Genomic DNA, 70,138 nt, shown 5'->3' on the forward strand with positions numbered 1-70,138 from the left:
TTTTGTGTGTCACTTCCCTTCCTATCCACATGTCCCCTTCTCTATAAGGGTAGACAGCTGGCTTGCTGCCCCGCTCCCAACTACCCCCAGGCCCGGAATGCAGAAAACAGGACTGATCATCTCCAGAGAGAACACCATAGGTGCCCCTCCTCCCTGCCCTGACCCTGGGCAGAGCTGGCTCAGGTCGCATTTGTGGGAAATCTACTCTTAGTGACCAATTGGCTATGCAGCTTTTCCTGAAATATAGGCCTGTAAGAGTCCCTCCCTCCTTGGGGGTTTAAGGATTGAGACTGAAGTAACTGTTCCTGTGCCTGAGTGGTCAGCACTCCCGAATGTTAACCAAAGATACTATCAGGGAATTCACGGAAGGTTCGGGGCATGGATGTGTTTTCCTCCCGATGGCACACGCACTGAGATCAAAGTTAGTGCCTAAAGCAGGAGGCACTGCCTAATGCTGAGAGGAGAGACGCCAATGGTGGGATTTCAAGGATCAGAAGCAAAGGTACACTCAAACATTTCCTAACATTAGCAGACATGGAGAGCACAGGGATGCAAAAGTGTTTTAATACCAGGAGTTCACAAATCTGTGGACAGCACACACCAGTGAGGATTCCACGGTGTTGGGGAGGGCAGGCAGGGTGGTACTCATGACCCAGAGGCAGAGACAGCAGCAAGAGCCCTTGGGCCCACGGCACCCACAGCTTCACATTGTGAAGGAGGCCGGAGGAAGGGGAACAGGCAGGGGTGGGGAGCAGCCCAACCTTGGGTTTTGGAAAAAGATTGCATAGCTCGTTAAAACCCTGACCTCTTTTGTTTTTTTCCACTCTGTCCTGGGTGACCAGGGTGTCTGCCAGCACTTGGACACGTCAGACCCCACCACCTCCTGTTGGGTTATCTGCCTTTCCCTCTGAGGGGGTGGGGAGCATTTCTGGAGTAGGAAAGGACTGGGGTATGGGGCGGGGTGCGGAGGGCCTGGAGAGAGGCCATGGGTCCCGGGGCTGGACCACAGGGGGGCTGTGGGAAGGGTCCTAACCCTCACAGGCCCCCTTCCTGGTTAAGGTTTTTTTTTTTTGCTGAAAGGGCCACAGGATATATTCGTGGTGTAAACCCCAGAGGCTGCCACTGCTTTCCTGGGGAGCTTGGAGGCCACACCCATGTGACTGTAGGGCAGGACAGTGGACTTCTAGGCCCCTGCAGCCTCGGCAGTGTCCTCAGATCCGGATGTGGAAAGTGCTGGAAAGAGAGAAAGGGCAAGAGAGGGTGAGAGGCCCTGGGTCGGGCAGGTAAAGGCTCCTCAGGGAAAAGCACAGCAGGCCCCAGCCCCATGCTGGACAGTGCCTCATTAGGGAACCCTGCAGAGTGGATGCAAGTAATCAATACTGGGGGAAGGTGGAGGAACAGCGGTGCCCAGGGAGTTCTGCCCCCACTTATCACTGAAGGGGCCCCCAGGTCTTCAACCTTCCCCCTGCAGGGGACAAGGGCCAGTCACACATCTAGGGCAAGGGTGCCTTGAACGTGACCTCCTGCTTCCTGGCCGCACACCACTGCTCACAAATAGCGTGTGATAGAGGCCTCAGCCCCAACATCCCGGCCTGCCCTGCCCTGCCCAAGCCCGGCCCCTGTAGTGGCAGCACCTGAGGAAGTCAGGGGCCTTGGCAATCATGTCCTCGAAGTCAGCAAAGCCCAGCTTGCCGTCACCGTCCAAGTCAGCCTCCTCAATGACCTTGTCGCACACAAGCACCACCTCCTCCTCATCCAGCTCTGACTTAGTGAGCCGGGCCAGTGTCAGCTCCAGGTCCTCCTTGCAGATGAAGTTGTCAGTGTTGAAGTCTGTAGGGCAGGGGTTGGACACATTCAAGTCCGGGCTGCGTGCACCCAGGGACCCCTACACTATAGCTCTTCCTCCTAGCTGGTCCCACTACATCCACCAGCTTCTGATGTCCCCAGAGCATCTCCATGCACACTCTTGGGATACTGGATCCCTGCCCCCAAGAGGGCTCACCCACCAGGCATCGCTTAAACACCCACATCCACCAGCCACAACAACCCCACAATGACTAAACCACATCCTGAAGCAGGTCAAAAGTCCAAATCTGAGGTTTCCTGAGAACTTCAGGCTTAGGCCAGATAGCCCTTCCTGGCCTTAGCCCACAGTGGACCCTGTGTTCCCTTTAGACTTCTAGAGCTAAGGAAACTAAGGCCCAAAAAGGCCATGTGATTGAATGAAGGTGGGAGAGCCACTCGGAGATGGAGCGGGGATTCTGACTGGGGCCTATGTGACTCTAAGACCTGAGTTTTCTAAACTGCACCCCGTTGCCTCAGTGGTGTGTGGCCAGGAGACACGGTGGGTCAGGAGATTCAAAATCAAAAGGCCCTTAGAGAGGGGCCTGTGCCTGGCCTTTGTGCACACAGAGCAGGGAACATGGTTTGATTCTACCCAGCAAAAGGCACTACCACTGCCCCAAAGCACAGCAAAATGGTTCAGAGGACTGAGCCATGCGTGGCCGCATCAAAGTGAATTCTCTCTTCTTACATTTTGAGCCCAACTACCAGCTCTGCGCATGTGCTGTTTCTTCTGCCTGGGGTCCCTTCCCAGCAAACTCCTGGTCATCCTTCACATTTTGGCTCACACATCACCTCCCAGTGGCGGGGCTTTCTAGCGATAAGGGTCCTCTGCCCCGCAAATGAGCTTCTCTTGCCCATTGGCAAACTCTGACATTAATGGTAGTGACGAAGACCCATCATATGAGCATTACATGCTCTTTCTCATTTAATTTTCAAAATAAGACTATGAGGCAGACACAATTGAATCTCCACTATACACATGAAGAAACAGAGAGGTGGCCAGGCGCGGTGGTTCACGCCTGTAATTCCAGCACTTTGCGAGGCTGAGGCGGGCGGATCACGAGGCCAGGAGATCGAGACCATCTTGGCTAACACGGTGAAACCCCGTCTCTACTAAAAATACAAAAAAAAAAAAAAAAAATTAGCCAGGCGTGGTGGTGGACGCCTGTAGTCCCAGCTACTCAGGAGGCTGAGGCAGGAGAATGGCGTGAACCCGGGAGGTGGAGCTTGCAGTGAGCCGAGATCGCACCACTGCAGTCCAGCCTGGGCGACAGAGCGAGACTCCATCTCAAAAATAAAAAAAGAAACAGGGAGGTGAAAAGGAGAGGTACCTGCCTGAGGTCACATCCCAGTCATTGTTGGACCCTAGAGCCCAAGCTCTTGGGGTGACTCTGCCCTGTCTATCTCTGCAGAGGCCTGGGCACAACTCTAGGGTATGTGTCGGGGGGATTCATCTCTGCCCTTGGTATGGGACATAGCAAATCTCTGGAAAGATTTGCTGGCTGGCTGGATTCCTGTGGCCATTTAACATGAATAAACTGAGGCTCAGAAGTGAGATGATCCTTGTTGCAAATGAGGCCCCAGGCCTCCCCAGCGCCAGACTAGGAGGGCCCTGGCTGCCTCTCCCAACTCCACCCCCAGCCTAGGGCAGCAAGGAAGCCACAGTTCTTCCATGTGTTCCTGTGCCCACCCGGTCCATGCGATCTGCACTCGCCTGTCTTGGGCAGACAGCAGCCCGTCCCAGGAGCAATGCTATGGGGTCCAAGACTGGGCGGATGTTGGGTGGAATCTGAGAAGCTTTTTACATGAGCCATGTGGGCATAGTTTGTGGAGGGTGGACGGGCAGGTATTTTCTTTCTGATATGCAAGCAAAATGTGGGTGCACAGACAGAAATCAAAGTCCTCTGAAATGAACATGATAACTAGAAAGTGAAATGTCAGTCTGGGCGTGGTGGCTCATGCCTGTAATTACAGCACTTTGGGAGGCCAAGGCAAGCAGATCACCTGAGGTCGGGAGTTCGAGACCAGCTTGACCAACACGGTGAAACCCTGTCTCTACTAAAAATACAAAAATTAGCCGGGCGTAGTGGCGGGCACCTGTAATCTCAGCTACTCAGGAGGCTGAGACAGGAGAATCGTTTGAACTTGGGAGGCTGAGGCAAGAGAATCACTTGAACCCAAGAGGCGGAGGTTGCAGTGAGCCGAGATCACACCATTGCACTCCAGCCTGGGCGACAGAGTGAGACTCTGTCTCAAAAAAAAAAAAAAGAAAAGAAAAGAAAAGAAAAAAGAAAGTGAAATGTCAGCCCCTGATAGGCCCTCCTGTCTTGGGATCCAGTGTCTGATCAAAGGTGCTGAGGACAGGAGCTTTGACCTTGACTCTTCAGGTCCAGGTTGGGTCCCAGCCCCTTCCTGGGCCTTAGCCATCTCAACTGAGGTCTATCTGAGGATTTGACACCAGTCCCCATGGGTCTGTCAGGCCAGCACAAGGGGTGAGCTTGTGGGTATGAAGTTTTCTCCCTGTGGCTGCGGGAGAAGCATGAGTCCTTGGCTCATGAGTGCCCGCCGCCCTCTGGTGGCTGGTGAGACAGCAAGCCCGAGGGCAGAGCTGGGCGGGGTGAACCCAGGCAGCCCTACCTCAGGCAGTGTTGGGGGGCTCCGGAGGCCCCCCTGCAGGCCTGGCCTTACCATCATGGCCTAGGCAGCCTCTCTGGCTCCTCCATTTTACACCTCAAAGTTGCTGAGTGACCCTTCTAGAAAATAGAGCTGCCCTTCCTCACTGGAAACCTTGCAGTGGCCCTGGTGTCTGGATCACTAGGTCCAAACTCCGTGGCTGGCTCTCACAGCCTGGCCGCAAATTCTCTCCAGACTCATACCGCCCCGTCCCACCACCTTCCAAGTTCCTCCCATCTCCTTATCAAGCTCTGCGCTTCCCTGTGTCTGCATGGGCTGCGTCCTCTGTCAGGTCTGCCAGCGCCCCCTTCTCCAGTCCAAGCCTCTGCTAGTCCCTGCTTAAAGGTCATGCCTGGGACCCCTCTCACACTAACCACCCGACCTGGGGTGGGCGAGTCCCTCCCTCCTCCGTTCTCAGGACCCCCACAGATGTCTCTCAGGGACTGATCGTCTCCCTTGGCCAGCCCACTGGACAGGCACTCTTCAGAGGACAGATCAGCTTCACTGTTCTTGGTGTCCCCAGGGCAGGAGCCAGCAGTAACCAGACAGCCTGAGGGCCCCGCATGTTCCCCCCCTCACATTCACGGCCCCCTCCTCTAGCCCTGGTTACCATAGATCTTGAAGGCATAGTTTGCCTTGAGCTCTCGGGGAGCCGACTCGCAGAGCACGGAAAACATGTCCACAAAGTCGTTGAAGGTGAGGTTCCCCTCACCATCCTCAGAAAACGCCGCCACGATCCTTTCTTTGAAGGGATTCTCCTGAAGAAAACACACACAGCAATCACTGTGGGTGCAGGATAAGCAGGAGGGCCCCGGAGCCAGACTGTGGACAGCCTGTGTGACCCTGGATGAGTGACCGAATCCCTCTGAGCCTCGGTTTCCCCATCTGTAAAAAGGGAATAATAATAACACCTTCTTAATTGGGTTGTGAAGGGATTAAATGAGCTAAAGTATGTAAGGTGTTGGTACCAGGCCCAGCACGTGTAAGAGCTCAGGAAGCATTCTATTGGGTCATGTCACATCATTAAGATGGGCACAGCCAGGGACAGTGGCGCACGCCTGTAGTCCCGCTATTTGGGAGGCTGAGGTAGAGGAATCACTTGAGCCCCGGAGTTTGAGGCTTCAGTGAGCCATGATCATCCCACTGCACTCCAGCCTCGGCGACAGAGCAAGACCATGTCTCAAAAAAAAAAAAAAAAAAAAAAAAAAAAAAATTGCTGAGCACAGCCAGTGTGTTCTCACTGGAGGCACTGCCTCATCTGAAGCAGAAGCACAGATTCGTCCTGTTACCCAGAAGAGCACATAGAGGCTCTGCCTGGATGTGTAGGGCTCTGTCCCCAGCAGAAGAAGATGACGACCCAGGGCACTGGTGGCCCTCAGCTCAGGCCGTGTCAGGCCAGGATCGTGGGAGGTGGATGTGGGGTCAGATAACTGGACCAGTCAAGCAGCAAGAGTCATAGAGCCAGTTCAGGCCCAGGCCTGCCATCACTCTGCTCCTGTGAATTCTCCCCTAGACCACCTTGGATGCTGCCTCTCCCAGGGAGCTGTACACGGACGCCTTCCTAGATCCCCAAATCACTCATCCTACAGCCCTTCCATCCCAACTAAGCTAGTGCTTGGCTAGCCCCATTCCGTGCCCAGCCCAGGCAAGTGCAGGAGGCTCAGAGACAGACCATTTGGGTCCTACCCATGAGTGTCTCACCTGCTCCAGCAACCCTCTGAGCCTGCTCTTGAGCCCCTTGCTGGGCCAGATGGGGTGCTGGTCCAGGGCTGAGCCTGGAGCCCATTGTCTCTCAGGACTGAGGTCACAACCAGAGTGCAGGCCCCAAGTGGATGCCATATAGCACTCTGACTCCACCTTCAAGCCACACATCCCAGGCCTGGCTAGAGGCTACTGACGAAGTCCCACTGCACTGGGGAGTTGTGCCCCAAATGCCTTCTTAATGCTGAATGCACTTTACATATCATGGATAAGGAACTCATGAAATGAAACATTCAAATATATATGGTCTGAGGACCAGCAGCATCAGTCTCACCTGGGAGCTTGCTCGAAAAGCAGAATCCTGACTCTACTCCACATGTACTGAGCCTGAATTGGCATTTGGACAAGATCCCCGGGGGGTTTAAAATTAAATTTTAACAGGTATGTTAAAGTCTGAGAAATGATGCTATGGATGACCACCATGCTGACCTCAGTGAGAAGCCACGGCCAGACAAGGCGGAGACAGAAAAATTATCTAACAAAGCAGATACAGGTCTGCCGAGTACAGCAGGCTTGGGGCCACTTAACAAAGAGACAAGCAGATGAGCACGAGCCCATGGCCTGCAGTGGGGTGGCCACTGATGTACAGCACCCTTACAGAGCTCACATAGCTTATTTATTCAGAGTGCAGATGAGGAAACTGAGGCACAGAGAGTTTCTGTGATCTGCTCAGAGCCACGCAGACACAAAGGGTGGAGCTGGGTTCAGCCCAGACCTGGGGGCCTCTGCTGCTGGTCCAGAGGCACAGATCCCCTGCTCGCCAGCAAGGGGTCCTGCACGTACCCGGAGCTCTGGCATCTGGATGATGAGGCTCATGGGCACGTGGACGATGGGGCTCTTCCTGTAGTCCATTGGGACGAGGTTGGGGGCCAGCTCGTAGAATCGTGAATGCAGCCTTGGAGGAAAGCAGAGAAAAAGCGCTGGAGGGGGTGCCATCCCTAAGCCCCAGCAGCCTGGTGCTGTCCTGCCTAGGCCTCTGCCTCTGCAGACCATCCTCAGCCAGGACCAGGTGAGGGGCCAATGGGAGGCTCTCTGCTCTGCCCACAGGGTGTGAAGTTGGGAGGGAGGTGAGTTCTGCCCAGACCTCTGTGCTGATAACCAGGTTGTGTCCAGGCCTCCCTATTTCCACCACACCCACCCCATCAGCACCACCACCATCACTCCTTGGGCCTGCGTCCAAATCTTTTAATTTTTTCTCCTTTGGGCTCTCATAAGGGTTTTCTATGCTCAGGATACTGTGCTAAGCACTTAACACATCACCTAATTTAATCCTCCTCCATATCACTGTGCAGACAGATGCATCCTGACCCCAGTTTACTGCTCAGCAAACAGGGCTGAAGAGGTTAAGAGTGATTTGTCTAAGGCCACATAACTAGGGAGCATCAAGTGCCATGGGTTGAGCCCAAGATGGGAAATCCAAGCAGAAACTCTTAGCCACTCTTCCTCCTGACACTCCTGAGGGTCCATCAAAGCCTGGGCCCACTTCGTGGCCCCACCACCCCAACTTAAGCCCTGAGGGTTGGGTCTCTCTGGGAGAGCTCTCAGCAGTCCTCACACCCTCAGGAAGCCCCTATGAATGGGTCACCCATAACCACTCTAACTGGGGACCATCGAGACCCAGCCTGCTACCCTGGTGGGCCTGGCCCTCCCTCCTCACTGATGGGTCAGGTCCCTAGCTCCTGTCCCAGCCTCCAGGAAAGCAAGCCCACCTCAACAAGCTGCATGGACCCTCAAAGGTATAAGGCATCCTGGCACTGTCTCACTTGGAAGCTCCCTTCCTCCATGCCCCCTGCCCATTATTCAGCCTTTCTTTGCCCTATGTCCACTTGTCCAGGTCCCTGTCATCCCAGAGAATAGCTCCTCATCCCAAGACAGGTAAAAATTGTATTTGATGAAATTGTGAGCGCGTGTTGTGGCCTATGCCTGTAATCCCAGTGTTTTGGGAGGCTGAGGTGGGAGGACCACTTGAGGCCCAGAGTTTGAGACCAGCCTAGGCAACACAGCAAGACCCTGTCTCTACAAAAATGAAAAAAAAATTAGCTGGATATTGTGGCTCAGTCCTAGCCACTTGGGAGGCTGAGGCTGGAGGATCACTTGAGCTTGAGCCCAGGAGTTGGAGGCTGCAGTGAGCTATGATTGCCCCACTGCATTCCAGCCTGGGCAACAGAGCAAGACCCTGTCTCTAAAAACAAAAATTGTGTCCATTAAGTGATGCCATGGGTGGGACAAGTGTAAGGGGCATTGACTGGGGGCTGAGGTAGGTAACCTGCCTAAAGTGATGTCCTAGGCTGCTGGCGAATGGATTAGGTATGATCCTGTATCTCCCAGGCTTGGGCCGGCCCTGCCACCCCCAAGGCCAGATCAGCCCAGGTCTCCTTTTAAGTGGCTTGACCCTGTGACACACCCCAGGCCCACCTTTATCAAGCCATTCAGCACAGCCACCCAACCTTCCCTTGGGTTCTACCAATTCTTGTGGTCCTGCTGCCTACTGTCCTTAGCAAGGCACCTGACTACTTACCCAGCTCAAACAGATAATACCACCAGCTATCGTTTAGCAAGTGCTTACTCTGTGCCAGGCCCTGAACTAATAATCTTCTCTGTGGTTTGCTTTAGTCATTTTAATCCCCAAATCACCCTGAGAGGTAGATATTAGTCTCCCATTTTCAGGTGGGGAAAACTGAGGCTCAAGAATCAAGTGTCTGCCCCATCCTACACAGCCAATGAGCAGCGGGAACAGGACTTGAACCCAGGACCTCTGGACTCCAACCACTTGGCTCCTCCCTGCAAGTCAAGCCCTGGTAAGCACATCATCCGCTGGTTCAGAGCCTGTCCAGGGCAAATGAACAGTAAAATGCCAAATGACCACTTTGCCAGTCACACATCCCTATAAAAGGGTCTGAAATTACAAGGATGTGCCATGACTTGGAGACAGAGCAGGAGGGGAAAACCCCTAAACTTGTACTTTGGGTGGGAGGAGGCTCAGCAAATGCCAGGGCGGTGGGATCAAGCTGAGACTCTCCACAAGAGGGCACTCAAGGACTTTCTTTGCTCCTATTTCTTGCATAGAGGAAAACTACTTTTTTTTTTACACTGTCCCCAAATAAGGAACAACCACTTGTTTCAAAATTCATGCATCTTCTTTCTTTCTTTCTTTCTTTTTTCTTTTTTTTTTTTTTTTGAGATGGAGTCTTGCTCTGTCGCCCAGGCTAGAGTACAGTGGCGCGATCTCGGCTCACTGCAAGCTCCGCCTCCCGGGTTCAGGCCATTCTCCTGCCTCAGCCTCCCGAGTAGCTGGGACTACAGGCGCCCGCCACAAAGCCCGGCACATTTTTTGTACTTTTAGTAGAGATGGGGTTTCACCGTGTTAGCCAGGATGGTCTCAATCTCCTGACCTCATGATCCGCCCACCTGGGCCTCCCAAAGTGCTGGGATTACAAGGCATCTTCTTTCATAATTCATGCATCTGGTACTTTGACATATCCATTGTGCTTCCAACTGCTACATTTCCCACTCGACCTTGACCCCACCCCATGTGTCGCGGTGTGATGTTGGAGTGTTTCTGGGGGTTGGCCTACACCTCTGAAGTTTTGTGGGCTGGCTGCAGCAGGAGCATGAAGTCAGGCTGAGGTTGGAGCCCTGCCTACACCTCTCATTAGCAGTGTGGGTAAGTGGGTTAATCCATTGAAGGATAAGTTTCTCTATCAGTAAAGCAGGGGCTATTCTACTGTTCTCACCCCTGGATGTTCATAAAACCACTGGCCTTCAACTGGCAGCTTTTAGCATGCTGCCTGCCACGTCAGAGGCTCCCTGGAAGGGGTGGACTAGGGAGAGAGGCTATGGGTGCTTGGCAGGGTTGAGGAGGTATCCTCCGGGGTGGGAAGGCCAGCTTCTATCCTGGGACACAGATCTGTTCTAAAACAGTAACTAAAATCACATTGGAATTTTTCTTTAAAGAAAAATCCAAGGAGAATTTGAAAACCCAAATCACTGTGAAAGAAACTCTAAGCATTGTCAAAGAACCACACCTCTGTCACTTCTCTCCCAATAAAGGGCACTGAGTTCAAAAAGAGTTATATATTAGTCCTACCATAAAATCCAGGACCAGAAACCATACTTAGGCTACTTGAACTGCCCCCGAGTATGAGGCAAGAAATGTGAAAACCCTCACTTTATTTTACAAAGTTAACAAGAACCCTGATACAAGAACCTAATATGTAGCATCCAGAATGGACCAATGGCACTTGCATATATAGATGAAAAAGTCTTATAAAATAACATACTGGGGGCCAGGCACAGTGGCTCATCACTGTAATCTAAATGTGCTTTGGGAGGCCAAAGTGAGAGAACTGCATGAGGCCAGGAGCTTGAGACCAGCCTGAGCAATGTAGTGAGACAATGTCTCTACAAAAAAAAAAAAAAATTAAAAATTAGGTGGATGTGGTGATATGCATCAGTAGTCCTAGCCACTCGGGAGGCTAAAGTAGGAGGATCTCTAGCCTGGGTAACAGAGTGAGACCCTGTCTCTAAAAAAAAAAAGATAAGTAAAGAAAGAAAAAAATAACATACTGGTAAATCAAATCCAAGACTTTACAATAATAATATGTTAGGACCAAGTAGGATTTATTCCAGAATGCAAAGATAGTTCAATATTTGGAAATCTGTGGCTACAAATCATATTAAGCAAAAAACATTTTGACCAATTTGATAGATGCGTTTATGACTGTATATGTGAATACAGAAAAATATCTGAGACGTTATATACTACATGTTTACACTGATAGTCCCTGGGAGGTGGGGGTAGAGAAATGTGAAAAGAAGGAGGCTTTTACTTGTTATTTCACCTACTTCTCAATTATTTGAAATTTTAGAAGCATTTATTTATTTATTTATTTTATTTTATTTTTTTTTTTTTGAGACAGAGTCTCGCTCTTTCGCACAGGCTGGAGTGCAGTGGCGCAATCTTGGCTCACTGCAACCTCTGCTTCCCGGGTTCAAGTGATTTTCTCGTGCCTCGGCCTCCCAAGTAGCTGGAATTACAGGGTCATGCGACCACACTCAGCTGATTTTTTTATATTTTTAGTAGAGATGGGGTTTCATCATGCTGGCCAGGCTGGTCTTGAACTCCTGACCTCAAGTGATCCACCACATCATCCTCTCAAAGTGCTGAGATTACAAGCATGAGCCACCACATCTGGTCAAAAATATTTTAAAGTATATGTTATTTTGTCAATAAAAAACTTTAAAATTCTTAGTAAAACAGAAACAAAAGGAGTTTCTGCTTAGGAGCAGAAACAAAAGGGTATCTCTTTTTTTTTTTTTTTTTTTTTTTTTTTTGAGTCTTACACTGTCGCCCAGGCTGGAGTGCAATGGCTCAATCTCGGCTCACTGCAGCTGCAGCCGCAGCCTCCTGGGTTCAAGCAATTCTCCTGCCTCAACCTCCTGAGTAGCTGGGACTACAGGCACCCACCACCACACCCAGCTAATTTTTGTATATACTGGGGATATACCCATCAATGTGGGATGCCTATAATCACCATTATTATATAACATTTCTCCCCAGGAGCACTAATCAATGTAATATTTGCCGTCCAGGTCCATGAATTCTGCATCCATGAGTCAACTGAAGACGGAAAATATTTGGGAAAAAAAAATTGCATCTACACTAAACATGTATAGATTTTTTTCTTGTCATTATTCCTTAAATAATACAGTATAGCAACTCTTTACACAGCATTTACGTTGTATGAGGTATTATAAGTAATGTAGTAATGATTTAAAGTATACAGGAGGTGCCTATTTAAAGTATATAGGAGGGGCTGGGCACGGTGGCTTACGCCTGCAATCTCAGCACTTTGGGAGGCTGAGGCGAGCCAATCACTTGAGCCTAGGAGTTTTGAGACCAGCCTGGGCAAAACAATGTCACCCTTGTCTCTACAAAAAATATATATATAAATTAGTCAGGCATGGTGGCATGTGCCTACAGTCTCAACTACTTGGGAGGCAGAGGTGGGAGGACCACTTGAGTCTTAGGAGTTTTGAGGCTGCAGTGAGCCATGATCGCACCACTGCACTCCAGACTGGGCGACAGAGATCCTGCCTAAAAAAAAAAAAAAATTTATACAGAAGGATGTGCAAAGTGGATAAGGTTATATGCAAATACTATACCATTTTATATCAGGGACTTAAGCATTTGCAGTTTTTGGTATCCTTGGGAGGTCCTAGAACCTATCCCCCACAGATACTGAGGGAGGAATGTAATTAGTTAAGACAGTAAAATAGTACATTTAAATACTGGAGAGGAGGCAAGTTACCATTTACTGGAAAACCAAAAATAATTAGCTTAAAGACTATTTGAAATAGAAAGAGTTCAGAAGCCTTTCTACACAATAGTTTTTCTATTATATATTAACATTAGCCTTTTCAAAAGTAGGATTTGGCTGAGTGCAGTGGCTCATGCCTGTAATCCCAGTGCTTTGGGAGGCCAAGGGGAAAGGATTGCTTGAGGCCATGAGTTTGATTCCAGCCTGGGCAACACAGTGAGACTGTTTCTATAATTTTTTTTAATTAAAAAAATTGAATTCACAATTTAAAAGAACCAAAAAAACAAACACAACTTAGTATAAAATTGGTACAAAATGCACTAATTTTGAAGTATTAAAAAAAACCATGAAAGTTTAACAAAAGATATAAAAATATTTTAGGTAGTTAGACAACTATTGTGCATTCCTGATCAGAAAGACTTAATGCTGTAATGATGAGGATGCTCTGTTCATTTTTCTATAAAATGAATATGACCCTAATCAAAATCTGCAAATGATCTATTTGGGATCTAGCCAGCCCGATTCAAAAGTTTGTTTGGTTAAGTGTTTCTTCAAGTTACTGGCAAAAAAAAAAGTTTGTTTAGAAGAATAAATGTAGCAGTGTTGCAGGGGAACCCTGAAAAAAAGAGAAACTGGGGAAACATTTGTCCTTATCAGGTATTAAAACAGTTTAAAGCTATAATAAGGACAATGTATGAAACAGACATTGGCATTTACAAGGCAGACTAGTAGAACTGGTAGATCCCAATGTAAATGAGAATGAGCCCATGACACAGCATTTGAAATCAGTGGGGAAAAGATTAATTCCTCTGAAAGTCACAAACCAGCAATCCACATTCATGCCTAGTTTCCATATAGCATTTTAAAATAATTAAATTACGTCAAAATAATAAATTTAGCATTTTGTTGCCAACATATACAGATTGAAAGATCTTACGCTATAAACCTGGGTTTCTTAATCAAGATGGTCTGAATTCCCCCAAGGCAACAACTAGCTGGGGCTAAGGAGCAGCTATTTCTGCAGGTGTCCGTTCTAAAGAGTTCCCACCCGACTAGACAGCTTCATTTATTTACAGTGCATGCTGGCCCCCCTGACAGGCAGCTGAGCTTCAGACTCTTGGGTTATTCAATGAAAGATCTGGGGTCAGAAGACAAAAAGCATATAACAGCAGTGGGGGGAAAAAGCAAAAGTCTTAAAAATATCCATATCTTTGATCAGGACATGTGCAGTTATGTGAATGGCACCCCAAGAATATTCACTGAAGTGCAAATTAAAATTGTGAAAAGTTGGAAATCTAAATGTTCAACTACGTGAATTAAGAAATATCCATTAAATGCAGCCATTTAAAATATTATATCAGAATAGCTAATGATATTGAAAGTTGTTTGCAAGATGTTAAATGAAAAAAGCAGAATGTACAGTATAACCCCATTATTTTTTAAAAAGCTTGTATACATTTATATACCTACAGAAAGAAAAACTAAAAGGAAAGCTGGTCACTAAAACATTAGTGACTATCTTGGGCAGTAGGGGGACAGTAAGATCTTTTTTCTTATCTTTTTTTAAGTTTAAAAATTGTGATAAATGGCTGGGCACAGTGGCTCACGTCTGTAATCCCAGCACTTTGGGAGGCTAGGTGGGCGGATCACAAGGTCAGGAGTTTGAGACCAGCCTGACCAACACAGTGAAACCCATCTCTATTAAAATACAAAAAACAGCCCGGCCTGGTGGCGCATGCCTATAATCCCAGCTACTCAGGAGACTGAGGTAGGAGAATCGCTTGAACCCAGGAAGCAGAGGTTGCAGTGAGCCGAGATCGCGCCATTGCACTCCAGCCTGGGCGACAGAGCCAGACTCCGTCTCAAAAAAAAAAAAAAAAAAAAATTGTGATAAAATAACATAAAATTTACCATCTTAATTATTAGTTTTTCTAAATTGTAGTAAAATGCACATGCCATAAAGTACACCATCTTAACCATTTTGATGGGTACAGTTCAGTGGCATTAAGTATGTTCACATTATTATGCAACCATCACCACCACTGATCCACCTCCAGAACTCTCTCCATCTTCCAAAACTGAAACTCTGTACTAATCAAACAATAAGTCCCCATTCCCCCTCCTCCCAGCCCCTGGCAACCACTATTCTACTTTCTGTTTCTAAGAATTTGACTACTCAGCCAGGTGCAGTGGCTCACGCCTGTAATCCTAGCACTTTGGAAAGCAGAGACAGGTAGATCATTTGAGGTCAGGAGTTCGAGATCAGCTTGGCCAACATGGTGAACCCCGTTTCTACTAAAAATACAAAAATTAACCGAGCGTGGTGGTACACACCTGTAATCCCAGCTACTCGGGAGGCTGAGGCAGAAGAATTGCTTGAACCTGGGAGGCAGAGGTTGCAGTGAGCCGAAATCACACCACTGCACTCCAGCCTGGGTGACAGAGCGAGACTCCGTCTTAAAAAAAAAAAAAAAAAAAAATTTCACTACTCTAGGTACCTCATGTAAGTGGAATCGTATATGTCATTTTGTGACTGCTTATTTCACTGTGCATAATGTCCTTAAGGTCCATCCATGTTGCAGCATGGGTCAGACTCTCCTTCCTTTTGAAGGTTGAATAGTGTTTTATTGTCTGTCTATACTGTGTTTTGTTCATCTATTCATTTGCTGATGGATTGCTTCCACCTTTTGTGAATAATGCTGCTATGATTATGGGTGTACAAATATCTCAAGACTCTGCTTTCAATTCTTTTGGGTATATACCCAGAAGCAGAATTGCTGGATCATGTGGTGATTTTATTTTTAAGTTTTTGAGGATCCACCATACTGTTTTCTTTAGCTTTCTTATCTACTTTTACAATTTGCCTAAGGAAAAGCAATTTTAAGCATATATATACGTATATATATACACACATATATACACACATATATATGTATATATATACTTTTTTTTTTTTTTTGAGATGGAGTCTCGCTTTGTAGCCCAGGCTGGAGTGCAGTGGCATGATCTCAGCTCACTGCAACCTCCGCCAGCTGGGTCCCAGTTCAAGCAATTCTCCTGCTTCAGCCTCCTGAGTAGCTGGGACTACAGGAGCACACCATCATGCCCAGCTAATTTTTGTATTTTTAGTAGAGTTGGGGTTTCACCATGTTGGCCAGGCTGGTCTTGAACTCCTGACCTCATGATCCACCCGCCTCAGCCTCCCAAAGTGCTGAGATTAAAGGAGTGAGCCACTGCGCCTGGCCAATTTTAAGCATACTACAAAACAATACCATCTGACTTTTTTTTTTTTTTTTTTTTTTTGAGACAGGGTCTCGATCTCTTGCCCAGGCTGGAGTGCAGTGGTGCAATCTCAGCTCACTGCGGTCTCAACCTCCTGGGCTCAAGCACTTCTCCCACCTCAGCCTCCCAAGTAGCTGGGACTACAGGCACACACCACCACACCTGGCTAATTTTTGTATTTTTTTTTTAGAAACAGGGGTCTCACCATGTTGGCCAGGCTGTTCATGAACCCCTGAGTTCATATAATCCACCTGCCTTGGCCTCTCAAAGTGCTAGGATTACAGGTGTAAGCCACTGTACCCAACCACAATCTGACTGTTTGATAAACACATATAAAAGAAAAACACTGGCATAATATATACCAAAAGGTTAACAGCCATTATTTCTGGGTCATAGGCTTACAGGTAATTTTTTTTGTCTTCTCTTGACTGGCTTCATTTTCTAATTTTTCTACAATCATTATGTATATGTGTAGTAAGTAATTAAAATAGGTTACACAAAGTTTTTAAAAGGTTGAGAAAATAAACAACAAAACAACAAGTAGGCAAATACCTTGGGGTGCTGGCTGGGTGGGCCTCTCTGTGTACCAAGGGGACAAAGACTACTGTCCCGCTGATTAAAGAGCACAGCCCAATTAGCGGACAAGGGAAGTCGAAGTGCTAAGCTCTTACCTATAAAAAGCAAGGTGACTGAATAGGGTGGGCTGCCCACTCAGGCTCAATGTGGGAATGGAGGAGCTGTGTCCCGGGGAGCAATCGATCTACCTGGGTGGGGGCAGGGCAGAGGGAAGGAGAATTGGAGGTGGGCTATCTGTGACTCGGTATCACTGCCCCAAAGCTGCCACAGAGCTGGGCCCCAACCTGCAAAGAAAAACCTCCTGCTCAAGTTTCCTCCTCGCCATCTGGTCAGTACTCAGGGAGCAGCTTACCAAGAAAACCATCCCGGTGGGGGTGGGGAGTAGCAGCCCTGAAAGGCCCTTGGGAGCAGGGAAGATGAGCATGGCCTGGGGCTGGATAGCCTGGCTCTGCAGCTGACCTTGCCCTCTCTGGGCTCCAGGCCTCAGTTGTGTCACCCGGACCTGAGATGTGAACAGTGGAGAGGGCTCTCCTGGAGGGGCAGTCAGTCATGCTGGCCTCTCCACAGAGAAGGCTGGAGAAAAGCAAAGGGGGTGAAACTGGAATTGAGCCATCATGGCCACGCCTGTTCCCTCTAGGGACAGGCAATCCCGAATCCTGTCTTGTCTTAACTACCCTTCCCTGAGGGTGGACAGGTGGGCAGCAAACTCCAGGTAGCTCTTTTCATGTTTAATAACACCATCACCCAGCCCTCCTGGACACAGGGGCCTGTGAGAAAACAGCTCCTGCAAGCAATGTCATCCCCATGCTGCAGACGGGGCCTCAGGCTTGGGTTTTGCTCTGGTGTTGAAATACAGAGCCTAGGGTCCTGATGCGTGCTGAGGTGTGCAGGCCAGGGCTGTGGGGAGCCAGGACGCCTCTCCCCAAGTCCTCTCACCTGCCTGGAGCCCCTCATTTTCCAAAGGGCCAGGGATACCCCTGATATGGTTTGGCTGTGTCCCTACCCAAATCTCATCTTGAATTGTAGTTCCCATAATCCCCACGTGTCATGGGAGGGACCTGGTGGGAGGTAATTGAATCATGGGGGCAGTTACCCCCATGCTGTTCTCATGATAGTGAGTTCTCACGAGATCTGATGGTTTTATAAGGGGCTTCTCCCCCTTTGCCCAGCACGTCTCTCTCCTGCTGCCATGTGAGGAAGGCTGTGTTTGCCTCCCCTTCTGCCATGATTGTAAGTTTCCTGAGGCCTCCCCAGCCGTGTGGAACCGTGAATCAATTAAACCTCTTTCCTTTATGAATTACCCAGTCTCAGGCAGTTCTTTATAGCAGCATGAGAATGGACTAAAACAACCACCAAAGGCCCATCATATTGGATCGGATTCCCGGACTGGCCTTCGAGCTCCTCTCTCCTCTTCCCCACACAGGCAATCTTGCTGCTGTCAATGAGACCACGGGAGGATGGGGGTGGGAGTGGGAGCAGGAGAAGCTGGCCTGTGTCTCACCTCTGCTGCTCCCCAGCCTGGAATGTTCTCCTTCAGCCAATCCTACCTGTCTTTCACCCACACACTCTTCACATGGTCACTGGTGGCTAACAGGTGCCATGCTCCCTGTTAGTCCTGCCTGATCGCAAGTCTGGTGGGGAGCTGGGCACCTGGTTCCAGGAACCCAAAGAGCCCCTAGCAGGCTGTTAGAGCAGCTGGGGGAACACTAGGGTGGCAGGTTGTTGGGGGTGCTCATAAAGGAGATGATCCTGGAGTTGGGTCTGGAAGGATGCATAGCAATGCCGTGGGCACAGGAGAGGCAAAGGACACTCCAGGGAGTGGAGATAGCCAGTACAAAGGCCAGGGCAAGGGGCTTTTGTTGCCAGAATGAAAATGGCCATGGGCCTCAGAAGACAGGCAGCTTGGGCTTGGCATCTACAAAGGCAGGGAATCCGAAGCTCCCTGTGAGGCTCAAATGAGGCTCTATGCCAAGAACTCTGAAAGGTAAAAGGTGCCACAAGAATGCCAGGGGTGACAGCTTTGTTATTCCAATACCGAGAGCCATCCTGTCGAAATGGGGACCTCACCCCTGACATCTCTCAAGCTACAGGGCAAACCCCACTTACCAAACACTATACCCCAGTGTTGCTGCCTCTCGGCAATGCTATGAGGGTAGGTTTCACTATCCCTATTATACAGAAGAAAACTGAGGCTCAGGGAAGGTCAAATGGTTGCCCAAGGCCACAGAGCTGAGAAGTGGGAGTAGAGCCCAGGTCTACTGATGCCAGGCCTGGAGGCTTTGCCCCTTGCTCAGACTCTCTAAGGTGGTGGAATTGGGGTATCCCCTGCCCATGCAGGGGACAGGTTGGAATAGCAGCCTGGGTAGAGAGGAAAGCCGAGAGGCACTGCCTGAATGAGCAGAGTGGTTAGGGCAGTGACAAGCTGCAGCACAGCTCTCTTGGGAAGCTGCAGTGGGCTCTGGTCCCAGCCTGACCATCGATCTCCAGGGGAAGTGATCCTGGGACTTTGCTGGCTTTTAGTGCCACCTGATAGCCCAGGCAGAGGGGCCTAGTGAGGCCCGTGGGGCAGTTTTCTTGGTATTCAGTGATTACTGCTCACCGACTGGTCCTGGGGTTCTGAGGCTGCCAATCCCCTTCATCTTTCCCATCCAGGTCCACCCCCACCCCCATCAACACCAAGGAGAAGGGCTGTCCTGGGAAGAAGCAGAGCCCTGATGAATAGCTCAGGGGTGGTGGCCATGCCCTCAACTTTTAGACATCCTAGGAGTGGAAGAACATCAAAGTTAGAGCCAAAGGGCCTTAGGGACCCCTGGTCAAACAGACAGGGGCTCCCTGCTATACCAGGACCCGGGATGCAGTGAAATAGCAAGGGACCTAGAGTCAGAGGCTGGGTCTTGAGTCCCTGGCTCTGTGACTTTAGCCAAGTTGCTAAGCTCCATCTGTAAAATGGGGTTAAATGGATTCTCTTGTTACAAGGTCATGATGAGGATTAAATAAGAATGTGCCTGAAACTACCCACCCGAAAGCTCATAGTAAGTAGATGTTCATTCCCCAGCAGGAGGATCTGGGACCTGGGAGAAGTGGGAAGCTCTAACTCCATACTAGCCCAGTGGCCAAGTGGGGACCTGAATGTGGCTCCTGACACATGCTGATGCTCTGCCTCGGCCCCAGCTAGCACAGCCAGCCCATATGAGATGCCCCAGCCTCACCCCAGCCCCAGTCCCAGTCCCAACAGGGTGAACGAGAAGCCACACTTACTTGAGGATGTCCTTCTTATTGAAGAAGGTGCAGTCCTGTTGAGGGAAAACACACAGTCAGTGTGCGGCTCCCAGGCCCCTTTCTTCCTCAGAGCCCTCGATGCCACAGGGCTCACAGGGGATAGCTCCAGACTGGGGACAGAAGAGTCACTACTATCCCTCCCCACCCTGCCCTCACCCACTGGGGACAGCTGGTTCTAGTAGGTATAGAAAATGCCTCCCAAAACCTTTGTCCATCCTGGGCTAGGCCTAAGGAGCTTAGTGCATGGTGGGGGGCTGTAGCATGCTTTAGAGTACACATGCTTTAGGAGGAAGATGAACGCTCACAGGTACGCGTGGCTGATTTGAGTGCCAGTGGGATACACTGGGGGATGACAGGGAGGTGGCTGGGAGACAACTCTGAATGAGGACCCACAGGGCCACCCTGTGTAGCCGCATGGGGTGCCATCCTCACTGTAGCCCTGAGCATGGTGCTAAGGGGGTTGTGCAGTCCCAGGCTCAGAGACTGAGAGTTCCAGGCACATAGACTGGGGAAGCATCAGTATGTACTTGGTGTCTGAAGCCAGAAAGGGATGAGGTCACCCAGAGAAGGGAGTGAAGAGGCCAGGGAGATACGGGAGGGAGAAACGTGGGCAGGGGGGAACCAGGTAGCATCTGGGGTAGAGGTGAGAGTAGGGGCTGCTGGGGACCCCCAGGTGAGCATTACTCCAGGTGGAGGCAGCACTTGGCTCCTAGGGCCATCTAGATGACAAACTCATCTTGGAGGGGTCCTGTCTTTGTCTAGATGACCTTCCTGTATCCACAGCTTGGCCTGGCCAAGGTGAGTACCCACCACTGGGAGTCAGTGACAATGGCCACTATGCCAGGCCTTGGTGAAAAGTGTGGAGGTGAAAAGGACCCAGCACTTTGTAAAATGCCCAACCATGAAGGGCTTTTGTGCACCTCCCCTGCTGTTTAGCTCCTCCACCTTTGTCCACTGTTACGGCATGAAGGAAGAAGGCCTTCTAGGTCTGCAGAGCCCAGAGCCCGTAGGGCCTCCTGGGGCCATAAGCTGACCAGAGCCAGCTCTGATAAGGAGTGAACGGCTGAAACTCAGGCCTGCAAACAGCCAGGCTTGCCCTGAATGAGACCTGAAGCCGCTGGACATCAGGGCAATTGGATTGTGTGTTGAGAGGCCCAAAGAGAGAATGCCTGCAGGATGCACACAACGTCTGGGGTTTCCACTGGGTGCCTTCAGGATTGCTGAAGAGAGGAGAGTTGTTGGGAATTTCCAGGCCCCATTTGGCCCAACAAGTCTGTCCTTCTAAGCTGCTGCTCCCTGGGAGTTAGACTAAGGATCCATGCTGCCTTCTTAGAAACACAAGGGGTTCTCCTGGGGGTCTCAGCTTTGCTTTTGACAATGGCTCCTCTGTAGGAGCCCAGAAAGGCTCAGGCTGGGGAAGCAGTGCCCCTGCTCCTCACCCAGCACAGACAGAAAACTCCCTACTTAGCAGGCCTCAGGCACAGACAGGCTGGAGACAGGGTGGGCTGATTTATCAGCAAACTCCAGAAACATGGAACAGAACATGGACTTCCCTCCACCCCAGGGCCACTTCCATGGTCTAAGGTGCCCAGTGAGAAGGGCCAGGGCAGTCAGCAGAACTGGAAATGGGGAGAGGTCCCAACTCCTTCTCTCTTCCCGCCTGATCTGTCCTCCTTCCCCTCCCCTCTCCTCTCTCCTATCCCATGTGTTGGAAAGGAACTATCCAGGTCCTGATTCAAGGGTTCCACTGACAAAAGATGCAAACACTTCCCCTATAACTCTGCTCCCTGTCACAATTACTTACACGTCCCTACATCAATGGTCCTCAAGCTGTGGCTCCTGGGCCAGCAGCATCAGCCTCACTGGGAACTTGGTGAAAATGCAGATTCTTAGGCTCCACTCCAGATCTCTTGAATCAGAAACTGTGGGTGGGGCCCAGGGATCTGCACTTTAAAAAAACCCTCCCAATGATGCTGATGCATGTTGAAGTGTGAGGACGTCTGCTCTAGAGCAGAATCACCTGGGGGGCTGTTTAAGATATCTGTGTCCCCCATCCCTCAGTAGACCCCAGACAAATTGTAGAGAAATCTCCAAGGGCGGATCCAGGCACTGGTGGTTTTCAAAGCCACTCAGGTGGTCCCAACGTGCAACCCAGGCTGAAAATCACATCACAGCCAGTACATGATGTACCATGCACCTGGCACCTGGGGCTCTAAATATCCAATTTTGCTTAATCCTTATCATTAGCCAATGGGGATTATCTCTCTATCTTAAAGATGGGCAACTTGAGACTCAGCAAAGTTGAGTAGCTTGCCCTAAGTTGCACACACAGCCCAGGAGGGCTGGGAATGGAACTTATGCCTCTGTGCTTCCCTTCCCCCCAGGCCTTTTTTTTTTTTGAGATAGAGTCTCGCTTTGTCACCCAGGCTGGAGTGCAGTGGCATGATCTCAGCTCACTGCAACCTCCGCCTCCTGGGTTCAAGTGATTCTCCTGTCTCAGCCTTCCAAGTAGCTGGGATTATAGGCATGCGCCACCACACCTGGCTAATTTTTGTATTCTTAGTAGAGATGGGGTTTCACCATATTGGTCAGTCTGGTCTCGAACTCCTGATCTCAGGTGATCCACCCACCTAGGCTTCTCAAAGTGCTGGGATTATAGGCATGAGCCACCACACCTGGCCTTCTTTTTTTCTTTTTAATGGGAGTAGAGCTTGGGGCTCCCACAGGCAAGGAAGCAGAGGCAAGAAAAGATCCTCTGTACTTCTTGGCCACTGCCTATGACTACAAACAGAGCCATGACCACTGTACACCAACCACTCCATGTCCTGCGTCTGCTGTGTATTCCTATAATTATACACAGCAGGTGCTTAATACAGGCTTGTGGGATGAGTGACCAGACTTTTCCATCTATGCCTTCCACAGCAGTTACGTTATTTCAGTGGCTGCAGAGTCCCTGCCTAGTCTTAATCTTTCTGAACATTTAGTAACACCTATTTCTTGGTTTTAACATCACTGACAAAGCTGCCATGAACCTGCTCATCAACTGATGTTTCACTTTTTCTTCTGTTCACTTGTTTCCCTGGGACTCATCCCAAGGAGGCAGTGCACAGGTAGTGAATATGGCAGGTGTTCTTAAAAGCTTCTCAGGGCTCAGGGTGGCCTAGAAGTGTGGCAGGGGAAAAGGTTTGGTAGTCAGAGTCAAATTCTAGTCTAGCTTCAGACCCTTAGGCAAGTCATTCTCCTTTCTGAGCCTCAGTTTCTGCATCTGTAAAGTGGAAATAGTGCCTCTAAGAGCAAATGAGATAAGGTACAGGAAGTCTATAAGCCCCAGCTGATAGGAAACAGTGCAACAGCTCCATCCACCACCCAAGGTCCCAAAGGCATCTCCCCAGAGTCAGTAGATCTGCTGTGTTTCTGTTCTCTGGAGTCACCAAACACCCTGCCCACCACTACACCCTCAGCTGCCCTGGGAGCTACAGCCCCATGTCTGAAGGAACCCTTTCTTATACTTTTGGAGAGCAAGTGCCCCATCATTGCTTGGTTCCTGACAGTACATAGGGACACAGGGACAGGTCTTCTGGCAAAGGTCTCAGCTCAGGTCTGGGTCATGAGGAGTGGAAGGGAGGGAAGGAGAGAGGGGGCCTAACCCAGAAGTGATGGGCCCTCAGAACATTGGCAGCAGAAAACAGGACAGGCTGGGCTTTTACAGTAGAAGCCCAGATGTTTTCCCAGTTAAGGCTTGAGTTCTGCCTCTGAGCCTATATTCACCCTATTCCCCAACTGGAGTGCCCTCTCCTCTTTCTCCAGGTTGTCCAAACCCTTCCCTTTCTCCAAAGCTCAACTCAAGGGTGACTTGTTCCAGGTAACCCGCCTGCCTCGCATCTCCTACATGCCTGGTCTGCCTGTGCCAGCGGTCAGGAGCCAAGCCATGGGCCCTCCCAGCTCTAATGGAAATGGCTCTCCATCCAGCTCTGCCAGCTCAGGCCTCAGCACTGCCCAGGTGACCATCACACGGCTCAAGGTCAGTCTCCAGTGATCTTAGTTGATCCCCACAAGAACCCTGTGACACGAGCACAGCTGGGTTAGTAGTTCCCATTTTAGAGGTGGAGACACTTAGGCCCAGAAGGGAACAGTGGCTTGCTAAGGCCCACAGCATCAACTATCCAGCTGACTTGAATCTAGGGCTTCAGAATCCTTGTCTAGAGTTCTTTCCTCTCCTGGAGCCATGCCTTAACAAATATTTGTTCATTCATTTGACAACATCCTCCAAACATCTCTTTTGTGCCTGGACAGGGGCCATACAAAAAGGAAGATGGAGTGTAAACAGTGAGGTGCCCAGTATAAACCATTCTGTGGCCACACGAGGGACTGGGGATGTGTATGTGTCAGGCTCCCTGAGTACTCCCAGCTGAATGGATTGGTGGGGAGGGAGTCAGGGAGCCCGTTCCAAAGAGGTGACTCCTGGCCTGGACAGAAAGATGGGCCAGACTAGGTTAGCAAAGGAGCAGGGAGAGCAGCAGGAGAACAAGGGCCAGAGGTGAGGGAGGGCTTGGCTAGAAGCCCTTCAGTGTGCCTAAAACTTGGGGTGCAAAGGGAAAGGGAGTAAGAAATGAGGCTGGAGGCCGGGCGCGGTGGCTCACGCCTGTAATCCCAACACTGTGGGAGGCCAAGGCAGGTGGATCACCTGAGGTCAGGAGTTTGAGACCAGCCTGGCCAACATGGCAAAACTCTGTCTCTACTAAAAATACAAAAATTAGATGGGCATGGTGGTGGGTGCCTGTAATCCCAGCTACTTGGGAGGCTGAGGCAGGGAAAATTGCTTGAACCTGGGAGGCGGAGCCAGGATGCGGAGGTTGCAGTGAGCCGAGATCGCACCACTGCACTCCAGCCTGGGTGACAGAGCGAGCGAGACTCTGTCTCAAAAAAAAAAAAAAAGAAAGAAAGAAAGAGAAAGAGATGAAGAAAGAGTGAGAGAACTAAGAGGGCGGGTGGCTGGAGGGGGATGGGCAGGAGGGGCACGGGAGGGAGCAGTCAGACCTCCAGTTTGCAGGAGACTGAGCAGGCCTAGCCCAGGGCCCTGGCTGTGGGGATGGAGGAGGGGACCTCCAGGTGACCCACAAAAGAGGCTGAGTCACAGGCCTTGTTCTTAACTGAAGACATGGGCTGAGGGAGAGCAGAGAGTTGGAATGGCTGGAGGAGCAGCAGTGGGTGTTGGGGAGGCTGTGACCCCTGTTTTGGAGTTTGAGGGGTCTGGGGGATGGCCGTACAATGCAGAGGAGTGGTCTGGACAGAAGCTTAAACGTTGGGAATCACCGGCACCAGGAACCAAGAGGGTGTACCCTGCCTGGGAAAGGTTAGACTACCAGGCTGGGAGGTCCCAAGAAACCCTAGGGGTCACTTAGGGGAGAGGGTGCTGTAACTCAGGCTCACCTCCACTCAGCCCTGGCTGGCACGTGGCTGGCTGGAGAGCCAGAGGGAAGGAGATGTGGGGCTCTCAGGTTTCACAGCTCTCATTTCTCCCACCCCGCCTGGCAGGGTCTAGCTAGGCTCTGGCAAAGGATCAGAACCTAACACTGGGACTGGCTCCTATGAGTAACCCAATGCCAGGCTGGTTGGAGTGGGAACCCGGGCTCCCTACCCCCATGAAGCTACTCCTCACTTCTGAGCATGGCTTGCCTGCTTGCCCCTGCCTACTCCCAAGCCTTTATCCACGCTGTCCCCTCCACCTGGAATGCCTCCTCTGGGCCCCACCTATCTTCCCAAGGCCTGCTCAAGTGCTGTATTGTTTCTGGACTTTGTCCCCCTTCCCTGCTGGCCTCCCACTGCCCACTAGTGCCCTTCCCTAGAACACACTCCACCACCTGCCTCTATCACAAGGGCCACACACTGGAGGTGAGAGTCTGTCTCTGAGTGTCTGAGACTGAGTGCCTTGGGGACAAACAGCACACATGGCCCAGCCCAGCCCACTCCCAACTAAAGAAGTGAACCTAGGAGTCAAGATTCGAAATCCTGTGTGAGCCCTGAATGGCTCCTCAGCCTGTTTACACGTCTGTAAAATGGGCTAATAATCCACCTCACTGTGATGATCAAGTGAGTTGATGCATAGAGGGCATCAATTACTGTACCTGGTACACAGTGGGTGCTCCATAAATGTGTCTCCCCTCTTCCTTCCCAGGGCTTCACCTGGGGAGCTGAGAAATCCATTACTGACAACTAGGGCTTCTATGAGGAGAAGGGGCCTTTGTTTTACCTTCACCCACATCAGAGGACCCACACTTCACGCCTGCTTTCCTTCACAGCCAAAGTAAGCACTGATGAAGGCAACAAGTGCCTATGGAGACCCTGTTGGTGTTCCTCCTGCCCAGTTACACAGGCCACAACACAATCCTGCCCCTCCGCCTGGGGAGTCAGGGGAGAGGCATCAGATATGGGACTTGAAGGGTGAAAGAGATCCTCTGGAGGGGGGAGAGGCAACCAGGCCCAGGAAATGGCATGGGCAGAAGGAGAGAGGGAGGGAGGAATGAGCCTGGTGAGCTGGAGCAACTGCAAATGGTTTTAAGGCAGCTGTCATGCAGAGGGCAGGGAAGGGACCTGGGGAGACTGAGACTGCAGAGATAAGCTGAGCAATTGGCCAGGGCTCTGGGTAAGCCAAGCGGTTGGGCTTCATCCTGCAACCACAGCGAAGTTTTTACCTGGGTGGGACGGTATTGGGATTCCAGATCTGGAAAGCTGGCTCTGGAGGCAGGAAAACCTAGAAAGGTCTAAGGAGGTGGCTGCTGAGGGCCTAAGGGAGCTGGGAGAGGTGGCCCTGGAAGGCTGGTACCGGGCTTGCGTTCTTGCTCCAGTTATCTCCATGCTGGGGTCAGAAGGAGCGAACCCCAGCAGATAAACAAGACAGTCCCAACGGAAGACCGCATGTGGGGACTGATGCACCCCACTCCTAGACCAGACAGGACCCCAGCTCTCATTTCTGCTTTACAGAGACTCGCTCTCCTGGGCTCCTTCCTGGGGCTGGGGGGCAGGGAGCGGGGAGGGCGGTCCTCCGTCCAGCCTAGTTTACTGACTCCCTCTCCGCACCAGGTGGGCGCTGGAACCGGTGGCTGGAGAGGGGTTCAGGTCCTGCCTAGGGCGAGAGTAGCTGGAGAGAGGCGCGCCTGAGAGGCTCTTCCAACTGGAAAGAGCTCTTATTCCACCGGTGGGGAAACTGAGGCACGGCGACGGGAAGTCACCGGCCCAAGGTCACGCGGCGAGCTGAAGGCAGAGGCAGGGTTTGAACCTGGGAGAGCTGGCTCTCGGGAGGCCTCGGCCAGCGACCGAGAAAAGAGAGGGGCGGCGGGGCCTACGTTGGGGGCCGGGCGCGCCGAGCTCACCTGGTAGTTGTCTAGCTGCTCTTCGGTGAAGATGGTCTGCTTGTTCCCCATGGTGGCCGCCGCGCCGCCGCTCGCCCGCCCGGGCTCCGCCTCCCATCAGCGGCCGCCAGACCCGGAGCCAGCGCCCCGTGCCCGCGGCCCTCGGCAGCCCCGCGGCTGGCAGCGGCCCACGGCAGCCGGACCCTTCCCGCCCGGCAGCTCGCCTGGAGGAGGCGCGCGGGGGTCTCGGAGGCGGGGACAGGGACCCGGAGCGTCAGCGACTCCGCCCCCGGCGGGAAGAGGGGCGGGCACTCGGCTCCGCGGCTGCAGCGCGCCGGGGTCCCGGCAGGAGGCGACCTGGCCGCGGGAGAAGCTTCCCGGCAGAAACCCTGGGCTCCCGCGGCCGGAAGTGCTGGGGGCGCGCGGGGGTCTCGGAGGCGGGGACAAAGACCCGGAGCGGCGGCGACTCCGCCCCGCGGCAGGAAGAGCCTTGCGCCCGGGTCCCGCTGTAGGAGTCCAGGTCGCACGGGGTGAGGGTGCGGGGCCTGGGAAAAAACCCTGTCGAGGCGGGCAGTGGGGCGAGTGGCGCCCCTTGACCTTGGGGCTGGGGCGGCAGCGAGGACTGTGAGTGCGTGGATCTAGCTGGGGTCGGGCTCCGCCAGCGTCTCGCGTCGCGACCTTGGTCAAGCCCTTACCCGGGCCCTGTCCCTCTGGGGAGAAGGAGGGGGTCAGTCAAGCTGACATCTGAGGCCCTCGCGGCCAGGCCTCGGGAAGCCCATCTGGCCTTTGGCCGCGGCCTAGGCAGGGAATCTCAGACCTTCTGTGTTCCTTAGGGAGCAGGACAGGATTTACTTGGCTTTCTCTGAACCCTTGGTTACAAACGTGAGACTTGAGAGGATTTAAAGGACTTGACTGTGTCCACAGAAGTGTGACAAAGGCCAAGACATTTTTTGGCGCTTTTAAGCAGATGCCATTGTAAGGGAGGCAGGACTTTACCTCTGCCCTCCTAGGGTCTTTGGCTGGGCTTGAGAATTAATTTGGCATAAGACAGATTAAGGGGAGAAAAACAGATTTAATACAAATTTTACATGGCGTGGAAGCCCTCATAAGGAAATGAAGACCCTGAGAACTGGCAAATTCTAAATGCTTTTTTTTTTTTTGAGATGGAGTCTCACTCTGTCGCCCAGGCTGGAGTCCAGTGGTGCGATCTCAGCTCACTGCAACCTCCGCCTCCTTGGTTCAGGTGATTCTCCCACCTCAGCCTCCCGAGTAGCTGGGACCACAGGCGTGCACCACCATGCCCAGCTAATTTTTTTTTTTTTTTTTTTGAGATGGAGTCTCCCTCTGTCGCCCAGGCTGGAGTGCAGTAGCACGATCTTGGCTCGCTACAACCTCCGCCTCCTGGGTTCAAGCGATTCTCCTGCCTCAGCCTCCCCTAGTAGCTGGGACTACAGGCGCATGCCACTGCGCCCAGCTAATTTTTTTTTTGTATTTTTAGTAGAGAGAGGTTTCACCATGTTGGCTGGGCTGGTCTCGAAATCTTGACCTCAGGTGATCCATCTGCCTCAGCCTCCCGAAGTGCTGGGATTAGAGGCCTGAGCCACCATGCCCGGCCAATTTTTGTATTTTTTTGTAGAGATGGGGTTTTGCTGTGTTGCCCAGGCTGGTTTTGAACTCCCAGGCTCAAGTGATCCACCCACCTTGGCTTCCCACCCAAAGTGCGGGGATTATAGGATGTGAGCCATCATGCCCGGCCTCATCTCCTGTATTTTAGAAAAAGGAGGATCAAGAGTGCCCTTCTTGCATCTGTTTTTTTCAAGTGCCTTTAACTCAAATACTCAATATGCCAGAGCAGCATATGTTGTGGTGGCATGTTCTGAATTCCTTCCCCATCCACCAAATGGAGTCACCGCTATCTTTTTGGGGTCCAGCCCATACAACTGTTATTTCTAAACTCAGGACAACTGAATCAGTAGGTATTATCTCCATATTATAGGCAAAGAGATGGGCTGAGAGAGGTTCAGTAACTTGCCCAGGGTCCCACAGCTGGGAATTAGAACCTGGACTGGACCCAGGCACTGGCTCAACATACCATTCCACAACTGCCAGTGGACTTTGAAGAGATCAGGATTTTTTAAAATTTATATATATTAAAAAAAATAGAGATGGAGTCTCACTATGTTGCCCAGGCTGGTCTCCAACTCTCAGGTTTAAGTGATCCTCCTGCCTTGGCCTCCCAAAGTACTAGGATTACAGGCGTTAGCCACCATGCCTGGGTGAGATCAAGACTTTGTGCTTTAAAATGCATGGTTTGTTACTTTAGGATAGTGGTTCTGAAACCACCTGGGAGCATGTATCAGAATTACTTGGGAGGCTGCACCCCTAGAGTTTCTGATTTAGAAGGTCTGGGGTGGCTAAGAATGTGGGTATGGAAAGGGTTCCTGGGTGACGCTGATGCAACTGGTCTTGGAACCATACTTTGAGAATGATTGCTTAGGCTGCTGAAGCTTGTGGGTTCTGATGGGAACAGGGCTTCAAGTTTGGCAGATGATCCCTCGTGCTTTTAGTTTTCTTTTATATCTGAGGCTACTGGTTGAGGTTTTCCAACCTTATTTTGCCACTCCCTGGTGAGAACAGCAGCCATCAGCTAAACAGACATGTCACCCTGTTAAAATCACAGGAGTCTTCAGAGGCACCATCAATTGCTATCAGAGGGGTAAGAAGCAATTCATTAGCCTGGGGATTGGTGACCAGCCTTCAGGGGTCACCTCACCATCTTTACATCATTGTGGACACATGCAATAGGGGCCTCGCCCATGGGAAAGAAGGCAGGATGTGTCCCCAGAAATTCGGAGAATATGGAATTTTAGAGCAGAGAAGGCACATTTAAAAGATTCTTCTGTACCTCCCCATTTTCCTGTGTTGGAGCTGGGGAAAAGGAACCCCTTTTGAAACCACATAACCACTATTACACAAGTTTTCCTTCTTCCCATCTTAGATTCCACATTGTGCATGAACAAGCCAGAATTCTGTGTGTTCAGATCCTGGTCTGGTGCATTCTTGTACAATTGCTAACATGCTGCTTATTTGCATACCAGGTGTTCCAGGTAGAAAATCTGGAACCTCTACAAAGAGGACTGTGTTTTCAGTCCTGGGAGACGTTCCTCTCATAGGAGAGAAATAGAGGCAACCAACTGGACTAGAAAATTCCTCTCAAAAATCCTTTTAGGCCAGGTGTGGTGGCTCACACCTGTAATCCCAACACTTTGGGAGGCCGACACAGATGGATCACCTGAGGTCAGGAGTTTAAGACCAGCCTGGTCAACATGGAGAAACCCTGTCTCTGCTAAAAATACAAAAAATTGGCCTGGCATGGTGGCGTGCCTGTAGTCCCAGCTACTCAGGAGGCTGAGGCAGGAGGATCGCTTGAACCTGAGAGGCAGAGGTTGCTGTGAGCCAAGATCATGCCATTGCACTCCAGCCGGGGCGACAAGAGCGAAACTCCATCTCAAAAAAAAAAAAAAATCTTTTTAGATCATTATTACCATTGCCTATCTGAAGCTCTCTCTCTTGAGCAATGCTGTGAGGAGAGGCAAGGGACACAATTCCCATGTTACAGATAAGAAACCTGGGGCTCAGAGAGCCCAAATGACTTGCCTGATGCCACCCAGCTGGGAAGTGGCAAAGCAAAGCTCTAACCTCGTTTTCTGATTCCAAATCCTGTGCTTTAGCTGCTCCCTGATGTTGAGTGTGGTCCCCAAGGAGCAGAGTGTGTGTGTTTGCTGGGAGGGAAGATGGGCTGAGGGAGAAGAATAAAACATTACTGATTACTTATCTAGTGCCCAGAATTGTATTGGATGTGCTATATTTACTGAATTTGATTATTCCACAATAGCCTTCTCAGTCTGTAGAGTTTCATATTATTATCCCATTTCACAGATGAAGAAATAGTTTCAGAGAAGGTGACTTGCCCAAGGTCACATAGCTGGTAATAGGTAGATTTAAATCTGGGCCCTGACTCTTTTCCTCTTTTCTTTTCTTTCTTTTTTTTTTTTTTTTTTTTTTTGAGACAGTCTTACTCTGTCGCCCAGGGGCATGATCTCAGCTCACTGCAACCTCTGCCTCCCGGGTTCAAGTGATTCTTCTGCCTCAGCCTCCTGAGTAGCCGGGACTACAGGTGGGAGCCACCACACCCGGCTAATTTTTGTATTTTTAATAGAGACGGGGTTTCACCATGTTGGCCAGGCTGGTCTCGAACTCCTGACCTCCTCAGCCTCCCAAGGTGTTGGGATTACAGGCGTGAGCCACCGTGCCCTGCCAGACTCTTCTCTTGATCACACAGTCTAGGACAGGGAAATGTGGTTACCACTGTTTAAAGGGGGCTGACTCCTTGTCAATTGCAGTCTTGTAAATAACATAACAGGAAAAGGCAGCAGGGGTGCCAGATACTCATTAAATGTTAGCTTATTTTTTTTCATTTCTGATTCACACAATGAAGTTTATTTTAAAATCTGAAAGGAAAACAGGAATAAATGCTACCAAGTGCTTCTTTGGGATGAGAGGTCATCTCGACCTGCTGCCCAAGTGCTCGTTTGTGATGATGATGCTCGTTTGTGATCAAGATGACCTCTCATCCCAAAGAAGCACTTGGTAGTATTTATTGCAGAACAACTCGATCTGCAAGTTGTTCTTCTAAGACTTAGAATCTAGGTAGATCTTTTTGTTTGTTTGTTTGTTTTTGTTTTGTTTTGTTTTTTTGAGACGGAGTCTCGCTCTGTCGCCCAGGCTGGAGTGCAGTGGCGCGATCTTGGCTCACTGCAAACTCCGCCTCCTGGGTTCATGCCATTCTCCTGCCTCAGCCTCTTAAGTAGCTGGGACTGCAGGCGCCTGCCACCATGCCCAGCTATTTTTTTGTATTTTTAGTAGAGACGGGGTTTCACTGTGTTAGCCAGGATGGTCTCGATCTCCTGACCTTGTGATCCGCCCGTCTCAGCCTGAATCTAGGTAGATCTTAATGACAGAGATGGAAGATCCCTCGGCCCAAGTTCTGGGTGGGACCATCTCTTAAAGTAAATGAAGCCTGCAGCCTGTCTTCTAGCAGCCCTGTGAGTCATTCCCCAGTCCTCCACTCAAATCCTTTACTATACCACCTCTACTTTTTATCAGCTCAGGACCCCACCTGCTATCTTGGCTCATGGGAGTCTTCTCTATCTTAGGGGCAATTCAAATCTTACTCTTATCTTTACCTATAAAGCATTGTCATCTTGGCGTCTTCCCTGACATGGCTGTGATTTATAGTGTGTGAGCAGTTACTAGATGTAGGTCTACCTCAGTCTCTCTCTCTCTCTCCCACACACACACACACACACACACACACACACACACACACACACACAACCTTGCAACCCCTTGTTTAACCTGACCTATATCCTAGCACTGAACAGCTTGTCTCTGTTTCTCCAGCATTTTGCACATAGTAGGTTCTTAATGAATATTTGGTTCATAAAGATAAATAAATACACACCCTGGGACTATTTTTTTTTTTTTTTGTCCTGAGGAGGGTTATTTTTCCCTCTCAAACACTAAGAAACAGGAGGGCTGGGACCACATGTTCATCTGTATCCCCAGACACAGAGGAATCTCCCAGGGTCTAGCACATGGTCTTAGCAAATGTAAAATCAACACCCTTTAAAAGAGTACATTTTCCTGGACCTGTTCATACATTTAATCAACTAGATCCCCAAATATTCTGACTTGAAAAAGATTTTCTTACTGGAGGATTTAGTGACCAGTCCTTTAGTGCAGAGCCAACAGAATGAAACTCCTTTCTCCCTTCCGGGAGCCTGACCTGCCCTAGAGCCTTCCCCAGAAGCTACTCTGGATGTGAGAAGTTATTGGATGGCTCAAATGGGACCCCAACTGGATGGTGACTGTCCTGTTGTTGAGGGAGGAGGGGGTCAATTTCCTCCACAAATCTGCTTCTTCTGGATCCTGTCCCACCCACCCTTTTGGGTACTTTTGACATCTTTGGAGGCACCCTTGATTTCTCTCCTTTCCTCAGACCCCTCAGTCCATTAGCACAGCCAGTCATATCTAGAAGCCAGCCACTTCTTAGCACTCCATTGCTATCACTGTGGTCCACGCCCCCCTCACCTCTCTCCTGTTAGGCCATATCTATCACGAAATGACCTAAACCAATTCATCCACCACTAGGTTCATTTTACTGCAGATCTCAGTAATCTCCAGTAATGAGTGGTAGGTAAGGGTGTTGTGTTTCCTTCCACAAACCTTGCTATGAGGGGGTCTGAGGCAAGCAAGTCTCAGACTGAAATCCACACCTTGTACCATCACTTATCAGCAAGCAGGTCCCTAACAGTCATATAACCTTCTCTATAAGCTCAATGAAGGCCTAGCTCCCTGACCTTTTGCATATTCCAATAAGCTTCCCTCTTGAAAGATTTAATTCAGGCTGGGTGCAGTGCTCATGCCTGTAATCCCAGTACCTTGGGAGGCTGAGGCGGGAGGATCACTTGAGCTCAGGAGTTTGAGACCAGCCTGGGCAACATAGTGAGACCCCCATCTCTAAAAAAAAATACAAAAAATAGCTGGACATGGTGGCACACGCCTGTAGTCCCAACTGCTTGGGAGGCTGAGGTGGGAAGATCACTTGAGCTTGAGGGGTTGAGGCTGCAGTGAGCCGAGATTGCACCACTGCACTCCAGCCTGAGCAACAGAGTGAGACTCTGTCTCAGAAAAAAGGGGGGAGGGATTTCATTCAAGGAAGATGCAAACAATATTTAAGGAGCAAGATTTGAACAACCTTCAATTTGGGATCAGGCAACTGCATCCTTACTCAGAAGCTTGAACCTGAGACCAGACGGACTCCTAAGACCTAGACCCCATCAAAACTCCCTAGGTTTTTGTGTCCTGTCTATCTGTGTAAGGGCAGAGGTACTTGGACAACCCTTCACATATCTAAAATACCACTCATTTGATCAATGGACAATTATTTCAGCCATCCATTTTGCTAATGAACAGACCCTCTGCTGCTGGAATGGCATCAAGACAGTTGAAGCCCTTGTGGAAGGGTCTCTGGAGTGTGGGCTTCTGGGTAAAGTCCCAACTACTTCTAGAATGGCCTCTCTCAAAGTGTGATCGTGGGTCTCCTGGGGTCGCTGGGATCTTTTCAGAGAGTCTGCAAGGACAACAATATCTCATAATAATACTGAGACATTATTTGCCTTTTTCATTCTCATTTTCTCACAAGTGTAGAGTGAAGATTTCCAGAAGTTATATGGGTGTGTGATATTGCAACAGGTTGAATGAAGAAGCAAATGTGAGAATCCAGCAGTTTTCTATTTTGTTTTTGTTTTTGTTTTTTTGAGACAGAGTCTCGCTCTGTCGCCCAGGCTGGAGTGCAGTGGCGCGATCTCTGCTCCCTGCAAGCTCTGCCTCCCGGGTTCATGCCATTCTTCTGCCTCAGACTCCCACCCGGCTAATTTTTTTGTATTTTTAGTAGAGACAGGGTTTCACCATGTTAGCCAGGATGGTCTCGATCTCCTGACCTCGTGATCCACCCGCCTCGGCCTCCCAAAGTGCTAGGATTACAGGCATGAGCCACTGCGCCCAGCCCGAGCAGTTTTCTATTAAGCCAAGCTCTAAAGACATTTGCAAGCATGTAAAACAATGCCACTCTTCTCACTATTTTTGTCTTTAAATATATGATTATTTTTCATAAAAGTCTGTTAACTAAGCCAACATATAATGGTTTTGTCTTTGCAGTGGGTAGGAAGAACCCATCGGGTGATTACACTTGCCAAGCTTTCAGTATCAGAGAGGAAGGTGGGGGTGTCTGTAGGGTGAAAATAGCACCCCAAATGTCTTAGATCCTCATACTTTTTTTTTTTTGAGATGGAGTCTCACTCTGCCTCCCAGGCTGGAATGCAGTGATTTAATCTCGGCTCACTGCAACCTTGGCCTCTCAGGTTCAAGCGATTCTTATGCATCAGCCTCCTAAGTAGCTGGGACTACAGGCGCCCACCACCACGCCCAGCTAAATTTTTTTTGTTTTTTTTTGTAGAGATGGGGTTTCACCATGTTGGCCAAGCTGGTCTTGAACTCCTTACCTCAGGTGATCCGCCCATCTCGGCCTCCCAAAGTGCTGGGATTACAGGCGTGAGCCACCGCACCTGGCCAGGTCCTCATACTTTTTAGGAACAGGCTGCTTTCATCATCATTGAGAGGAGCTCTTCATCACACTTAAGGTGGTTCTGCAAGACCTCTGGGAGAATCCCAGTGAGCTGGGGTACCTGTGTCTGTAGAGGCCTGGCATCATGGTTTACACAAAAGGAACAAAAGAAACTACCTGGGAATCCCTTAACCCTTCCCAAGCTCTATCAACTCAGGTCACATTGATGTCTCTGAAGCATCTTGTCATAACATGAACTGTCTTCCAGAGTTATCTTTGTGGCTCTCCCAGGCTACTATGGGTTCCTCAGAGGTAGGCCCTGAATGATTAGATGTTCATTTCTGTGTTTGGAGGATTGTTGGGAAGTTTGTGTAGGGAGGGTTCTCATTTAATCAATTTCCCTGCATCTTCTGATCTGATCAGCCCAGGAGAATGGGAGCTTCAGCAGGTCTGTGTGACCCAACCATTCTTGCGTTGCTATAAAGAAATACCTGAGACTGGGTAATTTATAAAGATAAGAGGTTTAATTGGTTCACGGTTCTGTAGGCTGTGCAGGAAACATGGCTTCTGATGAGGCCTCAGGAAGCTTTTATTCTTGGCAGAAGGTGAAACAGGAGCTTGCATAACACAGGTGGAAAGCAGGAGCAAGGGGGAGGTGCCATACACTTTTAAATGACCAGATCGCACTATAACTCACTATCACAAAGACAGCATCAAGCCATGGGGGATCTGGCCCCAAACACCTTCCACCAGGCCCCACCTCCAGCATTGAGGATTACACTTCAACATGAGATTTGGGCAGGGACAAATATCCAAAGTATATCAAAGTCTTTTGTGGTTCTGTTAGCTTCAGCTTACTCAAACATCTTTAAAGATGTTATAAGGTGTCACATTAATCAGAGAGTCTTCTGAATTCTCCGTGGGAGTGTTAATAACTCCATTTTACAGGTGAGAGAATGGAAGGTCAAATTCACACATCTGGAGAGTGTCAGTGTGAGAACTGGGACCCAGGTTTGCCTGGAGGATCTTCCACTATTGCCCTGGCACCTACACTGAGAATAAATGTTGTCCCTTTGAAAGGGGCAGCTAGTTCCTCTGTTCACCCCAGAGACTAGGAGAATAGGCTTTCAAGTATTTACTCCATTAACCTTGCAGCCCAAGACTCAGCTACTCCAGGAAGAGAGATGGACTGGGAGTCAGTATCTGCTTTGAGGGAAGTTTTATCACTGTTTTTATAGCGTCCTCTGAACTTGACCCATGGACTTCGGCAGATAGAGCAAAGCCAGTCCCTGCAGTATAAACAGATGGGAGATAAGTCAGGTCAATTTGATTTGATCAACACCCCTGATTGCATTTATTTCCTTATTTCTAGGCTGGCTCCAGAGATGCTATCCCCAAATGGGCCTCTGGAGGACAAATCTTTTGGTGAACATTCATTAAGCAAAATAATGCACTTATGAGTAAAGCACATGGTGACTTGGATGGCACGCCATTACCTCCCCAGGACAGAGTCCAGACTGCTTGCCATGATAGGTGCATGTGGTCTGGATCCTGCCTTTCTCCACTTCTTCCCACCTGGCCCTTTGTTCCTGGTATCCTTTCTGCCTGGCACTCCTTTTCCTTTCCTTCTTTCTTTTTGGAAAATTGGCCTCCCTTAAGTCTTGTCTGCTTGTAACAATCTCTGCTTTAACCCCCATGACACTCTCATCTCCCCTAGTTCTTGAGGTACCCCAGGCTTAGAGGACCCACAGACCCTGGAATCCATATTACAGCATTTGTTTCAGTGGATTGGGATCAACTGTTTGAATATGTACCCTCTAGATCAGTGTTTGCACGGGAGGGATACTGCTCCCTAAGGAATGTTTTGAGCTATATGGGTGTTTTGTGGATGCAATGACAAGAGGGTACTATTTCCACTTAGTGCCTGGGTTTTGGGGATGCTGATGTTCTGTAATGCCGGGACAATCCTGTCCAGTGGAGAATGTCTCATGTCCTGCAGGACCTTGAGGAGATCAACCAGATACTCCTGTAGGAAACAAACCTGTTTATAATGACCTGAGCTTGGAACCCAACTCTGTTTTATAAATAAACTCCTTTTTGTGTGATCTTAACATATGTTCAATTATCTAGGAATGCAAATCAAGGGAAGACTAAAATTTACTTTGTTCAAAACTTTAACAAGACTCGATCACCATTTTGGAGGTAACATCGGAGATGGCAACATGACTTGTGATTGAGAAAGAAGAAATTAACCCAGATGCCTGTGGCAACTAAGAATTTTGCTTGACCTGGCCTGGTGCAGCGGCTCATGCCTGTAATCCCAACACTTTAGGAGGCTGAGGCGGGAGGATTGCTTGAGCCCAGGAGTTCCAGACTAGCCTGAGCAACATAGCAAGATCCTATCCCTACAAAAAATTAAAAAGTTAGCTGGGAGTGGTGGCTCATGACTGCATTCCCAGCTACTTGGGAGGCTGAAGTAGGAGGACTGCTTGACCCTGTCTCAAAAAAAAAAAAAAAAAGAATTTTGCTTGACCCCGTACAACACACCTGTATTCATCTGCATTTGTAAATGTCACCATCACTGTGATTCATGGTCTATTAAGATCTACTTTTTTAGCTCTTATTTTTAAATGTCAAAGATAAAAACTGTGGCCTGAATATTATCATACCTCTCTCAAATCCAAACTTACTTGTTATAAGTAGGTGCAAGCATGTGACTGCTTCATAATGTCTTTTAGAGTTTAGGCCTGAGCATTTATGTATTGAAACCCATTATTTTATTACAGTATTCCTTTTATTTCTCTTTCATATTACAGTAGCAGCATTATATTGATTTTGTTTTTTCATTATGTGTATAAGTGGTTTAGATTATCCATGAATTTCATTTCAGTATGGTAAAGAGGATATTCAAAATATTTGTTATAAAAAGGGAGCATCTGGCAGCATTGAGAACCACTCTAAGGTTCAGGAGGCAGGGACTTCGCCTCCCCTGGGGTCACTCCATTCTTCTTTGTGCCTAGCATAGGGCCTGGAATATCACAGATGCACAAAGAATCTTTTCTGAATGAGTGATGAAGGAATTGAGGCTGATACTCTGGTTTGGTAACCACCTAGGTAGGTGATGAGGCCCTCTGCTGAGATGGGAACACAGGAGAGAGGGCAGGTTTTGGGGAGAGTAATGAGTTCAGTTTTCATTGTGAAAGTTTGGAGAGCCCTGGAATTTCTAGGTGGAGGAGCCTGAGGGCCAGGGCTGTGTGGGCCTTGATTTCTCTCTCAAGGCCACAGAAGAGTGGAAAGTGCAAAGTCGTAGTAACAGTTCATCTCTTTAATCAGTAACCATTGCCGAGTCTCTCCATGCAGGATGAATAGACCAGTGAGAGCTGCCCATGAGGTGTCTCCCTCCTCCTGTGGCGATCTGTGTACCTGCCCAGACCCTCAGAGGCTAGGAGCTCCTCCAAGGTAGGGGATAGAAATCCTTCATCTCTAGCCCCTCTGACTTCCCGCCCCATCCTGACATAGGTGGCTCGGCAATGATAGCTGGAGGGACCACATAGTAAAACCCATCTGTGGAAACACAAGTATTCAGAGCAACTCTTTTTGGCCTGAAGTCACTGCAGTGGAACATTTGGGAGCAAGTTTCCCCAGGGCCCAGCTCCTTCCCGCTAGGCTCTGCCATATCTCCTGTTTATTAACAGGGAGGCATGACAAAGGGAAAAATCTCTTGATTGAAGACTCATCTCAGACATCTTTTCACTCCTCTAGGGAAGGGTGCAATTCTGGGCTTTAATGACATACGACAGGGCGGGCAGTGGAGGTGTTGTGCATTTTAGGCAATACATGTGCTGCTAGAAAGTTGAGGTATAGGGACTTTTTAGGAACACAATTTTTATTGACAAGTAACCTTTCAAGAACAATAAAGGAAATCAGAAAGAAAACCTATGTTCATAGCAGCATCATTCATAATAGCGAAAACAACTCAAACAGCCATCAACTGACGAATGTATGAATAAAATGTGGTCTATTCATGGATGGAATATAACTTGACCATCATGAGGAATGAAGGACTGATGCATGCTATGATATGGATAAGTCTTGAAGACATCATGCTAAACGAAAGAAGCCAGACAGAAGAGACCAGATATTGTATGACTCCGTTTATATGAAATGCCCAGAGTAGGTGACTACATTGGGATGTAAAAGAGATTGGTAGTTGCCAGGGACTGGGAGAGGGGAGAAGGGGAGTGGCTGACGGAACAAGCCATGTGGAAAAGCATTCCAAGCATTGGGAACAGTAAGTGCAAAGGCCCTGCAGTGGGAGGAAGCATGGCCTGATTAAAGAACAGCAAGGAGGTAGGTCGGCTTCAAGGGAGACAGTGGTGGGGGAGAAGCTCAGAGAGGGGCTAGTAGGACTAAACCCTTTGGGGCTTTATGGGGCACTGCCAGAGCATTGCCTTTTACTTGGAGAAAGACAGGAAGTCGCTGGCAGCTTTGGGCAGAGAAGGATGTATCTGTCTTATGTTTGAACACAATCCCTCTGGCAGGAGATGAATTTTAAGGGGTAGAAGCTGGGAAGCCAGTTTGGGGGCCACTGCATTGGTTCAGGCAAGAGATAACTCTGACTTGGACCCTGGTGGCAGCAGCTGCCAAGGAGAAAAGTGTCCAAAACTGAACCTATTTTGAAAACAGAGCTGATCTTCAAGCTTTTGGCCTCAGCAACTAGAAGGCTGGAGTTGAATTTTATTGGGTGGGGGAATTCTGTGGGAGGGAGCAGGTTTCTTTCTACTCTTTGTTCACATATAAAGAGAAGTTATAAGAAAACATAGATAATAGTTTAAATTTTGATTTTTTTCTGAACATTCAACCATAAACATTTACCAAGATGCTAAAGTCTTCATAATAATCACTTTAAAAATGTTTTTTTTTGGCCAGGCGTGGTCGCTCATGCCTGTAATCCCAGCATTTGGGAAGCTGAGGCAGGCGGATCACGAGGTCAGAAGATCAAGACCATCCTGGCTAACATGGTGAAACCCCGTCTCTACTAAAAATACAAAAAATTAGCTGGGCATGGTGGCGGGCGCCTGTAGTTCCAGCTACTTGGGAGGCTGAGGCAGGAGAATGGCGTGAACGCAGGAGAAGGGCATGAACTCAGGAGGCGGAGCTTGCAGTGAGCCAAGACAGCGCCACTGCACTCCAGCCTGGGCGACAGAGCCAGACTCTGTCTCAAAAAAAAAAAAAAAAATTTTTTAATTTTATTTTTAGAGATAGGGTCTTCCTCTGTCATCCAGGCTGGAGTGCAGTGGTGCAATCATGGCTCACTGTAGCCTCTAACTCCTGGGCTCAAGCGAGTCTTCCACCTCAGCCTCCCAAGTGGCTGGGACTACAGGTACATGCCACCATGCCTGGCTAAATTTTTATATTTTGTAGAGACTATGTCTTGCTATGTTGCCCAGGCTGGTCTTGAACTCCTGGCCTCAAGTGATCACCTCGGCCTCCCAAAGTGCTGGGATTGCAGATGTGAACCACCATGCCAGGCCATTGATCACTTTTGAAGGCTGCATGATGGTCCATTTCATTCATTTCCCCTAAATTACATAACCATTTCTTCTGTTAATCATTTAGACTGTTTTTTTTTTCTTTTTAGTTTTCAAAATTAAGGATAATTGTATAATGAATATCTTTGTGCTGATGGCTTTTTCTTTCTGGATTTTTCTCCCCCAAGAGTTTAATTCTCAGGAATGGATTTACTAGGTGAAAGAGTAAGAACAGTTAATGTCTCTCTTGAGACACATTGCTAAACTGTTTTCCAAAGAGATTGTGGAAATGTATAAGGCCAGCCAAGCAGTGTGCCATAAATTGGATGGTATAAGGCATTGCATTTTATTAATATTTTTAAATAAAAATAATTTTTTTTAGAGATTTGCATGCATTTGACTATTGTTAAGGTTGAACATTTATTTAAAAGTTTCTTTGGCTGTGAATTGATTATTCAGGTCCTTTTCCCGTTTTGTTTTGTTTTTTTTTCCTGAGACGGAGTCTTACTCAGTCACCCAGGCTGGAGTGCAGTGGTATGATCTCACCTCACTGCAACTTCCACCTCCCAGGTTCAAGTGATTCTCCTGCCTCAGCCTCCCCCGTAGCTGGGACTACAGGTGTGTACCACCATGCCTGGCTAATTTTTGTATTTTTAGTAGAGAGGGGGTTTTACTATGTTAACCAGGCTGGTCTTGACCTCCTGACCTTGTGATCTGCCCGCCTCGGCCTCCAAAAGTGCTGGGATTACAGGAATGAGCCACCATGCCCGGCCTATGTTTTTTGTTTTGTTTTGTTTGAGATGGAGTCTTGCTCTGTCGCCCAGGCTGGAGTGCAGTGGCACGATCTTGGCTCACTGCAACCTCCGCCTCCCGGGTTCAAGCAGTTCTCTGCCTCAGCCTCCTTTGTAGCTGGGATTACAGGTGCTCGCCACCACGCCCGGCTAATTTTTTGTATTTTTAGTAGAGACGGGCTTTCACCATCTTGGCCAGGCTGGTCTTGAACTCCAGACCTCGTGATCCACCCACCTGTGCCTCCCAAAGTGCTGGGATTACAGGCGTAAGCCACCGCGCCCAGTCCCCTTTTCCCATTTATTTACTAAAGTCCTAATACCTTCTTTACCAATTTGTTGGATCTTTTCCTAACTTAGAGATAGGGATGAACCCTTTGCCAATCATATCTTTAATGAAAATAATATTTTAAATAAAGTAGGAAAACTGTTGAATTTGTTTCTTTTGTAACAAAAAATAAACATTTGGTATGTGAATAATTTATATTGTTTTGCTGATTTATTCACTTAAAAATTGCTATCTTGATTTTATAAATTATTTATTTATTTATTTGAAACAGAGTCTCGCTCTGTCACCCAGGTTGGAGTGCAGTGGTGCGATCTTGGATCACTGCAATCTCCGCCTCCCAGGTTCAAGTGATTCTCCTGCCTCAGCATCCTGAGTAGCTGGGACTACAGATGCACACCACCACGCCTGGCTAATTTTTGTTACTTTTAGTAGAGATGGGGTTTCACCATATTGGCCAGGCTGGTCTCAAACTCCTGACCTCAGGCGATCCACCCGCCTCGGCCTCCCAAAATGCTGGGATTACAGGAGTGAGCCACCGCACCTGGCCTCTTGATTTTAAAATCTTTTTTTTTCCTTAGAGTGAAGCACACCTGGATTGGATAGTGCTTGTTGTTACAGATAAGAGTGCACTTTCTAGATTCTTCTCCTGAGTGGCAAAGTTTTCCCACCGTCTTGTCCAAACATACTTTGCTGAAGGTATCTCTGGGCACTACACAGTGCAAGGGACAAGGAAAAAGGGCTTTTCCAGAGGAGAGTGACCTGCATCTTGGAGGAACTCTAGAACATGTTCGAGGAATGGTGACTGGGGCTTCTGGAGCCAAGGGCTGACTCAGGGAACAGATCTCAGCTCAAGGTGAGGTCATTTCTGTTTCCTGCATGTCCCTCCAGCTGCTGACATTTTACCTCTTCAAGGACTGACTCAAATGCCATCTCCATTGTGGAATCTTCCTTGATCACCCCCCAACTTCCATCTGAGACTTCTGAGTTTCTCCCTCGCTAGATCTGGAGGGTAGGAGTGGGTCTTGTTCATTTTTTATTCTCACAGTGCACTTGCTAGAGACTGGCTTGGGAAGCCTTTGTAGGATTGGACTGGCCCTCAGCGGAAGTTCAGCAGTTAGGAGAACTGCCTTAGTACTTAGGAAGCTTCCTAGTGTGAATGCCAGCATCATCACTTACTAGCTGTACTTCAGTTTTCTCATAGGGTTGTTGTGAAGATTAAATGAAGATTGGACAAAGTCAGTCAATGTTTATTTCACAATCACTAAGCAGCAAGTATTCCTTGTGTACCAGTCTCTGTTCCAGAAACAAAGTCATAAGAGATCATCAAGATTATCTCTGGACTTAAGGCATATCTTCTCTCTCTCTATTTTATTTTATTTTATCTTTTTGAGACAGTCTCGCTCTGTCACCCAGACTGGAGTGCAGTGGCATGATCTCGGCTCACTGCAACCTCTGCCTCATGGGTTCAAGCGATTCTGATGCCTCAGTCTCCTGAATCACTGGGATTATAGGCATGTGCCAACACGCCCAACTAATTTTTGTATTTTTAGTAGAGACAGGGTTTCGCCACGTTGGCCAGGCTGGTCTCCAACTCCTGACTTCAAGTGATCCACCTGCGTCGGCCACCCAAAGTGCTGGGTTTACAGGCGTGAGCCACCACGCCTGACCCAAAGCTTATCTTCTCAATGGCACACAGCAGAAGAGAATGTGATGTTTCCCAGGAGAGGTGGGAGCCAAGTGCTAGAGGGCTCTGAGTAGGGAGAGGGGGACACATTCATGGGTCTGGGGGGCTTTTACAACTTTTACTACTTCCCAACACGTAAGCTGCGTCTTGACAAGGAGCTAGAATTTCAGCCAGCAGAAGTGGGGCAAGAGGGCATTGAGGCTGAGGGAATGGCATGACCATAGGCACGGAGAGGTAAAATATGGGAAGCATTTGGGGGCTGGCCAGCAGTCCTAGTTGGCAGGCGCTCCAGGTCTTTGGGGCTGGAAGGAGTGGCGGGAAATCAGGCTGAAAAAAGACAGTGGTCTGACAGGACAGTGCAAGGGAGAGCCAGGAGGTTTCAGAGCCGGGGCGAGCCCTGGTCAGAGCCGTGCCTGAAGGGGAGGGCAGGTTGGCAGGTGAAGAGGCTGTTGTAAGAGCCTGGGCCTGAGGTGGTCTGGCCTGAAGGAGGGCAGGGGCGACATTGGGGATGGAGGAACTGTGGGAGAACACTTCAGGATGGGACTACCAGGGCCTGATGAGGGGAAGGGGCCCAATGGAAAGGGGTTGATAAAAGCCCTCCTTCCTGACAAGGCCACAGACTTAGCTGCAGTTTATTATTTAGGTCATAAAAGCCCTTGGGATCACTTCTCTACTGCACTCATCACCTCTCTGGGTGGGTGGGCAGCTCCTCTCTGGATAGAACCCTTCCCAGGGTAGGGTAGCAGAGACCTGATTTAAACACCTGACCTCCCCTGGCACCCAGCTAGAGGCCTGGCCATCAGCAGGAACTCAAGAGTTTGTGATGGACAGGCAGAGGACAAGGGGAAAGGTGAGTATGGATGTTATTTCTTCAGAGAAGCATTCCCTGACCTCCAGGTTAGGTTTGAATCAGGTTGCCTGATTTTGCCTTGCCATAGCTCCTTGCTCTTTTGCTTCTTGGCACAACAGTTTTAATGGCATATGTGTGTGACACTTGATTGATGCCTGTCTTTCCTACTGGACACTAAGCCCCAGCACTTAAAACAGTGCCTGGCATCTAGTTGACCCTCAGAAATATTTGTTGAGCTAAATAGACAGATTAGTAGTTGCCTGGGATCGAGGACAGGAGCGGGATTGACTATAAACGGACAGAAGGAACATTTTCATATGCTCAAAAACCGGATTGTGGTGATGGTTGTGCAACTGTTTACATTTGCTACAAATCATCAAACTGTACACTTCCAGTGAGTAAATGTTATGATATATAAAATTATACTTCAATAAAGCTGGTAGAAAATAAAATTCGGCCAGTCGCAGTGGCTCACTTTGTGAGCCTGGGGCAAGCAGATCGCTTGAACTCTGGAGTTCGAGACCAGCCTGAGCAACATAGCGAGACCCCCATCTCTACGAAAAAAAAAAAAAAAGAAAAGAAAAAGTTGGACTGGGCTTAGTAATTACTTGATCCCAGGAGGTCGAGGCTTTGTAGTGAAGCTGTTCGCGCTACTGCACTCCAGCCTGGGCGACAGAGCGAGACCCGGTCTCAAAAAAAAAAAAATCAAAATTTGTGGAATAAGAAAATTATGTGTCTTTCTCCACGGTATTGTAAACTCTATGAGGAGCGCTATATCCCCAAGATCCTAGAAGATTAATCAGCACCTAATAGGTGTGGAACAAACGTCTTACCTTAACAGCGAGTCAATGAACCAGGGAGGAGAGGAGGAAGCTTTCCCGGAGATCCCGGCCCCGCAGTTTCCGGGTCCGCCTGGAGCCCAGCCAGGCCAGTCACAGAGAGACGAGCCCGGCGATTGGCCAGCGGAATGTCCAGGGGCGGGGCAGCGAGCGAGCGCAAAGCAATCCTGAGGCGGCCTCGGGGGCGGGGCGTTCAGGGGCCGTGGCCATGCAGGGGCGGGCTCCGAGCGAGGGGTGGGCGCTTGCGCACTGCTGCTGCCGCTGTTGCTGCGGAGCCAGGAGGGGAAGCGATGGCTGGGCCCGCGTGGATCTCCAAGGTGAGCGCTGGCAGGCCGGCGTGTGGCAGGCAGGCTGGCCGCGAGGGCTGGCAGGAGAGCCGGTCGCGTGCCGGGTGTGGGCGGGCCCGCGGGCCAGACAGGGAGGCGGTGGCGGCCCGCGGGGACAGTTTGGGAGCCGGTCCTGGTCGCCCATGCCCCGCGCTCCGTGGCCGGCTCGCAGTGTATGGGCCGCCCCGGGCCGGGTCAGCAGCGCAGAGGCGGGGACGGCGTCAAGGTCAAGGCGGGGGGCGCCGGCCCTGCTCCTGCCGAGAGCCGGCTGCCGTCACCCGCATCCGCCCCGGCCAGAGCCCAGGCTGCCGTCACCCGCATCCGCCCCGGCCAGAGCCCAGGCTTCGCGCCGAGCCCGGGAAGGTCACGGGAGCCTCTGTCCCGGCTCCGCCCTCCGGGCCGCTTCCCCGGCTGCGGCCCTGCTGCCGGGCTGATGCCCTCAGCACCGCCCAGACCTCTCGTCCGCTGTCTGCGCGGTTCTTGGCCGGGGAGCCGCAGGTGCCACGGGCACTGGCGTTGAGCTTGGGAGGTTTTCCCAGGTGAGAGAATCCTGCGGCCCTTTTCCCTATCAGATTGTTTTCCCTTTGGCGCTCTTCCCAGTCAGACCTCTAGTGCTCTTGTAGCTGTTTCCCTTTCATAGGACATAGGGCATCTTACACCTTGGAATTACCCTCTGAACCTTCGGAGAGAGAGACCAGCAGAGCCTTCCTTTTACCTTTCATTGGTGGGAATCCTGCAATCTGGAACGCTTTAGCTCTCCTTGACAGCTCGGATGCCAGAGCTGGAAAGGGTTTCAGATCATCTATGCAGTTCCGTAGCTTCTCAGTGGAACTAACCTGTGCCTGAAGAAGAATTTGCTCAAGGTCACACAGGAGGTCGGTGTCAGACCTGGGAGAGGAACCTAGGTGTCTTGGTTCCCATTTCCCAAGGTCACATAGCAAATGATGGGTACAGGCCATCAGGCCTCAAGTCTCCTGTTGCTATGAAAGGGTGGTCCCCTAGAAATCTATAAACAATTTAACGTTTTTCTATAAGTTTGATAGTACTTTTCTCCCTTTTTTTCGGTTTAAAGAGAGGTCCAGAGATGCACTGTTATTTAAGGAAAAGATCTCTGTACTGGAATTTAGCAGTCTCAGATTTAAATCCTAGCAATGCCACTGATTGGCTGTGTGACCCTAAGCAAATTACTAAACATCTCTAAGCCTTAATATGCCCATTTGTGACTATCTATACTTACATCACAGAGTTGTTTGAGTATTAAATAAAATAATGTATGTGAAAGCACTTGGTATGTACAGAAGGAACACAAAAATCTGAAGCTTTCTTATCAATATGTTTATCTGTCTCCAACAGACAGTGGTTTTCATGGGCATCATTAACTGGTTTTTTTGTTCAATAACTAGATTCTACTTTGTCACCCTCTTCAGGCCCAGATTTGCTTGTGATGATAACTCTTATGTCACATTTGCTCCTAAAAGTAAAGCAACTTCTGTGTTACTGTGAAAACTGAACTCAGTCCTTTAATCTCTGAACTTACATTTAACACCCAATTCATCTTTGGTAGGTACATTTGCCTTCACAGTGAGGCACTAAGGCAACACTTGATAATGATTGTGCTGGTAAATTTGTTTTGCCTTTAATGTGATCTGCATGAAAAAACCCTCATAGTAGGTATTCAGAAAGTGTTGGGTTGTGGAGTCAGAAGATGAGGTTCTCTGACATGCACTCCCTGTGTGACCTTTGGCAGAGTCATTTGACTTCTGGGCCAGCTTCTCACTTTAGGGATTGGAGCAGAAGGTGGCTCAGAGGCTGACCCCAGGATGGTGGAGGTGCTGAGCTGGATGCCGGTTTCAATCAGGACAGTTCCTGTGTTGAGTTTCCATTTAAGATTGTTTGTGGCCAGGCATGGTGGCTCATGCCTGTAATTCTAGCACTTTGGGAGGCCAAAGTGGGCGGATCACTTGAGGTCGGGAGTTCAAGACCAGCCTGGCCAACATGGCGAAACCTCGTCTCTACTAAAAATACAAAAATTTGCTGGGCGTGGTGGCACATGCCTGTAATCCCAGCTACTCGGGAGGCTGAGGCAGGAGAGTCACTTGAACCCAGGAGGTGGAGGCTGCAGTGAAAGGAGATCATGCTCCTACCTGGGTAACAGCAAGACTCTGTCTCAAAAAAAAAAAAGATTTTTTTTTTTTAAACCCATATCAGAACCCGTGTACAACACTATTTACATGTTTTTAAGTTAAAAAGGAAATGAGTTGTGGATTAAGATGGCCCACGACCTGAAGTCCAGAGTTCAGGATTTTGGTCCAGGCTTCATGAACCTGGCCTCAGTTTCCTCATCTGAAAAGTGCCACTAATGCCTATCTCTACAGGTTTTATATAAATAAAATGATGTGAGATATATATATATATATGCACATATGAGTATTCTATAAAGTAGACGTCCTGCCGTCTCAGCCTTCCATGTAGCTGGGACTACTGGTGTGTGCCACCATACCTGGCTAATATTTAAAATTTTTTTGTAGAGGTGGGGTCTCACTCTGTTGTCTAGGCTGATTGGTCAGGTCTTCTGTCACAGAGACATAAGCTAGTTTTGTGTGAATGTCTTTTCCCTCTTTTTTGGGCTGGGAGAGGAGAAAGGACTCATGTCAATTTTTTTTTTGTTTTGGAGACAGAGTTTCGCTCCTGTTGCCCAGGCTGGAGTGGAATGGTGAGATCTTGGCTCACTGCAACCTCCACCTCCTGGGTTCAAGCGATTCTCTTGCCTGAGCCTCCCAAGTAGCTGGGATTACAGGCACCCACCATCACACCCGGCTGATGTTTGTATTTTTAGTAGAGACAGGGTTTCACCATGTTGGCCAGGCTGGTCTTGAACTCCTGACCTCAGGTGATCCACCCGCCTCGGCCTCCCAAGGTGCTGGGATTACAAGCGTGAGCCACTCTGCCCGGCCTTTTTTTTTTTTTTTTTTTTGAGATGGAGTTTCACTCTTGTCACCCAGGCTGGAGTGCAATGGCGCGATCTTGGCTCACCGCAACCTCTGCCTCCCGGGTTAAAGTGATTCTCTTCCCTCAGCCTCCTGAGTAGCTGGGATTACAGGCATGTGCCACCACGCCTGGCTAATTTTGTATTTTTAGTAGAGACAGGGTTTTTCCATGTTGGTCAGGCTGGTCTTGAACTCCTGACCTCAGGTGATCTGCCTGCCTCAGCCTCCCAAAGTGCTGGGATTACAAGCGTGAGCCACCGCGCCCGGCCTCATGTCAGTTTTATGCTCTGCTTGTCACAAAGTAACCTTTAAATGGTGCTTTGGAAAATTTTATTTTACTTAAAGTTCTGGGTGGTTGTGATGACTTAGGTGCAGTACTACTTTATTCTAAGATCATGCAAGAGAGATGACAAACATAGAAAAGACTGGTCATTAAAGAAGATCATTGCAAGTATTAAGGCTACTTGTTGGGTTGGAAACTCTTCAGATAGAGATGTGACTGAGGCTGGACTCAGTTTTGTTTGTTTGTTTGTTTAAATTATTGAATACCTTCTATGAGCCAGGGACTGTTCTAGACACTAGACACAACAGTGAACAAAACACAAATCCTTACACTCCTGGGTTTACATTGCTGCCCCCAGCATATGCAGGTAGGATGGGTTTACATTTTAAAATCAGTTGTTTGGGTCAGGTCTTTTTCATTCTTTCTTTCTTTTCTTTTTTTTTTTTTTTTTTTTTGTCCGTTACCTAGGCTGGAGTGCAGTGGCATAATCATAGCTCACAGAAGCCTCAAACTCCTGGGCTCAAGCAGTCCTGAGCTCAAGCCGACTTAGCCTCCCATGTAGCTGAGACCATTGGTGTGCACCACCATACCTGGCTAATTTTGTAGAGACAGGGTCTCACTTTGTTGCGCAGGCTGGTTGGTTGGGTCTTCTGTCACAAGGACATGAGTTTTGTGTGAATGTCTTTTCCTTCTTTTTTGTTCAGGGAGAGGAGAAAGGACACATGTCAATTTTCTTGTCACCAAGTAGCCTTTAAATGGCCTCCCTTCCAATAGCCCACTCGCTGGTGGATGAATCATGCCCTATTAACGTTTTGGCCAATGGTTTTGGCATTCTTTTGGATTTGGCCCTGTCTTATTTTCAATGCAGAGTCATGACTATAGATACCAGAAGATTAGAGAATAAAATTCATTCATACCTTTATTGGCTGTTGGTTGTTACATGCCAATAAATATTTCAGCAAAGGTTCAGACCCCAGAAAAAAATATCAAGATAGGATATAACAAATGTGTCTTTGCTCATGAATCTAGCAGGAGAAAAAGTTACTTTTTAAAAAATTTAATGCAGCCGGGTGCGGTGGCTCACGCCTGTAATCCCAGGACTTTGGGTGTCCAAGGCGGGTGGATCACCTGAGGTCAGGAGTTTGAGACCAGCCTGGCCAACATGGAGAAACCCCGTCTCTACTAAAAATACAAAAAGATTAGCCAGGTGTGGTGGTGCATGCCTGTAATCCCAGCTACTTTCGGGAGGCTGAGGCAAACCCACGAGGTGGTGGTTGCAGTGAGCCGAGATTGCACCATTGCACTCCAGCCTGGGCAACAAGAGTGAAACTCTGTCTCAAAAAAAAAAAAAATTGTAATGCATTTTAATACCTTTGGTCTATGTACCCAGTTTCTTTTTTTATATTGTTTATAATAATGTAGTATGACTTTGTACCAGTTCTCAAGGACTAAGTTATGAAAGTTTATAATAAACCTTTAAAATTTATATTTCTGGTATATGATAATGTTAATTGGAGAGAGGAAAAAAAAAAAAAAAACACGTACCAGTGGTAATATCTTGGTGTGGTGGGATTACTGGGTAACTTTTATTTTATATTTTGTATCTTTTCCTAGTCCCAGCAAACTGACAGTAATGACCACATTACCTATATTATCAGAAGAAGCAATAATTTATTTAAAATCTTTATTCTGCATGGCATGGGCATCAGATGGTATTAAATAAACTTTCTTAGATTTTATTATAAAGTGTAATTTCTTAATATTCACAGAATAGATATAATGTATAATTGAAGGAGCACTGGACCAGGAGTCAGAAGACCTGTATGTGGGTTTCCATTTTGCCAATTAGTCGCTGTGTGACCTTAGTCAAATCCTTTTCTTTGGGACCAGTGTCTCCACTTATGAAATAAGCAAGTTGCCAGGTGTCGTGGTGCACACCTGTAATCCCACCTACTCAGGAGGCTGAGGCAAGAGGGTCACTAGAGCCCAGGAGTTGGAGGCTGCAGTGAGTTATGATTGTGCCTTTGAATAGTCACTGCACTCCATCCTGGGCAACCTAGGGAGACCCCATAAGTGAGTTGTGCTCTGGATTTCATGAGGAACATCCTGGCTCTAAAATTAATGGTAATTTTCTTAGAATATATGTTAGCCCTAAATTGACCTAATGGTCAAGAAGGTTGGCACAAAATGATCCACTCATCTGAGAAAAACCTGTATGTTTGAGCTGAAAAAGTAGTTTTATTCTACCTTCAACATCTTTTATTTGACAACTTATATTCGTTAAATTGACTTTGAAAATATACAGTACTTAAGTTCTCAATCTAAAGTAAAAATCTGAGTATTTAGGCTTTCAAATCTGAGATAGCTTGCCACATTGAGCTAATACATGAGATTTGTATTCCTGGGAAGCTACTGAATATATCTGTGCCAAGTTGCAGCATTACCATCCATCAGGACTTCCTTGCTCTTGTTTACTGTATGTGGTTTAATTCTGTGTGTGATATTTCTCTGTTGATATCAATATAGGTCTCTCGGCTGCTGGGGGCATTCCACAACCCAAAACAGGTGACCAGAGGTTTTACTGGTGGTGTGAGTATAATTATGTCTTTTATTTTTTCCTTTTAGAAGTTTCTCAAGAAAGATGCTCTAATACATTTATTATATAGCATTTTATCTCCATTCATTTAGAATTCGGGAAAATTGGCCATATTTATAATGTATGTTGAAATTATTGGCTGACATGCACAAATCTGTTAGGTTACTTGCACATTTGAAAGAATTATCTTACAGCTGGCTATGTAAGTTTGTCACATTAATATCTTGAGGGAGCCTTGTTAAAAATAGAAAGTACCCTTGAGCCTGTTATTTTATTTTACAATCTCGTTTTGGTGAGACAGCTTTTTTCAAAACTAGTACAAGTTGAGAGAAAATTGTTGAGAAGCTTCAAAACCTGCTTTGCATTTTTATTTTATGAGCTTCCCTAAACCCAGTAGATCAAGTGCCAATTAGGAATGCCTCGAACATCTATAAGCCTTGTAGGCTTATACTTTCCTTATATAGGCTTTGTAGACTATCACAGTAGTAGATCATCTATTGTTCATTAAATCTGCTGCTTTTAGAATTCCCAGCATCAAAATTCTGTGCTTTAAAAGCTGATACCACATTTTTGGAACATTCTAAGACTGTGGGTCAGTGACTTCCTATTTGTTTTTATCCCCGCCCCGCCTTTTATGGAATCTGATTTGGATTTCATAATTCCTATACTCCCATATAACATCTATGCCGTGAAAGATTTATAAGACCATAGTACATTTTTTCCTCCATTTACTTTCTGTATTGTGGAAGAAAAGCAGATTTTCTGGTAACTTGATGACATTTATTATTACATGTTGGGAGAACAGGAAGAAGTAGCCAAAGCATTCTTTTGGCTCTGCTTATGCCAAAAATGCAGGATGGGGCTTGCACTTCAAGCTCGAGGATAGCCATGCTAGCATTTCAAACGCATTCTGAAAGCTAATAAGATGATCATTGCTCTCTGCTATTATTTAATTTTCAGGCTATTTATTTGAAAAAGAAATTAGCTTGATGGAGGAGGTTATTTTTGAAGAAATAAGAGGATATATTAATTTTTTTTAAAGATTTCTTCAACCCAAGAAAACTGGTATGAGCCTTAGCCCTGGCTAAGGCTGAGGTGGGAGACTTGCTTAAGGCCAGGAGTTCGAGGCTGCAGTGAGCTGTGGTCACACCTGTGAGTGGCCACTGCGCTCCTGCCTGGCAACGTAGTGAGTCTTCATCTCTAAAAAATATAAATTGAAAATTAGAAAAATGAAAAAAATAAAAATGTTTCTTCACTTGTACAGAAACTAATCAGAAATAATTAGTCCATGTATCTGGGCAGACATCATTGGAAGGCAAAGGACCAAGGAAACTTGAATTAGTGACTTTTTAAAAATGCAGTTCAAGCAACTAGAATTGAAAAAAAGCCAAGCCCCTAGGTGGGGTAAAGTCCCAAGATGATAAAATATATGGTCCCCAAATGGAAAAAGAGGTGCTGATCTTCTCCCTTACATATTTTTATTTCTGCGTTTGAAATGCTGGCTTTGTTTTGCCTGAAGCCTTAGAATAAATCATTGCTGTTACATTATAAAAACAATAATTGTCATTCTAAGTGTGACTCAGGCTTTGCAGGTATGATGACATATACTATTCTTTTTGGTTGCAGATCAACTTTGCCAAGCTTACGTAGATTACTCTTAGATTTAAGCAGACAGTTTTATAGAGGAACTAAGAAAAAAATGGAAGCTTTCTTGATAAAAAGTCTGATTTTCCCTGAGTACCAAAACAGACCTCAGTAATATTTTGGAAATGTGTCTGAAAGTGTTTTGCAAGACTGAAGAAGTTGCATGAGAAGCTTTCCAAGATCACAATGGAAAGGAAAGGAAAACACTTGCCTTCATGAGAAACCCTCTAAATTTTAGTGAGAGAACATTGTTAATTTTTTGTTGTTGTTGTCTTTGGTTTTAAAGGTTTGAATTAATTGGTCTCTTTGCAGCTTGTCTGAAAAGAAATATCAATTAGGAAATCTACTCGGTAGTTTAATTTATTTTCGTTTGATGTAAAGAGTATCATTTGGATTCTTTTTAAAACCTCTGAACTCAGGTAAAGAGTAGGATTGCAGAGTCTCTTGTCTGTTAATTCCTGCCTCCCTTTTGATGACCCTGGGGGAGGTATGTTTGTTTTCTTAACAGCATTTGAATCTTCCTGAGACATCTCATAAAGTGGATTTCTCTGTCAAAATATTCTTTTTTAAGCCTTCAAAAACAAAAATTCTTACTGTCTTCTTTGATGATTTCTTATGTTCAGGTTCAGACAGTAACTTTAATTCCAGGAGATGGTATTGGCCCAGAAATTTCAGCTGCAGTTATGAAGATTTTTGATGCTGCCAAAGTAAGTGGGCTTAAAAGATACATTTAATGATGATTCACTGAAAAGTTTTCTTAGCCAGTTGGATTCTGTGAACTTTTAGGATGCATTGTACCCATTTCTATGAAATTTAGTAAGGTCTGTTGTTAATCTCCACCAATTGTCACTTTAACAGTGTGTGTCTCAGTGTTTGCTACTGCCATTATTTCTTTCTTTCTTTTTTTTTTTTTAATTTAGAGACGAGGTCTTGCCCTATTCCCCAGGCTGGTCTTGAACTCTGGGGCTCAAGCGATCCTCCCACCTTCACCTCCCAAAGTGCTTGAATTTATAGGTGTGAGCCACCGCACCTGGCTGGCTGCTCCTGTTGTTGATAGTTTAAGCTCCTGCATTGGCATCAGTTATATGTAATCAAAGTAGTACTGCAGTATTTGTGGATCTTTAAGTCCTGCTTGGGCTTAAGATATTTTAAGCCCTGCCAAATCACCCACCTTTTTGCAAAAATTAAATAAAATAAAATAAGGCTAGAATTGCTGTTTCAAAAATCTATATAGGTGCTTTTGAAATAATCTCTTTAAAATAAAATTTCTGATGTGTTATCAAGAATGGAGTATTATTACTTCTAACAGCTGAGCCTTTGATACAGGTAGATAATTTAAAAATTCTGTAAGTGGATTCAGCTGTAAGCTGCTTGTGAACAGCACCGTGTCTGACTGAGCTTCTGTCCTAGGACATGTTCAGTGTGCTAGCTGTACACACATGAAGGATGTAGGTAGAGAGAAAGGGATGTTTGTTTATACCTTCAACTGGTACATTCATAGGTTATGCAATACATACATATATGTGTGTGTGTATATATATATATATATATTTTTTTTTTTTTTTTTTGAGATGGAGTTTTGCTCTTGTTGCCCAGGCTGAAGTGCAATGAAGCAATCTCAGCTCACTGCAACCTCTGCCTCCCGGGTTCAAGCAATTCTCCTGTCTCAGCCTTCCAAGTAGCTGGGATTACAGGCACATGCCACCACGCCTGGCTAATTTTTGTATTTTTAGTAGAGACAGGGTTTCATCATATTGGTCAGGCTGGTCTCGAACTCCTGACCTCAGGTGATCTGCCCACCTTAGCCTCTGCACCGGGCCTGGCCTATATTTTAAACAATGTAATATTGTTTTTTAAAAACAGCTTTATCGAGATATAATTCATCCTTTTATTTATTTTTTATTTTTATGTTTCATTTGTTTTGAGACATTGTTTCGCTCTTGTTGCACAGGCTGGAGTGCAATGGCGTGATCCTGGCTCACTGCAACCTCCGTCTCCCAGGTTCAAGCTATTCTCCTGCCTCAGCTTCCCCAGTAGCTGAGATTACAGGTGCCCGCCACCACACCCAGCTAATTTTTGTATTTTTAGTAGAGGCAGGGTTTCACCATGTTGGCCAGGCTGGGCTGGAACTCCTGACCTCAGGTGATCCACCCACCTTGGCTTCTCAGAGTGCAGGGATTACAGGCGTGAGCCACCATGCCGGGCCTAATTCATCCTTTTAAAGTGCACCTTTCAATCCAGTGGTTTTTAGTACATTCACAGAGTTATGCAACCATCACCACAATCTAATTTTGGACCATTTTCCTCACCAAAAAAGAAACCCCATACTCTATGCAGTCACTCCCCATTTCGTCTCTCTCCCTCCCTCCCCCCTCCCCCTTTTTCTTCCCCTGCCCTAGGCAGCCAACCACTCATCTACTTTCTGTATCTGTAGGTTTGCCTATTTGGGACATTTCATATAAATAGAATCTTATAATATACGGTCTTTTATGATTGGCTTCTTTCACTTAGCATGATGTTTTTAAGTTTCATCCATGTATCAGTACTGTATAATGTTTCTGTGAATCATATTCCTCTGCTACTTATGATATTCTAATTATAGCCACTGTTAAGAGCCCTTGTGAAAAAAAATAAGTGGGCAGGTGGTAGCTGGGAGTGATGACTGGGCACAGATAATGTAGAGAATCCCTCTGGGCCTGCTAGAGAATGACATCTCTTCTTGCATGCCAGGAACTTTCTGGACCTTTACTGTTTTTAGCAGTCACATCCAAAGTTGAAAAAGGGCTGGGCGCGATAGCTCATGTCTGTAATCCCAGCACTTTGGGAGGCCGAAGTGGGCAGATCACCTGAGGTCAGTAGTTCGAGACCAGCTTGGCCAACATGGTGAGACCCTGTCTCTACAAAAAAATACAAAAAAATTAGCTGGATGTGGTGGCGCGCACCTGTAATCCCAGCTACACAGGAGGCTGAGGCAAGAGAATCACTGGAACCTGGGAGGCGGAGGTTACATTGAGCCAAGATTGTGCTGCTTCACTCTAGCCTAGGCGACAGAGCGGGACTCTATCTCAAAAACAAAGTTGAAAAAGTTTGTTCATCATTGCAGTATGAATGTCAGTTTCCTTTAAGTCTCTCCAGCTCACTGTACTCTGTGATGTGGCATCTAGGCGCCTATTCAGTGGGAGGAGCGGAATGTCACTGCCATTCAAGGACCTGGAGGAAAGTGGATGATCCCTTCAGAGGCTAAAGAGTCCATGGATAAGAACAAGATGGGCTTGAAAGGTAGCACTGAAGTAGAGACGGGGATTTTTACAGATTTCCGCCACAGGGGTTACATAGTTTTGAAAATTTATGCATTTAAACTGAATAAGGCCTGGCCATCTGTGAAGGTAAAGCCATTCTTTTATGAAGTAACTACTCATAGTAAGATGTTTTATTCATTTGGGACATTTTTTTCCCCCCAGTAAAAACATTAAAGTATTACTGGATGATGCCAAATAACAGTATCTCTATTTAATCTTCAACTATATATATCTTTTGCTTAATTTTCACATTTGTATATTTATTTATTTACTTTAATTATTTTTTTGCGACAGAGTCTCGCTCTGTCGCCCAGGCTGGAGTGCAGTGGTGTGATCACAGCTCACTGCAGCCTTGACCTCCCGAGCTCAAGCAATCCTCCCACCTCAGCCTCCCGTGTAGCTAGGACTACAGGTGTGCCACCATGCCCAACTAATTTTTTAAAAAGTTTTGTAGAGATGGGGTCTCACTATGTTTCCCAGGCTGATCTGGAATACCTAAGCTCAAGCAATCCTTCTGCCTCTGCCTCCCAAAGTGCTGGGATTACAGGCCTGACTGAGCCACTATGCCTGGCCTACATTTTTATCATTATTTTAATTAATACATGTTTAAGGCCATGATTCAAAAATACTAGCATGTGGTAGATTTAAATTCAGCATAGGCTTTATTTTTATATTTTTTGAGAGTCTCGCTCTGTCGCCCAGGCTGGAGTGCAGTGGCGTGATCTTGGCTCACTACAACCTCCGCCTCCCGGGTTCAAGCTATTCTCCTGCCTCAGCCTCCCAAGTAGCTGGGATTACAGGCATGCACCACAACACCCAGCTAATTTTTGTATTTTTAGTAGAGACAGGGTTTCCCCATGTTGGCCAGGCTGGTCTTGGACTCCTGACCTCAAGCGATCCGCCTGCCTTGGCTTCCCAAAATGTTGGGATTACAGGCCTGAGACTGTAGGCCAGAGCAAGCATAGGCTTTAAAACCACAGACAGAACCAACATTGAATCTCATCTCTGCTACTTACTGGCTAGAAGGCTTGGGCAAATTTTTTATACTTAGTTTATTTTTTCTTTTTTCTTCATTTTTAAATGACAGTAACAGAGTTGCTGTTGTACAAGGTGATGATAAGGATTAGATCATGTCAAGCACATGATTACAATGCTTGATCCTCAGGAAGTTCTTAAGATAAGAAATGCAGTTAATGTTCCAGAAAGCTCCCATGAGGAAGTTTTCCTCCTTCATTTGAATCTCAGGTAGAGAGTGAATTAGAGGCAGAACACATTTCACAAGGTAGCCGAGGTGGGTTAGTAGGTTACACGTGAGACCAGAATGCCTTCTAGTGTCATCTGGGTTTTCTTCTGTATAACAGGCCCTTTGAAGACCCCAATAGCAGCCGGTCACCCATCTATGAATTTACTGCTGCGCAAGACATTTGACCTTTACGCGAATGTCCGACCATGTGTCTCTATCGAAGGCTATAAAACCCCTTATACCGACGTAAATATTGTGACCATTCGAGAGAACACAGAAGGAGAATACAGTGGAATTGAGCATGTGGTATGTTAACTCCAGACTCTTTTTTATTCCTGCTTGGACTGCTTTCTGTGCATCTGGGACGCCAGAGACAGATCTGCTTTATCTCTGTGAGGAGTTGTGGGTGTTTGTCTTGGTGCTGGGTGTCTGGCTGACAGTACTCAAACAGATGTAAGGCATGGTGGTTCAGGTCACAAGCTTGGGAATATGCCCTCTGAATTTTGAATCCCTCGCTTCACAAGTATGCTCTTCTGCAGATGACTGTCTCTGCATCTCAGTTTTCTTCATCTGTGCAGTGGGGCTCATAATACTTACCTCTTAGGGCTGGAGTTAACATGAACCCCATTGACATAGCAGTGTGTGTGATTAGTCATGCTAGCTGGCACTGTGCAGGCCTGCCACAAATGTTACTGTCTACTCCCCACCCTCTGTCTCCCACTGCGTTGCTGTCACTCTTTCCAGTGAGGCGGGACTTCCTGTCTTGCAGATTGTTGATGGAGTCGTGCAGAGTATCAAGCTCATCACCGAGGGGGCGAGCAAGCGCATTGCTGAGTTTGCCTTTGAGTATGCCCGGAACAACCACCGGAGCAACGTCACGGCAGTGCACAAAGCCAACATCATGTGAGCTCCTTGCGGGGCCCGGCACCCCATCTTGCTTTGTTGTGGGAGAGCAGTGACAGGGCTTCCCTTTCTCCTCTTCAGCTTGCTCCTTGATTCCTAATATCTTTGAAAAAGAACCTTGTAACAATCCAAAGATCCGGCATCTCTCTTCTGTCGGAGTCTCTCCTCTTTTCTCCTCTTTTGTTTTTTTTTTTTTTTTTTTGAGACGGAGTCTCTTTCTGTTGCCCAGGCTGGAGTGCAGTGGTGCGATCTTGGCTCACTGCAACCTCTGCCTCCCGGGTTCCAGCAATTCTCCTGCCTCAGCTTCCCGAGTAACTGGGACTACAGGCACATGCCACCATGACTGGCTAATTTTTGTATTTTCAGTGGAGATGGGGTTTCACCATGTTGGCCAGGCTGGTCTCAAACTCCTGACCTTAAGTGATCCGCTCGCCTTGGGCTCCCAAAGTGCTAGGATTACAGGCATGAGCCTCTGCGCCCAGCCTGGAGTCTCCTGTTTACTGTGCCTCCCTGGGCGAATGACAGGAGCAAATGAGGAGGGGATGGTGATTCAGGTCCTGGAAGCTCAAGGAGGGACTGAGGGTTATCAGGAAAGGAAGTTGGAGCCTCTGGGTCCCCAGATGCTGTGGCCATCAGCAGAGGCCACATAGCATACGTTTTAGAAGTGGAATAGTGGGAGGCTTAAAGTAGTGCTAACCATACCTGATGTGTTACTCTGGCAATTTAAATTCTCATGCAGAGGCTGTTAAAGTCCTCTGAATATATTAACAGTTTTCCTAACCTAAGAAAAGCATTGAACATGCAAAATAGTAAAACTATTTAAATTATGTTAACCTTTTAAAGCAATTTTAATAATATTAGTGGATATTTCTTAATTCTTGTTAGATAACACTATAAAAATATAGTCTTTTCTATTATGATCAAACTATTTTACATTTTTACTCTTTCATACTTTCAGAAGGATCCTAAAACATTTTCAGCTTATATTTTATTAACTACCTAAGAAATAATTTTATTGTAATTGAGATCAGGTAGCTTGGCTTCTGGAACTTAAATTTCTTGAACTTACTTTACTTCTTTGATTTGATTCTTTTCTTTCTGTAAGACTTTTTTCAGCAGTTTTTATTTGATTAAATACAGGCGGATGTCAGATGGGCTTTTTCTACAAAAATGCAGGGAAGTTGCAGAAAACTGTAAAGATATTAAATTTAATGAGATGTACCTTGATACAGTATGTTTGAATGTAAGTATATATTCACACCTGCTACTTTTTATGGTGCATAGTGTCTGTGTGTTGTGGGGATGCAGATTTTGATTACTAAATGCACAAATGTATTCCTTGTAGATGGTACAAGATCCTTCCCAATTCGATGTTCTTGTTATGCCAAATTTGTATGGAGACATCCTTAGGTGAGTCTGGCCGCAACCTTTTTATTTTAGCCTATGATTTACTTATAAACATCCTAAAATAATTATGGCTTAACATTTTCAATTGAGTATTATAAAATAGAGTATTTGTTGTAACATATGAATTGAATTCTAACAGTTCAGGCTGTGATATGAATGATTACATGTTGGGTGGCTTGTTCCTTCATTTATTTGCCAAATCATCGCTGGGCTCTTTCTCCCTAATCATTATTAGCTCACTCTTCCCAGTTTTTAAATGTTTGATTGATTGATTGATTTCAAGTTTTTGTTATGTATAGCTAGGTAGGTGGGTGATCATTGTTATTATTTTTTGGTAACTTTTGACATAATTTCAGACTTACAGAAAAGTTGTAAGAGTGGTACAAAGAATTCCCTTGTACTCAGCACCCAGATTCCACATTCCCCAGATGTCAGCATTTTATCACATTTACTTTATTACTCCTTCCCATTTCCCTCCCTTTCTCCTTCCTCCCTTCCTCTTCCTCCTCTCCTTCTTTGTCTGTGCTTCTCTCTCTCTCTCTGTCTCTCTCTCCCCCCCACACACACAGAGATAAGATGTTGGCCAAATGGTGATTTTCTTTTTTTTTTTTTTGAGGCGGAGTCTTGCTCTGTCGCCCAGGCTGGAGTGCAGTGGTGCGATCTTAACTCACTGCAAGCTCCACCTCCTGGGTTCACACCATTCTCCTGCCTCAGCCTCCCGAGTAGCTGGGACTACAGGCGCCCGCCACCATGCCCGGCTAATTTTTTGTATTTTTAGTAGAGATGGGGTTTCACTGTGTTAGCCAGGATGGTCTCGATCTCCTGACCTCGTGATCCGCCCACCTTGGCCTCCCAAAGTGCTGGGATTACAGGTGTGAGCCACCACGCCAGGCCTCAAATGGTGATTTTCTAAGGCTATTTTTTCTATATTTATGAGTTGGCACGCTACTGTAAGAATGCTCTTCCTTCTTGTTTATCTGTCAGTATGGACATGGTTTTCTTTTTCTTTCTTTTTTTTCTTTTTTATGATAGAATCTTGCTCTGTCTCTCAGGCTAGAGTGCAGTGGCGCGATCTTGGCTCACTGCAACCTCCACCTCCCGGGTTCGAGTGATTCTCCTGCCTCAGCCCCCTGAGTAGTTGGTATTATTACAGGTGCACACCACCACACCTGGCTAATTTTTGTATTTTTAGTAGGGATGGGGTTTCGCCATGTTGGCCAGGCTGGTCTCGAACTCCTGACCTCAAGTGATCTGCCCACCTTGGCCTCCCAAAGTGCTGGGATTACAGGCGTGAGCCACTGAGGCCAGCTGTGGACATGGTTTTGTTTTATTCAGTGATATATCCATCATCATAATCATGAATATTGATGCCTAGGTTGTCCTAACTTGGCTGGTGGGGGTCCCTTCACCATGTCTCCTGTGTCCTTTAGACACGGCCCTTTGTTCTTTGAGCCTTGCCTTGCTTTCTGACACAGTAAGATGCTCGAGGCTCATCTGTATTTTCCTAACCTTGGCTCTGGAATCAGCCATTTATCCAAGGAATGCTAGTTCCTTTTAGTGGAGAATGATAATTAAAAACTAAAATCTGGGTGCTAGGTGAGATGTTTTATTTTTAAAAACATTCTTTGAAATGCTTTTCTTCCCCTAGTGACCTGTGTGCAGGATTGATCGGAGGTCTTGGTGTGACACCAAGTGGCAACATTGGAGCCAATGGGGTTGCAATTTTTGAGTCGGTAAGGACCCTGACACCTGAAACAGAACTCAGGTCAGAACAGCGTGTGAACTCAGGAGGAGTTATCTGTATAAGTATGCTTTAACTCCAGTTTTTCAAATTGTCAAACAAAATGATGCTTTTTTTTTTTTTCTTGAGACGGAGTCTCGCTCTGTCACCCAGGCTGGAGTGCAGTGGCACAATCTTGGCTCACTGCGACCTCTGCCTCCCAGGTTCAAGTGATTCTCCTGCCTCAGCCTCTCAAGTAGCTGGGATTACAGGTGTGAGCCACCACACCTGACTAATTTTTGTATTTTAGTAGAGATGGGGCTTCACCATGTTGGCCAGGCTGTTCTTGAACTCCTGATCTCAGATGATCCATCCACCTTGGCCTCCCAAAGTGCTGGGATTACAGGTATGAGCCATTGCACCCAGCCTGTGTTTGTTTTTATATATATGTTTGGGTGTATATATATATATGTTTGGTTTATCTCTTCATTTCCCTCCAGATATTTATTATGTATCCTTCCTTACTTAAAATATTTTACCAAAAATTGACTGAAAAAGATTGTTGGTCCATATTTTTATACTTAAAAAAATTACTTTAGCTCTTTATTTCTTCAAGTCTTTATTTATTTATTTATTTTTGAGTTGGGGCCTTGTTCTGTCACCCAGGCTGGAGTACACTGGTGTGATCATAGCTCACTGCAGGCTTGAACTGCTAGGCTTAAGCAATCCTCCTGCCTCAGCCTCCCAAGTAGCTGGCACCACCATGCCTGGCTAATTTCTAATTTTTTTGTAGAAATGGGGTCTCACTATGTTGCCCAGGCTAGTCTTAAACTCCTGGCGTCAAGTGATCCTCCTGCCTTGGCCTATCAAAGTGTTGCCATTACAGGTGTGAGCTATCACGCCCAACCCAGACTTTATTTCTTCAGTCCGTATCAGATGAATTGCACACAGTAGCTTTCAGTGCATATTTTGTATTGCTGAGGAAAGATGGTTAAGACTCCAGCTTCCCCAGAAGAGGACTGTTAGTTCTTGTCTCTCTCTTGATGATGCTCCTTTTCCCGATGTGTAGGTTCATGGGACGGCTCCAGACATTGCAGGCAAGGACATGGCGAATCCCACAGCCCTCCTGCTCAGTGCCGTGATGATGCTGCGCCACATGGGACTTTTTGACCATGCTGCAAGAATTGAGGCCGCGTGTTTTGCTACAATTAAGGACGGAAAGGTAACAGGAATCTTGATTTACTTGTGCTGGGTAAAATGCATTGCTTCCATATGTTTTATCTGAGTGAAAGGGACAGTGACAGATAATAGTTCTCAAGCGGGCCCAAGCATTTGATGTTGAACAAGGATTCTTAATGTGGGTCCCAGATTGAATGGGGTATGTGTGCACATGTGTGCATTTTCTGAGGTGAGGATCTAGATATTTCATCCAAAAAAAGTTAAGAAGCACTGATGTAGAGACATCAGTGTACAGTGGAAAGTCAGTGGTTTGGGAGGCAGCATCAGGTGCACGCCCAATTATCCTATTGTTAGCTGTGTGACCTTGGCCAAGTTCATTGATTTTTTTTTTTTTTGAGACAGAGTCTTGCTCTGTGACCCATGCTGGGGTGCAGTGTCATAATCTTGGCTCACTGCAACCTCTACCTCCCGGGTTCAAGCAATTCTCCTGCCTCAGACTCCCTAGTAGCTGGGATTACAGGCGTGTGCCACCACACCCAGCTAATTTTTGTATTTTTAGTAGACACGGGGTTTCACCATGCTGGCGAGGCTGGTCTCAAAACTCCTGACCTCAAGTGATCCTCCTGCCCCAGCCTCCCAAAGTGCTGGGATTACAGGCATGAGCCACCACACCTGGCCAAGTTCATTGATTTTTATAGACAACTTTTTCCTCTTCACAACAAACGTCTGTTGAGTGTACCTTATAAGGTGTGAAGAATAAAATGATGAATAGGGTAAGATGCTGAGCCTCAAGGAGCTGGGAATCTAGTGGCAGATACAGATGCAGATGTGCCTCTAATACAATAGTCTTATATGTTACACTGTGTGCATCTATAATACAAAAGCAATACAGAAGTTTTATAAAAGTAATAACTAATATAATTGAATACTTATGCAACTTTTAAGTTCTTTATATGTCATCTCAGCAAAGTTTTTCTATAACTCTTTGAAGTAGATGCTGTAATTCCATTTTATAGATGAGGAAACTGAGTTACAGAGAGATTAAATAATTTGTCCAAGGTTTTACAGTTCCTAAATGACCAGGTTGGTATTAACACGCAGTCTGGGTCTTACCCAGCAAGCTCCACTGCCTCCGTAAGCAATTGTGGCCTGTGGAGGAAGTGTGGCGGGCTATTCCGAAGTTAGAGGAGATAATGCACTTGACGACTCATCCCTAATTTGAGGTCCTTTTTAACAAAAATTGAAAAATATGCATAACATAAAATTTGCCATTTTAGCCATATTTAGGTATACAGTTCAATAATGTTAAGTACATTCACATTGTAATGTAACCATCACCATCAATCATCTCCAGACAAGTTTCATTTTCTCAAACTGAGACTCTGCACCCGTTAAACAGTAACTTTCCCTTCCCCCCTCCCATCCTCTGACACCCACCATTCTGCTTCCTGTCTCTATGAATTTGACTACTCTAGGTACCTCATGTAAGTGGAATCATACAGTATTTGTCCTTTGAGTCTGGCTTATTTCACTTAGCGTAATATCTTCAAAGTTGGTCCCTTTTAAAAAAATTCTGTAATTTGAAATTACATCGTGTGGCCAAAATACAAGAAATTCAGGCTTATTTTTAACAGCCTGATAGTCACATTGGAGGTCATATGATTTTCTTATTCTTTAAAGTTGTATTTGGGAAGTTATAATCTACAGCCCAGTAGAGAGGTGCCTGAATTACATAGTGGGCCCTTTTATTGTGTAGGATGGAAAGATAAAGAGAATTAAATATATTGGGGTCTGTATGCAGGAAAGAAAGGATAAGCTGGTAGAACAGATCGGTTGTATGGGAGGCTTTCTTTCCTAAAGAGGGAGGTTTAAGAGTTAATGATTTAGGCACGTGCGGTGGTGCATGCCTGTAGTTGCAGCTATAGGCTGAGGCAGGAGGATCACCTTAGCCTCTGAGTTCAACACCAGCCTGGGCCACATAGTGAGACCCCGTCTCTTTTTAAAAAAAAAAAGAGTTCGTGATTTAAATATTTCTTTCGTATTTGTTTCCCAGCCTCCAAAAATAGATCAGATACAAAAATTAGTTGGGTATGGTGGCATGCACTTGTAATCCCAGCTATTCAGGAGGCTGAGGCAGGAGAATCGCTTGAACCCAGGAGGCAGAGGTTGTGGTGAGCTGGGATCGTGCCACTGCACTCCAGCCTGGGCAACAGAGTGAGACTCCACCTCAAAAAAAATAATAATAATAAAAACAAAAATAGATCAAAATATGTCTCAGGTCTATTCCTGAGACATATTTCCCAAGGATTTTTATGAAACTTCTTGTTTAGAACTGCTTTTATTAAAATATCTATGACCAACTAATCTGTATTAGGGTCTATAGTGTGAACAAAGGGAAAATTTGTTAAAGCTCCCTGCCTCCCTTTGCATCAAGAGCACCTTATTCTTTGCGGAGTGCTGTTGTATACACTATGAGATTGGATCCCGATCCTCCTGGGCTGGGTAGATGGTGGTGGAGTGGTTCCTTACTTTGAAATGAGGAACTAAATGAAAGAGCAGCCAAGTAACTTGCCCAGGTGGCATCTCACTGAGGGCTTTAAAATCTCCTTGGTTTAGTTTAGTTTGCGGATACATCTTTTATTTTTGCTTTTTCCTTTTCTCAGAGCTTGACAAAAGATTTGGGAGGCAATGCAAAATGCTCAGACTTCACAGAGGAAATCTGTCGCCGAGTAAAAGATTTAGATTAACGCTTCTACAACTGGTATTTACATCAGTCACTCTAAATGGACACCACATAAACCTCTGTTTAGAATACCTACGTATGTATGCATTGGTTTACTTGTTTCTTGACAGTACATTTTTAGATCTGGCCTTTTGTTAACAAAATCTGTGCAAAGATGCAGGTGGATGTCCCTAGGTCTGTTTTCAAAGAACTTTTTCCAAGTGCTTGTTTTATTTATTGTCTACCTGGTAAATGGTTTTTTTTTGTAAACTCTGAGTGGACTGTATCATTTGCTATTCTAAACCATTTTACACTTAAGTTAAAATAGTTTCTCTTCAGCTGTAAATATCAGGATACAGAATTAACAAGAGAAAATGTCTAACTTTTTAAGAAAAACCTTATTTTCTTCGGTTTTTGAAAAACATAATGGAAATAAAACAGGATATTGACATAATAGCACAAAATGACACTCTTCTAAAACTAAATGGGCACAAGAGAATTTTCCTGGGAAAGTTCACATCAAAAAGAGTGAATGTGGTATATTTCTAAATGATACGGAAAATAGAGACAGATTTGTCCTTTACAGAAATTACTGAGTATGAATAAAAACTTCAGATCCAAGAAATATATAATGAGAGATATAATTTTTGTTAATAAGACAAAGGTAATATATTGGATACAAAGACACAAATGTATTATGTGTTCAATTATTTTGTTGTCTTGAGATTTAATATTCTTTCCAAGAGCTTTTAATGAAGCAGAGAGCTAGTACTTCGTTTTCGTTGGATACATTTTCAGCATCATGAGTTGTCACAGCCTCTGAGTCCCTGATCTTAAGCCAGAAGGGCTGAGTGTATCGTCAACTTATTCTTGCATGTTGCTGTCTGGGAATGGACCACACTACAGCTGGTAGTTCTGGGGGCGATACTGCCAAAAGGCCTGAACACATGTATTTTGGCTGCAATTGAGGAACTTGGGATGCTGTTAATTTTCTATTTCAGCAACTGCCCCTTCTATCCCAAAGCACCAATTACTGCCCTCTGCCTCCGCAGTACCAGTATAAGATGACATTCCAAAGACTGGAGGCGACTCAGCCTGAGTTAATTCACAAAATTGTGCCATGCTGGGGCTTGAGCTTGAGCTTGGGCTTAGGCTTGGGCTCAGCTTTTGACCCTCAGGCATCTCCTGTCCCTTCCTGCCTGCCTCTCCCTTCTCCTCCGCTGCAGCATGATTTTCTTAATCTTCAGACGCTCACTATTTTCATGAACAGTTACCCTCTGGCCCCACAACCAAAGACAACTCATGGCCTCCTTTGGCCCTTGTGTAACATTGCAAACCTGTGGCTTTGCAAAATGTACCCAGGTCACAAGCGGATTTTTTTTTTTTGGCAGTGATATCCCTGTCTGGGTCACTTTTTAAGGTTGTAACCAGACTTATAATCTTAAATGTATTTTCCTTTGTTTAAGCTGCTGCTTCCTCTGTTTCATTGGATTGTGCTAGTTATCAGTGGCTCTTGGGTTCAAAGTAATAAAGAATTCCAAAACTGAGATGTTTGCTTTCTATACCTGTTTCCTGTTCAGATGCCTTCAGTCATTTTGGCTCAGCTTGCTACTGAGAATGGCTGCTTCCCGTATTCAGAGTGGAAGCGGGGTGGTCTGGTGGCGACAGGCTAACGTAGAGTTGGCTGCTTTTATGAGAATGCACCACTTGACCCCATCCTGCACCTTTGTTTATTCCAGGGCACTAATGGTCACTCGCATGCCTGCTGTGCACAATCCTGTGAGTTAAATACCCACTACTCTCTGCACTGGTCCCACCTGCTCAATTGACAAAAAAAATCAGGTCCTTGTTGACAGTTCTGTTAAAAGGTTTAATATTCAAATGATACATTAAATAGAATCAAACAGGCAGCAGCAGTTTTATTAAGCATCAAGTCAGTTGGCATGTGTGTGGTGGAGGAGTGCCTGGTAATGGAATAATAGGGTCGGCGATGTCCACCAAGATTCCAGAGTAAGTCAGGTCGCTAGGTGAGTTGTAACTGATTGCTTTTCCTGCAGCGCACATGAGTAGTATCAGCCATCTCTCTCTTACCCCCTCCACAGCCTGCTGCTGGCTGTCCTGTATGTGAGCTAGCAGCTTTTTAATCTACCTGGAACTAAGGCCAAAAATTATCAGCCCTTTTGTTCTGGAAGGAGAGCTGATCTCATTTGTCACCTGAACAAAAAGCAATACTTAAACTGAATTAAAACTACCCACACGTGAAGCTTCTCGGAATTGTCAGCTATTGTTGGTGTAAGAACTGGTAAATTTAGAGCCAGTGCTGTGTCCTGACCTGGAGATCTAACAGACTTGCCAGAAATGCCTGTGCCCAGACTGAAGAGACCTGGGGCTCAGGAAGAGGCTTGGAACGCCTGCCCTCTATTCTGTAGAAACTGCCGGCATAGGCCCTGATTACATTTTTTGCTCTTGGTAAAAGGAGTCAATGATATCTTTGTACTTCTCCAAAACTGTGAGCCGTTTCAGTTTCATCGTGGGACCTAAAAGGGAAATGAGAAGAAATGAGTGAGGCCCAGGCTCTGAGAACTCTGAGAATGTGTGTGGTAAAGACTCACACTCAGTGAGTCCTATATATAACTCAGGAATTAAGCCAGATAATCAGGACAGTCAGTCGCCAGCCTCCAAGACAGTGATCGCTCCTGGTATTCATACAGCTTGTGTGTAGTCTCCTGTGTTATACCACTGGTTGTGGCCAGTGGAGTACAGATGAAGGGTTGGTATGTCACTTCTGAGAATAGGTTATAAAAGACTGCAGTTTCTTTTATATACATAGGAAAGTGGTGTAAACTACATCTGCCTTATCCTTGACCTGTACCCAGTTTTGATCCTCAGTCCATTTTCTCTGAAATGGATTTATTTGTTCCATCTCTTGAATGAATAAATTGTTGAAGCAATTACAAAATAGACTAGGTTTCTGTCTTGGGCTTTCTCTTGGGCCATTCTTCCTGGGTAAGCCGGCTGCCATGTTGTGAGGATACACAGGCAGCCCATGAGAGGCCCACTGGCCACACACGGAGGTTTCTGGCCAGCAGCCAGCAAGGAGCTGAGGCCTGCCAACAGCCACATAAGTGAGCCTGGAGGTGGACCCTCAGCTGCAAGTGACTGCACCCGGCTCACATTGACTGTAATCCCATGAGATCCAAGCCAGAACCACTCAGCTAAGCTGTTCCTGGATTCCTGACCCACAGAAATGTGGATAATAAATGTTTATTGCTTTAGGCTGCTACATTTTGGGGGTCATTTGTTACACAGCAGTGTATTAGATAACTAGTACACATCATCTCTGCATTTTTGTGAACGTTTATACAACGTTGGACGTTATGCTTTGATGGTTGTAATGGGGGTAGGGGAAGCCCAGGTTATGGGGAGCCTCTGCCATGGTCTTTATGAGAGGTCTTCCCCTAATTACTTTTCTTAACCTTGATTTACCCCCCAAAAGCAAGTTTGAAAGAGCTCTGATTTGAGGTCCTGGGTAGCTTAAAGTGCCTAACTCACTCTTGACTGTGTAACTGGAAACTTTCTGTCTTAAAGTCACTGTATTAACTGCTTAGTGAGGACATCTTCTGTCTCTCTGACCTTGCATTCAGTGTGCTGGCAGCGGACAGCCAGATAAGCTCAAGGTCTCTGATTGCAGCTCAGCATTGCTGGAGACAATTGCATCTGGGTTCAGCCTTGATGAATTTGAGGGAATCACGCTGGCATAACCATTTCTACTTCTCCTGTTCTACCTCTCCTGTTCTCTTGGCTACAGCCAAGAGTGACTTCAGCTGAGGCTGCACCAGAACCCTCTCCTGGTTCTGTGGGCAGTGGTCCGGAACAGCCTTATTCCTTTGTCACACAAGTTGACTTTCTGGAAGATCACAGTAGTCTCACCCCTAGAACCACGTGACTCCAGCCTGAACACTAGCAGGCCCTTGGTGTTGGCCTGGTAGTTCATTGTGATTTTCGGGGAAAACAGTCCCATAGTCAAGGCCAAGTTAAATGTCATGTTCAGATTAGAAAGTTCTAGCACATATCAGCTGGGTGCAGTGGCTCACGCCTGTAATCCCAGCACTTTGGGAGGCCAAGGTGGGTGGAGCACCTGAGGTCGGGAGTTCGAGACCAGCCTGACCAACATGGAGAAACCACGTCTCTACTAAAAATACAAAATTAGCTGGGCATGGTGGCCCATGCCTGTAATCCCAGCTACTCAGGAGGCTGAGGCAGGAGAATCACTTGAACCCGCGAGGTGCAGGTTGCAGCGAGCCAAAGTTGCGCCATTGCACTCCAGCCTGGGTGACAGAGCGAGACTCCATCTCAAAAAAAAAAAAGTTCTAGCACATATCTTATACATTCAACAGTCTCCACATAACCACAAGCGCACGCATGGAGCCATCGATGTCCTCCAACAGGAAGTAGATGGGTGTCACCCAGATTCCCGCCATGACCTTCTCTTTGCCGTGGCCGCTTCATAACAGGCACCTTGTAGGCACTGCCGTGGCCTCTGCCTTCCCACACAGCCCTTGCAACGGTGAAAAG

General features: G+C 47.1%; 3 protein-coding genes across 11 annotated transcripts in view; 1 reads left to right on the forward strand and 2 right to left on the reverse strand.

Moving 5' to 3' along the window:
* Positions 1–546: 546 nt before the first annotated feature.
* Positions 547–27,765, reverse strand: CIB2 (calcium and integrin binding family member 2). 2 transcript variants are annotated; one of them, XM_054450847.2, is made up of 6 exons: positions 27,107–27,388; positions 19,716–19,750; positions 7,063–7,174; positions 5,129–5,276; positions 1,635–1,830; positions 547–1,233 (listed from the first exon to the last, which is right to left on the reverse strand). In XM_054450847.2, the coding sequence occupies exons 1-6, from the start codon at positions 27,155–27,157 to the stop codon at positions 1,212–1,214; spliced, it is 564 nt and encodes a 187-aa protein (XP_054306822.1). In that variant the 5' UTR covers positions 27,158–27,388; the 3' UTR covers positions 547–1,211. The 2 variants fall into 2 exon arrangements, with proteins under 2 accessions (XP_054306822.1, XP_054306821.1); XM_054450846.2 differs by lacking the exon at positions 7,063–7,174 and having other exon boundaries at positions 5,129–5,403; positions 27,107–27,765.
* A 17,699-nt stretch (positions 27,766–45,464) lies between these two features.
* On the forward strand, positions 45,465–67,110 carry IDH3A (isocitrate dehydrogenase (NAD(+)) 3 catalytic subunit alpha). Of its 2 annotated transcripts, none has more exons than XM_054450857.2 (11): positions 45,465–45,571; positions 51,377–51,439; positions 53,714–53,797; positions 56,255–56,369; positions 57,751–57,938; positions 58,402–58,535; positions 59,676–59,778; positions 59,881–59,945; positions 61,591–61,675; positions 62,732–62,884; positions 65,505–67,110. In XM_054450857.2, the coding sequence occupies exons 1-11, from the start codon at positions 45,545–45,547 to the stop codon at positions 65,586–65,588; spliced, it is 1,101 nt and encodes a 366-aa protein (XP_054306832.1). In that variant the 5' UTR covers positions 45,465–45,544; the 3' UTR covers positions 65,589–67,110. The 2 variants fall into 2 exon arrangements, with proteins under 2 accessions (XP_054306832.1, XP_054306833.1); XM_054450858.1 differs by lacking the exon at positions 45,465–45,571 and adding an exon at positions 53,073–53,327.
* The window catches only part of ACSBG1 (acyl-CoA synthetase bubblegum family member 1), a 62,063-nt gene continuing 58,113 nt past the window's right edge, over positions 66,189–70,138 (reverse strand). For all 7 annotated transcript variants that reach the window (XM_054450851.1, XM_054450850.2, XM_054450853.2 and 4 more), the window contains one exon: positions 66,189–68,100. In XM_054450851.1, coding sequence (XP_054306826.1) covers positions 68,015–68,100 — 86 coding nt within the window. In that variant the 3' untranslated portion in view covers positions 66,189–68,014. The remainder of the gene's footprint in view (positions 68,101–70,138) is intronic.

The sequence above is a fragment of the Pongo pygmaeus genome, chromosome 16, assembly GCF_028885625.2.
Source record: "Pongo pygmaeus isolate AG05252 chromosome 16, NHGRI_mPonPyg2-v2.0_pri, whole genome shotgun sequence".
NCBI classification, from domain to species: domain Eukaryota; kingdom Metazoa; phylum Chordata; class Mammalia; order Primates; family Hominidae; genus Pongo; species Pongo pygmaeus.

Coding starts and splice junctions, on each gene's coding strand:
- CIB2 (XM_054450846.2), bottom strand. CDS start 27,157: ATGGGGAACAAGCAGACCATCTTCACCGAAGAGCAGCTAGACAACTAC. Junction 5,404..19,715: donor AATAAGAAGGACATCCTCAA/GTAAGTGTGGCT, acceptor CCCTTTTTACAG/ATGGGGAAACCGAGGCTCAG. Junction 1,234..1,634: donor AAGGCCCCTGACTTCCTCAG/GTGCTGCCACTA, acceptor CTCTCTTTCCAG/CACTTTCCACATCCGGATCT.
- IDH3A (XM_054450857.2), top strand. CDS start 45,545: ATGGCTGGGCCCGCGTGGATCTCCAAG. Junction 45,572..51,376: donor GGCCCGCGTGGATCTCCAAG/GTGAGCGCTGGC, acceptor ATATCAATATAG/GTCTCTCGGCTGCTGGGGGC. Junction 58,536..59,675: donor GTGCACAAAGCCAACATCAT/GTGAGCTCCTTG, acceptor GATTAAATACAG/GCGGATGTCAGATGGGCTTT.